Raw genomic sequence first — 60,948 nt, forward strand, 5'->3', positions numbered from 1 at the left:
ATACATAGAAAAAATCGCGGGAAGTTACTGGTTAAGCTTGGAAAATAGTTTTGTTTTTTAAAATTGTAATTCATTTTTCAACTCTTTTTTTAACAGTTTAAAACTGGTTGATATTTTTTCCTATATTTCCTATTTTCATTAATTTATATAAACGCAGCAGACAAAAAATAGTCCAAAAATCGAAAAACTCGATTTCAAGTCACGATTAAAACTACAAATTTCTTTATTACCAAACTTATCTCTATCAATTCTCAAAAAGAATCCTTTAAATCTTGCTTCATTATTCAGCACACGGCTTAAAAGATTTTTTATATTTTAGGTTTTTCTTAAAACTTATCTAATTCGAATTTTTCGTTTCTATAATTTTCAGAAAGACTTACTACCGATTATATAGAAACTAGCTACTCTTTGCTTATGACGATTTACTTATTCACTATTTTACCGATATGTCTTTTAATATTTTTTTAAACAAGAAAATGATAATAACTTAACGTTTAAATCTACAAATTTCCTAAAACATTTTTTTCTAAAATTAATATTTATGACGCTATAACTCGTTAAATGTTGCAACCACCGGGTGCAAGGTCAAATAGTCAATATGTACATCATCATAGTCGTATAAGTCATAAACAGTTAGTGATACAAAAAAAATTAGTTCAAAAAACAGGTAGGTAATCTAATTATCTACAATAAAGGTTATTAACATTTTTGGTCTAAAGTGCACGGTTCTGAAGATATAGCTTAAAACAGTTTTCCAAAAATGGAGGCACTTCCCCCGCCTATTTTTGTAAGGCTTTTGAGCATTTAGATTCAGTACGTGATACGGAACCTATTTAAATAAAAAATAACTCCTGCGATTTAAAGCAGAACATAATTCTCTGTAGTCTGAAGTAACTGTGTTTTTGTCGCAAAGCAAAATATGGACGTCCAATTCCTATAAAACTTACCATTTTTGTTTATATAAAGCAAAATATGGACGTCCAATTCCTGTTTATTTATCACAAATTTATTTGAGATTATTCAAACCGAATTTTTGAGAAAAACTTAAAAAAATTTTAATGCTTTTAAAACGTGTACTGGAAAATAAACAGTTTTGAGAAAACTCTCTTTTTTTCATATAACAAAATCTATATCCGTTCAATTTCTCTAAAACTTACTATTTTTATTTATTTATTACAATTTTTCTTGCAGCTAGAATATTTTTCAGCGCTTTCAAACGAAAAATTTTAGGTGGAAAGTGTTCCAAAGACTTAAAAAAGTCTTTTCTACGAACTTATACTTTAAAAACGTTGTTAAATGGAGAATTCATCAAATAAATAGCTGAAAGCATTTCATTTCATAGATTTAAGCCTCTTTAAGCTAAATCAAATTGGGATTTTGAATCAAATTTTTGGTTTGACAAAAAAGGAAAGAACATAAATAACGTTTATAACAAAATTGTTTTTATTTTTTCATAATAATTTTAAAATTACACTGTTTTAAAGGAACTTTTCAAAAGAGAAACGAAAACGCCTGACAAAAAAAAAATGTTTGTAAATATCGTTGTTACGTAATAATGTTAATTGAATAGTATACGCTGTATACAGTTATTAATTAACATTATGACATTACATGACCTTTAGGAACATTTTTGTCGGATGGTTTCGCTTCTCTTATAAAAAGTTCTGTTAAAACTGCCGGTCACTTTAAAATTATCATGAAAAAATAAGAAATAAAAACTCTCTTTTCAATTTTGTCAAAAAAAAAATTTTTTTCAACATCTTAATTGTGTCCAACAAGAACGACAAGACAATGACTTTGCGTTTCGTAAATTGTGAATATTTTATACTTGACTTGAGTTCTTCAGAATGTTATATACTTTTTTTTAACCCCCGAACTAAAAAAAGAGGTGTTAGAAGTTTGACCGCTATGTTATGTGCCTGTCTGTGTGTGTGTCTGTATGTCTGTGGCATCAGAGCGCCTAAACGGATGAACCAATTTTAATTTTTTTGGTTTCGTTTGAAAGGTAATTTAACGGAGAGTGTTCTTATATCAGTTTCAAGTACGAGTTTAGAGTTCCGTACCCGAAAAATTTGTCGGGGGTTTTTAAAATTTGTTTTTCTCTTGTTAATAGACAATATTCATGTTTTTTTTTTAATTCATTGTTTACACCGTTATAACATAGTAAAAAATATAAATACTGGTTAAAAATGCTGTAATTAAGTGTAAAAAAATATTTAAAATAGAGAATAATTTTGAGATGTTTAAACGCAGTCCTATTGGCGCTCTCAATTGATGACATGCTAATATTTGTCAGTTGGTGACAATTCAATGTACTGTTTACTACAGGTGTAATACCCACGTATGTAGTATTTATAGTATATATCCATGGTAATACCATACAAAATATAAGTAATTAATACCATACAGTATGTCAACAAATCTGACAAGCCACATGACGTCACGTCCGTTTTAAAATTAGAATTTCTCTCACTGAATTTGTACTCTTATTAATTAATTTTAAGTAATAAAAAAGATATTAACTACTAAAATAACGGTTTAGTTCAAATATCCAGCCAATAAAGTTACAGAAAAAAAAAATTTGAACCAAATTTAAATTTCATTAATATTCCCTATTTGGCTTTTTCATTGGAAAAAATCATAGAATGATTAATATGACAAAAAAAAATTATGGTGAATAAAAAGTGCTGTTACACACTATAATAAAAAATAGCAGAGACTAGCAGTCGCTAGTCGCTAGTCTCTACTATAGCAAGTAACGTATTCCTAGTATAGGTATATAATATAATAGCTATAAGCTATTGCTTTATTAAGCTATAATATTTACATATACATAAAATGTATATGCTAACTGCTATTCTAAAAATATTATATTGTATTATATACATATATATAAAATATAATTCGTACATATATAATATTTAAATTTGTAATATAACACTGACAAAAACACTGTGTGCTGTTTTGTTTTTCATTAACAAAACGGAAATGGAAAAATGTTGTTTCTTGTAAAGTTGTTATTCACTGAAGTGGTGTAAGGAGAATTCGTGTTGTATTCGAAAAATAAGATTTTAACTTTTACATTTCTACTGAAACCCTTATTATGGTTCGAAAACCATTCGTATTAAACACACCTTGATAACATTTCTTAATTTTGGTTTTAGTCATTAACAAGTCGTTTAAAGTCCTAAGAGTAGATAAGCTATACCAATTCGGGATGACTTTTACTCGATTTAACATGTACTTTCCCATAAGGAAATCCAAGATCGATTCTGATAATTTATTAAAAATAATACAAACACAGATTATCAATACTGTCATACAGTTTATTTCAACGAACAACTCTAATTGGGATTTTGAAAAAATAAATTTTTTTCTTCTTTTCGACAAAAATGGAAAGATTATTAATAAGTTTTATAAGAAAACTGCTTTATTTTTTATTTTTTCATGATAATTTTAAAGTTTTAGGCAGTTTTAAAAGAACTTTTCAAAAGAGAAACGAAAACGCCCAACAAAATAAATGGTCGTAAAAGATCATGTAACGTCATAATGTTAATTAATAACTGTATACAGTATATTATACTATTCAATTAACATTATTACGGCACAGCGATGTTCTACGAACATTTTTTTTGTCGAACATTTTCGTTTCTCTTTTGAAAATTTATTTTGAAAATAGTTATTTAAATATAGTTAATGATCTTTCCATTTTTGTCAAAAAAAAAAATTCGTTCAAAATACCAATTTTAGACTAAAGTGGTAGGTTATGGACTTATAGATCGAAATATAGAAGAGGAAGTTTAATGGGTGTTACTTCATTTTCTAATCGTTTTTAATCTGGAATAATGTAGTTTTTTTGATTTACATTATCCTTGAAACATTGAAATTACTTTAAAACAAGTGAAAACAAACAATTGACTGAGTTAATTGTTGAAATACCATGTATAGACAGTGTTGATGACGCAATCGCTTGTTTTTTGACGGTACGTAAATAACAAAAGACATCCACTTTTAAATAGCCACACACACATAACCGATATTCCTATATTAATACATACTATAAAATTTGCACCTAATTAACGCCCTCGTGGGTAAACAGTGATGTTTACAAAAAATTGTTTCAAACAAAAGTTCTTTATTGAAGTGAAACTTTTTATGGGACATTAGCGTTTTGTCATGAGAGTTAACTCGTCGAGCTAACAAAACTGTTAAACTCCTTGTCTCTTTCTTATTACCATTTACTCTAGCAGAGTGAGAGAGGCGGAAAATCAATATATGTTCTGTATATGAGTCAAGCAGTATTTAAACTCCTTGTCTCTTTCTTATTACCATTTACTCTAGCAGAGTGAGAGAGGCGGAAAATCAATATATGTTCTGTATATGAGTCAAGCAGTATTGATGTTTTTTATTTATATAAAATTTAGGACTAGTTTAGACTTGTACAATCTTACGTACGTAGAAGAGCAAGTAAGTCTCAGTTCATCAGAGAAAGTCGTTGTAACTAGTGTTGCTTTATTTATGGAATTACGAAAGAAGAATGTTTATGTATATGTAATATATATATATATATATATATATATATATATGTATATGTCTATTAAATTATTTCATATTAAAAATTTTTTAATATTGTTTTTATTCTCAGTTATTGTCAATGAAGATACAAAAAATGTATGCGTCAGTCCAAAACTAACAGCGTCAAAAGTGAAACTTTTTATGTAATTCAAAAACTGTCAATGAGTGTACAAAAAAATACATTGCAGCAAAGAAAAATTGACTGGAAATTATAATAAAAATGATTTATAATAAAAATCAAGAAAAATCTACAGACTATCCCGAATTAATTACTACGGAAGTTTCACTTGTACGTATATGTATATAGTTTTATGTATATGTAAATAATAGTACGTACGAGTGAAACTTCCGTAGTAATTAATTCGGGATAGTCTAGATTTTTCTTGATTTTTATTATAAATCATTTTTATTATAATTTCCAGTCAATTTTTCTTTGCTGCAATGTATTTTTTTGTACACTCATTGACAGTTTTTGAATTACATAAAAAGTTTCACTTTTGACGCTGTTAGTTTTGGACTGACGCATACATTTTTTTTTTTTTATAAGGAACATTTTTTTCCTTTAAACTTTTGTTCTATTTCTAACGGTTTACAAGATAGGTCCTACGGACCCAAGACCCAATTGATCTATATTTCTCATTTACGAACTCGGCCTCACTTTTTACTCCCTGAGTACGCTATAAAAATTTCAGCTTGATACCTCTTTTCGTTTTTGAGTTATCGTGTTGGCAGACAGACGGACAGACGGACAGGCGGACAGACAGGCAGACAACCGGAAATGGACTAATTAGGTGATTCTAAGAACACCTATATTAAAATTTTGTTCGTAGCATCAATATTTTTAAGAGTTACTAACTTGGGACTAAACTTAATATACTATGTATATTTCATATATACATAGTATAATTAGCCTGTTTTAGAACTTTGGTCTACTTTAAAAGCTACTTTAAAACAATTCCATCTTAAAGATTTAAAAAGCACTCTGTATATGTGTTATAAAGTTAGCCAGAGCAGCGCATGGAATCTAGTAAAGTGGTAAAGTTACATTATTTTATGTGGAAGAATCATCATCAGTATCATCTTATCCTTCTCATAACTTGAAATATATAATATTTATATTATATATTTATTTCATATTATGTACACTATACTTATAATACCTACATATATATATATATATAAAATACATATTTTTCAAAAGATGTACATTATTTTATGTAACATATATTTAGTAAACATTTCTTTTTATAGTTTAAGCCAAAGAACCCTTTGAAAATTAATTAATCTCCTAAGTAATAAAAAATCAATTGTAAAAATGCATTTTTAACATGTCTTTCTTTCAATTAAAGTGGTTCGGCTGTCACGTGACTAGTCAACTAATCAACTAGGCAATTTGTATTACGTAAATGTAAGAAAATGCTCTAAAAATATCGTTAACTTTTCTCTTTGGAAAACGCCACAAGGCAATGTTTTTTTCTTTTTGGATAAACAGAATCTGTGATTTTTTTCATGATGAAAACTTTTTTGATGCTCATTCACCGATTAATTTTTGTATAATTAACATTATTGTGAGTTTTTCCGTAAGGTACCATGTTAAAAATACAATTTTAAAATGAAATAATTTTGACCCGCAAGAGGCCCCAAAACTGTGTTTATTGTGATCAAGGTACTTTGAGCTATCATTTACCGCAAAAAAAATGAACCTTCACCGTACTTGCTCAAACAGCCGAACCACTTCCATTGTTATTCAAATCAAGATGAGCATTTCTGTGGGCTGTATTAGTGGGTGGAATCGGTTATTTTGTTCTTATCCAAACGACGACAATGTGATCAATTGTGCATTCCCATTAATTATAAATTGTTCACACTACCACTGCCTGGATTCGAACCCGCAACTTAAGTCTAACTAGCCCAACGTTCAAAGACTAACGCTTTAGACCGCTCGGCCATTTAGGCTCGAAGTAATTAATAATAATTTTATAATCTAGCTAAATATTTTTATTGTGGGTCCTGAAGGGGATATATTTTAACTTTAATTGTTAGGCAATATAAATAATATTTTGTGTTAGTGTTTAAAGTACGGTTTTTCTGAGGAATTATGTTAAGTTAAAATTACGTTAGTACACGTAGTAATAAACAGTTAATTTTTTCTAGTATTCTCGTTTCTAGAGTTGTATTCTCGTTTGGCCAAGATTTAGTTATTTAAACAAAACTCGATTTTTTTCGAAAAAAATATAAGATTTGATTTCCAGGTAGTTAACCAATAAAAAAACTAAAACGAAAGTTGCAGAGTTTGATGAGGCACATCATGTTATATCAGAAAGTTGATCCTCATTAGAAAACTGCAAATTTTTCTATGAAATATTTTTTCGAAAAACGTTAGCTATCGAAGGAAATGCGACTTAAAAATATGTGTTATTGCATTTAATCGAAAGAAAATACGCTTAAAGTTTATCGATAATTGTAGACCAAAGTCATGGCCTATAAGGACCGAATTTTCTCTAAGACCCTTGACAACTTTTGTCTATAGCATTTTTCCGTAGTTAGTGTATTTTCTTTCGATTAAATGCAATAATGTCATACTTGGCAAGTTATCGTTATTTATGTTATTTCCTCCGAAATCTAACGTTTTTCGAAAAAAATGATTTATACGAAAAATTTAAGGGTCAACTTTTTGACTATTAAAGCACCCCAGAGAACTAGGTCCACTCTAATGTCAGAACATGTCCCCCATCAAATTCTGCTACTTTGTCCAAGTTATTTTTTAATTAGTTAACTACAAAACGAGATATTTAGGTGTTTAGATTAAAATGGCCCACTCTGTTGATTTGTTGGTGATATCTGTAAAAATTTGGATTCTAGATCATCAACTGTTACGAATTATTTAATGAAAAATATTATCCGATATTTAAGTGCACTCACCTATTTTACGTTTTACCTTGAAGTGGAAATTAATTTTCACTATTCCATTGATTCATTGATGACATTATAAGCTACTTTTATTGTAACCAGGTATCATATTTAGGTATATACCTTTCGAATGTCAGTAGCGTAACAAATGAAATAATATGTACCTAGCGTTAAATTGAAAGAATGCTCATCGATGTCATTTTTCCCCACATAAAAAGCAAGTGGAAAATGTTTCATATCACCTTTTCTACCTTTAATATTTTATTATTTTATTTTTATGTAGACTTTTCTCAGCAACTAAAATTTCCAACATAAAAAAAAACATATTCTAGCGGAAAACATCTAACATTATTTTGCGTTAGGTGTTAATTGTGATTATTTTTATTAATAATATATTTTAAAATTCGATCTATAGAAATTGAAATATTTTACTATTGCCAGTGTTTTCACATCTAATCTCTACATGACAGCTGACGATCTTCAAATGAAAGAATAAATTTTCATCAAGCATTAATTGTTAAAATATTTCAATACCGAAAAAATGCAATTGCTCCAAAAAAATTTTTGGATTTTATTTTTCAATTAATCATCCTTTTATACGTCTTTTGTGAAAAATTCATATCGATTCTGTGAACGGTTTAGGAGAAATTAACTATTAAATTCAATGTTTTTATCAAAAAAAGCTTTTCATTTTTATGCACAGTTGACGAATATTGATAAAGTTTTTTATGTAAATGGTAAAGCATTTTCAAAAGCACTTATTGACTGAAAAACCAACATTTATTACGAAATCTTCATATACCACCATGTAGAAAAGACTGTTTTTAATAATTAATTTATCGTAAACCGTACATAGATTCGACTTAAAATTCATACAGAAGACGTATTCAATACACACTAAATTGGAACACTAAATTTCAGTTTTTTTTGCAACACTTTCGTTTTGGTATCGAAACACTTTAATAAACAATTACCAATTTAATCTGTTTTTTAAATGTAATACGCTGAAAATCTGTTTTTTAAATGTAATAATTCACGTAAGGTTTTTTTCCAATACATTTAAAATTTTTCACTCTCAGATATATTTTCGTCTATTAAGATAAGAAGAGGACTATTCTGCGCTACTGTTTCTAAAAGAACTCAAGTTACCCAAAATACATTAGTGCAGTTAATTTCCCTTATATGAGACACACATAGATATGCAATTTTTCAAAAGAAAAAAAATATTACCTTACGAATACACCAACAAATGTTGGTAGATTTCACCGCTTACGCTGTTACGACGAGTTGATATTACAAGGCTTGTAAATGTAAGTGGTTTGCCTTGCTTCCTATATAACGATATGAGTACCGGGTCATTCAAAAAATAGAATAAAGTTAGCAATATTCTCCCATAAAATCTCTTTAAAATTGGAATAAAAGCTAGTCCCTGACTAGCTTTTTAAATGTAAGTTTCCAAATGTATTATCATATTATCATATGTAAACTTAATTATGCAAGGCGCATAAAATCGCAAAAAATTTTACCTCATTTCTGATATACTTCTCAGTCTTGACACAGAAACATAGAGAATCTTGATCCGAAAATTAAATTAACAAAGATAAATGCATTAAAGCAATTAATAAAAGGTTGTTGAGGCGCCACAGAAAAAGAAACACCATTAACTTAAAATTTTGAGAAATTGTTCTTACAAATGTTACAAAGTCACAATTAAATTTTCAAAACGATTGAAAATTACGCAATTTATTCAGAAATAAGTATTAGTTGGGAAATGTTTACTGAAAATTACAATTAATATTTAGGAAAACTTGCAATAAAAATTCGTAATTTTATAAATTCCCAAAAAAACTTATGTTCAACTACGGTAAGTTATTTCCTGAAAACCCCCAATAATTTTCAGACAATCTTTTTAAAAATTTAATTCTGATTTATTGACATGTTTAAGAACAATTTCGCAAAATTGTAAGTTAATAATTAATACAATATTCATTTTTTTTTCTGTAATGAAATAATATCCTATTTTCTGGATGTGCGTTTATAATTTGAAAACTAAAAACTACACGAGCTACCATGTATCCTTTCTTTTGAATAACCCTGTACATACTAAAGTATATATAGTTAGTAGCTTGATTTGGTAGAGAACATCATCTTATCGTCGAGTACTCCTTTTCAGAACTAGCTTGCTGTATTGCTGGTGCAGAGCTACCTAGAGACAAACTAACTATCCCATTTAGCAACGATGTTGCTTTTTGTTAAAACCATTTATTATTACTCAGCGTAAACGAAACAGTTTATTTTATTTTATTTTTTTAATATCATACAAAAATAGTTATATAACTACGTTGCTTATTATATGCTTGGTTCGTGCCTTGTAGACCGTAGGCCTATAATGAAACACAACTTCTGTGGTTATTTAGGTCTGCCATTTAAACTTAAGAAAAACGAGTTTTACGCTTTTCGTATTTTTGAAGATTTCTTCTCTCTGCCGTATATATTTTTTTTAAAATTTGTCGGCAACACAATACGTAATAAAATCATCAAGAAGTTTGCATGTGTAGATAAAGGATGATCCAAAGATCCAAGTTTGTTTTTCCAAACATAAAATGTAATGTTATTTTAAAGTGATGTCAACCAAATGGTCGCCTTTGGACCTTCTTCAGCAGTTATTCGTTTGAGGTTATTGTCTATGACTTTTCGCAACTTTCAGGGGATTTCGACCATAATTTGGCGAATGTTAGGATTTACTTGCTCCAACGTTGCAGGTTTGTTGATATAGATACGTTCTGGAGAAAGTTATAGATAACTTTCATTTAACATGGAGAAAAAAAAATCCACCAATAATACACAAATCGAAAAACTCGTTTTTCTTAAATTCGACACGCGAGTCATAATTTAAACTTGATTTTTTTCAGTCATAATCCATCATGAAAATTTTAGTACATTATGAGCTCACGGGTTAGTAGCTTGGTAGCTCTTCTGTGTTATCCTCTTTACCACAAAAGTGCTGTTAACTTGTACATTAAATTTTTCAATAAATTCAACAATAGATTTTTTTTTCTATATTTGACTTCCATTTAATTTTATTTAATAATTTGTTCTCTTTTTTTTTTTGTTTCCTTTTTTTTCGAGAAAACTCTGAGATAAATGTTTGATTATTATTAAAACCTATTTCAATTCTTATGACTGTATTTTGTTGTTGCTATAGCGGGCTTGATTATGTTTTCTAAACATTGAGTTACAGACCATAAATCACGAAAACTTAAATTTTCTCTCGTAAAGAATCAGGTTTATTTAAATAGGCAAGAGCTCTGGGAACCTATTATCTTGCTAACCATAAATCTGATCGAATTTTAACCACAAACGAATTTTAAAAATTGTTAAACGTTTTTCTCATATTACCGTACGACCATAGGTTAGGTTAGGTTAGGTTATATTGGCTGTCCACGAATGTATATGTATCATATATGTGTTTACCACCTTTCCGCTGATAATTTCATTTATCAGCTCCTCAATTTCAGAGGTTGAGTGCACCTCCTTCATGCATATACCATGCACTACACAAGCTCATCACAACTATTAATTAAATTAATTTTGTTGCGATGGCGACAATCGAACCCGCTACCCTAAGCATACCGCGGACGGAATTGGTTACGCCTTAACCAACTGAGATAATAGGGCGACACCGTACGACCATACTCTGCATAAATATTCAAAGCGAATTTCATAAATGCCTTATAGAAGTAAATCACACGCAGTGCTTCGAAAATTGACTGAAAATCAAAAATATTTTTCAACTTCCGGTACCGCTGCTTTTGTACGGCACTTGGTTTTCCCTAATTTTTTTGTAAGGTTCTTACACTCGGGAGAAATCTGTACAAAATACTTCACCGTAACTTCCCATTTTTTTTCCTGGTGAGTCATTTCATCCGAAAAATTTTTGCATGGGCTTGTAGTCTAATATGCATATTTATTTTTACACATACATCCATATGAATGTTTCTATAATCTACAATTCTACACATACATAAGCATTTCTTTTCACCACTAAAATTTCTGATAGCTTATTTATTTAATTCATTCAGAGATGGCCAGACTATAGTTCGCAATATACCTTCTACAAGAATTGGTAAATAAATTTTTCAACAACAAAAATTGAAAAAAAATATAAAATTATTTATATTTTTACCGATGGATCGAAATTATCCGTTGACGGTAATAATTGTGTTGGCTTTTCCATTTAGGCAGTTAATAATGACTATATCTTATCTCATAAAATTCCAGATCTGGCATCGATCTTCACTTCTGAGTGAAGTTTACCCTTTAATATATGCCCTACAATTAATAATTTCATCACAAAATGATAGTGTGATATCAGCATTGGCAGGTTTAGGAGGCTTAAAATACGAATCCCTTCTAATCACTCAATTAAAAATAAAGGCCTCTGCCATAAAGTCAGGAAAAGATTTGAAACTAATCTGGAAACAGCTCACCTAGGGATAAATAGAAATGAATTTCCAGATCTTTTAGCTAAAAAAGCTGCAATAAATGGAACACTTTTAAACGAGGCAATACCATTCACTGATATTACCAATAAAATACGTGTTGAGATTGAGAAAGAATAAATGAGCTGAAATTTTTTATTAGAATTATTTAATGGTAGTGGCAAATTTTATAACAAATTTTTTCGCAAACCAAAAAAACCATGGTTTAGTAATTTAAATTTATCAAGAAAAGCTATAGTTTCGATAAATAGAATAAGAAGTGGACACACTTCACTTAATTAAATGCCATCTACTCAGATTTAAAATAGTGCCTTATGACGTATGTGAATGTAATCTTGCTCAAGATAATATTGAACATTTGTTTTAGCAATGTGTAAACTTGGAACAACTAGGATCATAAATATCATAGCATTTATAGATAATATAAAATTTATAGATATAATAAATTAATTAAATTGTAAATGAAAATGAATTGTAGGTATATTTGCTAGAAATGGCTATGTAAACCAAATGTTTAAAGGCCAATAAAAATATTCAAATTCAAAAAACCTTCTACATGCAAAAGTATCTACATGCTACTAATGGAAGTAGCACGATGTCAACAAAACTTTTTTAATTTACCATCATGGTTTATTTAAATAGATACAACAAATTGTTTCAATTAATTTAAGTGTGTATTTGCATAAAATTGCAAATTTGCAAGCTGTATACAAAAGGTATCTCGTTATGCTTTCAATGCATTTTGTAAATGTACTAGGAATATTTGAAAAAAATAGTTTTAACTGATAGCCTTGCATTTGGCACGAGTAATTAATCACACTATTGATGCACTAAAAAATTTTTAATGACTATTTTACCACGACAAGAAAGGAATGTAAGAACCCTTTAACTGTTTAACTCTGATTGTAGGTTCTTAAATGTATCTACCGATTTTAATCCACAATTGTTTTTAATATAATTAACAAAACTAAAAAATTTTTGTTGTATTTAATTTGGTGTATAATAAAAAAAAACTTTTAACAAAAAGAAAACCGACTTCATAAAGAAAAACTTTTCTTAAACAAATTAATATGCACTAAAAAGTAAAAAAAAGAACGATAATATGATGTAGTTAAAATTATTATTTTTGGAGTCAGTGTCAAACAAGCTAATGTAGCAAACTGTTCTGTCAGAGTTGTTTCCTTGGATGACACCGACTCCAAAAATAACAATAATTTTAACTACATTATATTATCGTTCTTTTTTTACTTTTTAGTGCATATTAATTTGTTTAGGAAAAGTTTTTCTTTTGAAGTCGTTTTTCTTCTTGATAAAAGTTTTTTTTACTTGATTTTTAGTGAATCTGAACTACACTAACTAATTTGTAACTAAAAAAATTTACAATATGTATTTTGCATTTTCAAAAACCAATTCAAATTTTATTCGAAAACAGTGTAGAGTTTCATGGCGTCTTGAATGACATCACGCCTTGCATACAATCATTTTTGTGTATTCAAGTTATAAGTAGTTATGATCAAGTAACCTGCTTCATTCTGTTAAAATGTATTGTTGCTTATACATAGCGTTTCACATGGCGTGATATAATACTTTCACAATAATTCTGATTAGTGTTTGCTATATCCTTATTCGTAATAAAAAAAAATAATAATTTTGTGTTTTGTTAATCTACATATCATGATTAATCATTAGAAACTTTTATCCAACCCGATTTATTCCTAGTGGACAAAAGGATGTTCTTGAAATTAAAATGTTATTTTTTTCATCAAAGCCACACGTCTATTATTTCTGTAGTCAAAAGAAAGTTTACTGAGAGAATCATAATTGAAAATTACAATTAACTTTAGCATTGTATTATTATTTGTATAATAAAATGCCTCCAGCAAATAAGATCAACATTGAAATTACTCGAATCGATTAGCACATCACATAGGTACTTACTTAAAGAGAAATATATTATTCCTAGTATTTGAAATTAATAGATAAACATTTAAAAGTTGTAAACTACAGTTTCCTTCATTAATGATCAACGCTATTATGCAAAACTATTTTCTTAAATAATACAATCAACGTGGTAGTAGTGTATGCCCTAGTTTTACTTTTCAACATTCTATATATAATAAAGGATTGAATTTTAAATATGGAACATGATTGTCCAGAAACCTATTATTAATTTTCTAATAATTATTGTATTTATTTATATTCGCAAAGATTAAAATTCATCACTCCGGAGCTGCAGAAACTAAAAATATTATCTCTTAAAAATTCTGAAAATTAATCGCTATTATTCAAAATCCTACAAAAAATTCGAAAAATATAATCCAAAAGTGGTGCTTTTGATGGGCTCTACTTTAATCCATATGAAACAAGTGAAAACAAACAATTGACTGAGTTAATTGTTGAAATACCATGCATAAATAGTAATTTTAATTTTATTACTCCAGCACATACATATACAATTTATATAATACATACTATACAATTTACGCTTATTTGCGCCCTCACGGATAAACAGTGATGTTTACGAAAAATGTTTCAAACAAAAGTTGTTTATTTTTTGATAAGGAACATTTAATTAAGGAAAATTCTATTTAATCCAAATTACCTAACTGTGTTCTGAAGCCTACTAATTTTTTTCAACATATTTACCATTTGCATTTTCCAAATTAAAAATCTATTAAATTTTAGTAAAAATTTGAAAAATATGGCCCATTTGCAGGATTTGTATACATGGTTCATCAAAAAAGAAGATCGAACAAAATTTTTTGTTATCACTTCAATTGAAGAATTCTCACTGGACGTGCAGAAAAGTGAAGTTGGTTAAAAGTCTTTACTAGTATGCAAGATATGAACGTTTAAAATTTCTAACTAAACAAAGAGGAAGATATCCACTAGTGACGTCACACTTGGGTATCGCCATATAGATTACATTAAAACTTTGTTTTGGTAAAAGGAGATGGGTAACTATTGATTGCAATTTTGGGTGCGTTTGGCAGAAAAAAGCGCTTGAGAGCGCTTACTAGCGCTGAAAAACAAACTGTACAGTTTTCGGCCAGGGCATGTTTGCTAACTTCCATCTCTTCTTCATCATTCACAACATTATCTAATATATTATTCATTATTGGTAATGGTAATTTTTTAATATGAATAATTTACAAACATATATTTAAATTAGGTTAGGTTCCCCGGTTAAAGCTAACTTAGCGTCCTAGAGGAATATAGCTATTTACTATTTGACAGCGCTTACCGATTAACAATCGCCATTTTGCTTACAAACGCACCCTTTGTCACGCTATCAAGTCTAGTTTTACATTTTTATGGGTAAATATGGCCAAATTCGACATCGGGATTATTCCCTATTGGAGATAAAATATGTGTATGATAAAACAGGAGCAAAATCAAATATTTTACATTTTCATTACATCATAGAGTTAGTCATAGATAAAATATAGTAGTGGGAAGAGTTAGTTATATATCAGCTACTCATTATTTCTTGATAAAAACATTTTGATCAAAAACTATTATAAATTTGTTTTTATTTGAAGTCAGTTAAATATTTTCTAAAATGGAATTCTTCAATATTTATAATCTTTAGTTCATGACAATATAAACATATTTGCCTAAAAATATAATCGGTTGTGTTGTATATGTATAATATACTTTTAGGTACATCAAACAGTTAGTTTGATATGTAAAACTCAAAATGGATTTGAGTTTCTTTATATTAAGTCACGTATTTTCATCTTTAAAAGGTTTATTTTATATGTTAACTGCATATAGAATACTCAAGAAGTGGTGTATGAATCGAACGGAAACGAGTATAGAAATATTTAAGCAAAAAAAATTGTTATTTACATGTTTTATATTTTCTATATGTGAAACGAGGTGTTCGAAAAGTGTTTATATTTACGAACCCATCTATAATTTGAAAAATATCAACACGGGTTAATATCTGTCTTTCGGAAAAAATAGTTTTTCGGATTTCGAAGACACCATCGAGTACAAAAAACGATTTCCGTTTTTTCATATTTTCTAATAATAAACGTGGATAGTAGAAAACTGATCAAGCAGATGGGCTAAAAGCATCAAAAATCGATTAAATGAATCAGAATTTTGGAAATTACTTAATCCCTACCCGAATCCGCATTACAAACTATATTTTCATTTTTCAAATGTGACATTCTACTCAGAAATGTTTCGAGTGTGTATATAGTTTACTAAACTTAGGTACATCCAATAGGTGCTCCTTCGGGTCGCACCCGATCTAAGGGAGCCAGCCGAGCAAAGGCCAGAGAGGCAAAATTGAGAGCGCCGAGCGTTTCCACAGAATCGTCAGTTTTTCTCATGGTGAGTAATCTTATTAAAATTACCATGCACCCTTAGCAACCCGACAAAAAAGTTTTTCTAAGGTTTTTCTTTAAAGAAATGCTACTTTTGCATATCTGTCTAGGCTTTAAGTCCCTAGACAGATCAGTATCCTTAACCATTCTTCTGTATACTTTTTGAATACTTCGTATAATATATATTTTTATCAGTAAGTATTCGTTTGTGGAGTGGGCTGACTTTTAAAAAAGATATAAACGTTTTTAGATTGTGCCAGTCTTAAAAAATATTAAAAATCGATCATAATTTTAATCTGTCAATAAAAAAGGCCTTTTTATACCAAATAAAGTAACAAAGCATGACGTTTGTAAATATTTAGCGTTAAAGGCAAAAAACATTTAGCAGTTTCGGTCGTATTATTTAAAATCTCAAATGAATATCTTGTAAATTGTCTTCCGAATTGTCAAATTATCGGCATGTGCTTTTCCAAGTGCATAAACCTCGAAAAATCACAAAAAATTAAAACTAGCTAAAAGTATAACTTTGTAATGGCTCGCGAATGGTATCATATAAAATAGATATTTCTAAAATAAAATTATACTTCAATTATTATACCATGCATATATGTAATATGCAAGGTATACTAAATTTAGTCCCAAGTTTGTAACGCTTAAAAATATTAATGCTATGAACAAAATTTTGGTATATTTGTTTATAAAATCACCTAATTAGTTCATTTTCGGTTGTCTGTCCGTCTGTCTGCCAACACGATAACTCAAAAACGAAAATAGATATCAAGCTGAAATTTGTACAGCGTACTCAGGACGTAAAAAGTGAGGTCAAGTTCGTAAATGAGCAACATAGGTCAATTGGGTCGTGACCTATGGGTCCGTAGGACACATTTTGTAAAGCGTTAGAGACAGAAGAAAAGTTTAAATGTAAAAAATCTTCCTTATCAACAAACAAAATAAACAACTTTTGTTTGAAACATTTTTTCGTAAACATCACTGTTTACCCGGGAGGGCTCAAATTAGGCGTAAATTGTGACGGATGTGTGACATATATGTATGTATAGTGTGATAGAGTAATCAACACTGTCTATGCATGGTATTTCAACAATTATCTCAGTCGATTGTTTGTTTTCACTTGTTGACAAATATTTTTAATTTAATTGTTCCTCAACAAACGTTAATTTCTTTAAAACATCAGGTTGTAAACCAGGATCCGTGTTATTATCCGCTGTGAAAATATTCAATTCATTTTTGATTTTAAATTTATGACAAATACAACAAAACACATCTTTATTAATTTGTAAATCAAACCAACGACGATGACATACATTGCATACTTCAAAATGCAAATTCTTTTGAGCAATCTCAAAATTTTCTGCATACATTTTAAAATTAATATCATCTTGATAAAGATATAATTCTTCTTGATCTTGTTTTCGTCGTCTCACGCTCTTTACGACCCGCCAACGTACGACGTCGTGGCATTTTATTGCTAAAATTACAATTAATTAATAAATAACTTTAAAATTATAATAACTATAATTAAAATTTTTTCATTACTTGTATTAATATCACTTAAATTTTTAAGTTATTCTACTGTAGAACTGCAAAAATTAATTGTTTATGTTTTGTTATCACGTTTTTTGTATTTTTCATTATGAAGTTTTTTAATACTTGAAAGAATCTACAAATGGCCACTCAATTAAAATTAATATTAAATGTAGCCAATTATATATTAGTATTAGATGTAGCTCATAGATGGTGCCACTGTCTCTGCATATATATAGATTGTATACATACATGTAATAAATAAAAAATACAGTTGTTTTTTATTAATTATTATTTATATAATTTTTTCTAAAAATAATGATTGATAACACATCTAGACATAAATATGGAACTACAACATTTCATTTCATGTCTAAATCTTTTGTATTTTTTTTGTAAAGTTTACCACCAAAAAGTTACATTTTAACCTAGTAGAGGCTCGCTTCGCTCGCCTGATAATATTTTTTAATGTTTCTCAACTCATTTCATTAGTTAAATAAGACATTAAAATATTTTAGATTCATTCATTTTTACAAAGCTTTATGTATAGTCGTTGAGTCACTAACATATATGCCATACAATTCATTTATGTAGAGTTAGTTGCCTATAACCACACAATAAACTTCTATGTAAGACATTACATTTGATTCATGTTGTACAACGCGTGGTACAATCTGTTATATTGGGTATACACCATTGTATATGAAGTTCGTTCAAATATGTATTCGTACCAATTGCAAGTTTGACAAACATAGAATAAAATTAGAACAAAATAAATAGTTCAGTCGTGACATGGTCGTGACTTCATGTTAGATAAATCTGTCAAACTGGTTGTACGATTTCATATACCAACATTCGTTATTATTTGAAATTTGATAAGATTAGTTGTAAGGAATAATGGTATCAATAGTTGATAACGAACATTGGAGAGCTTTCATTAGTAAATACAAAAGTTTACCTGAATTATGGAAAACAAACGATGATAGCTACAAACATAAGAACACACGACAGGCAGGTTGGGAAACATTGTTGGAATACTTCCATCGAATTGATCCCAACGCTAATGTGGATACCCTAAAGAGACGCATTAACAATATGCGAACATGTTATCGACGAGAATTGAAGAAAATCGAAAAGAGTGAACAAATGGGTAAAGTACATTTATACGAACCAACTTTATGGTATTTTGAAGCATTTGAATTCTTACGTGATCAGGAAACAACAGATTTGCCACAAATATCTTTTTTTGATACTGATAATGATATTAAAGAAGAACCTGAGGTATGTATTAACAGGTGTAAATTGAATTTTTGTTAAATTTTCGATAATGGATCTTTTTTCTAGCAATTTACGCCTGCAGTAACGAAAAGGAAAAGAAATCAAGAAGACAGTGAGGATCCGATTTTTCAACAACCAGTACAACATCTGGATGAAATGAGAGGTTATCAAATCAAGGATAATTCCGGGCTGAGGGAGAATTCTCCATGGGCAGAGATTGTCACAACAAGAGACGAAGCAGCAATATATGCTGATGCCTGGGCTGTTTCATATCGGAAAATGAATGTAGAACAACGGCTATACGCAAAGAAAGCTATAGAAGAAATATTAATATTGGGACAATTGGGTCAATTAACCTTAAACAGTGTGTTAATTAATTCTCAATAATATAGAAATGGTCATAATGACTTTGGTCATTCTCAATTTTTTATAAAAATAAAAAATCTCCAAGAATTTCGATGCCTCATCAAAATCAATCTGAATAACTTAACACAATCCATTGACATATTTTGGCATCCAAATCCGATATTCAGAGTTCAGAAATCCTCATTTTGGATAGATCTGAACCAAGGAACTCTACCGGTCCCGTTCTGCCAGTTGTGTTGATTAGTTCTGAAAATTATCATAAAGCTTTCGAATGGATTGTTCAGTCTGCTTCGAAGATTTAATAATTCAAAGAAATTCTTAATAAAGTTAAATTTTGAGTCTAAAGATTGAAAATAAAAATTTTACAATCAAATTTTGTATATTTACACAAGTAAATAGTACGATGAAATAGAGTTTTATCAAAATTTTTTTAAATGTTGGCCCAAGAAGAGCATTTAGGATCATGACAGATAAAGTTTACCAAAATTGTGTGATCTTTTTCGCTAACAATTTTATTGGAGAGATCAGGAAAAAATAAAATGTGAAAATCTTATCTATATACTAACTTCTTTAGAAAATACCTATGTTTTTCCATCATCCAAGTAGCAGATATGCGAAAATTTGTAATCACAAAGAATTGTAAAAATTTTGTTAGAGACGTTTTTCTGTTTCGATAATCTATTAAAATTTGCAAAAATAGAATTTTATATTATATTTTCTAAACTCTTTTATTAGTTGCGGGTAGTTGACTTTAAAATGACACTGAAAATGAATATTTTTCGGTATTTTCTTGTATTAAGGTAGTCCGGCTGTTTGAGCAGGTACCGTGAATGTTCATTCTTTTTTTTTTGCGGTAGATGAGAGTTCAAAGTACCTATGATCGCAATAAATACAGTTTTAGGGCCTCTTGCCGAGCAAAATTTTGGATTATTTCATTTTAAAATTTTAATTTTAACACAGTACATTATGGAATAACTCACAATAATGTTAATTGTACAAAAATTGATCGGTGATTGAACTTTCCACGTGACGGCCGGACTACTTTAATGTAAATAAAACATCCGGCTTACGTTCTTTATTGATTCCAATATGCTGACCAGTGCTTAATGCATTAGAATGAAATGTTAATGGTACTGGTCAGCAGATATACTCGCATCAATTAAAGATCACAAACCCCATATACCTAATACAATGAAAAAGCCGGATGAAAAAATGTCAAAAAAGTGGCCATGCCCCTGCTGGGCTCTATGCCCTCTTATGACTAGGTTAAGTTGGCTGAATGTTCCTTAGGGTCCTATAAACACGTTACAAAAAGCTTCATTAAAATCGGTGTTGTTTCCCTACTTTTCCTATGCATGCCGGCTGATTGGTTGTACTAATATAGATCTTCACCCTTCACAATTGGCTTTTCGAACATGTTTAAACTCCATCTGTATCTATAAAAATAAATTGCTGTGCGTTAGTCTCGCTAAAACTCAAAAACGGCTGGACCGATTTTGATGATATTTTGTGTGTGTGTTCAAGGGGATTCGAGGATGGTTTAGATTCACCATTAGGTCCGCTACAATTGTTTTTGAGGGTTCTGCACCAAAGAAACTAAATTTCATTAAATGGTGGGAGCGCATATAAATAATATATTTCATTATTATTGCGACTTACTGTATACTATGCATTTTTATTAGTATTGAGGTGTTGTTTAATATTAAAATTACTTTTTTATTACAACTAACTATGTACTATGCATTTTTAGCAGCGAGCTCCACTATTAAAGGCTCCAGCTAGGCCGAAGGCTGATGGGTTGGGGTTTAGCAGGATAGAACAGAGGTAATAGATAAGAGTAAAATTTGGGTTTAGTTGGCCTGTTGGGATGAGCTAACGGGTGGGCTTAGCGGGCATAGCGGGCAGCTAAACATAGTATAGATATTAATGAATTGAAGTTACGTTTCTACAGAACAACGTCTGTCGGGTCCGCTAGTGTAAAATAAAAAAATAGATATTTTAATAAAATTTATTTATAAAAATAAACTAATATAAAAATGTACACATTGATTTTCTCTTATTAATATAATTACGAAAAATAATTAACAAATTATTCAATATACACAATTTGTTTAAACGCTAAGCTTTTTGAATAAAGCTTCATTGACCAATATTATTTAGTATACCTAAAATGTAACTACCTAGATCTTCATCTTGTGACGTCCATGATACAAAAACATTCTTTTGTTCACCGTCATCACCTTCAACTTTAACCAACACGGATTCAACAGAAATCGAACCATCCGTAAATTGTACTGGCCACGATGGTAAATGATTTCGTATTAGCGTTAATAATTTATCAGCTGTTGACGCAGCTGTCCCTTGATCTTCGATACGGACAGTTGATGTAAATCGTACAATATGTCGCTTAATACCGGCTTCACTACAAGCCATATCCACGTCCATTAAACACAGCGAATCATCTTTCATTACTAAAACCCCATGAACAACTCGTCTACGTTTTGGATCGGGCGGTAAAGCATTATATTTTTTCGCTTCACTTTTCAATAATGGTAAAGCTACATCGACTGGAATTGTAATCGGTGTTGTTATCACACAAGTTTCGCCATTAGCCGGATTAAAACAATCAATGTTAAATTCTTCTCGAATTTTATCTTTTAAAAAATCCATTTTGGGTCCTTCCCCATGTACTAACATAACATTTTTTGGTTCACAGTATTGTATTAATTGCATGATACCTTTTGCATCTGCATGCGCACTGAACGACATATATTCAACAGCCATTTTAACTTCAACAATTTGTCGATTCTCAAATTCGATTTTTTTCGCTCCATTTAATATTTTATGTCCCACTGTCCCTTGTACACAAAATCCGGGCATAATAACCATGTTGTTTTCACTTGGCGCCCATTTTTTAAAAATTTGTAAAGATAACCCAGCGTGTAACATACCGGGTGTAGCAAATACAACCATTGCACCTGGATTATCTATGTATGAACGATCAAACGGTTTGATATGTTTAAAATCGAACATGTTTCGTTGTACGAATGTTTTTCGAATTTTCTGATTTGTCCATGTTATGAACATTTTATAATAATTATTCGCTTTTTCAGTTAAACCTAATGCAAAATATACGGGAATTTTTAAATTCATTCGTTCCCAATATGTTTCGAGTAAAATACATAATTCTTGAGCACGTCCTAAAGCAAATACGGGAATTAAAACTTTACCACCACGATCGACACATTCGTGTACTTTTTTAAGAAAATCACGTTCTCTGCATCGTTTTGAGTCACGAATTGTTGTAGCGTACGTTGATTCAGAAATTAGTAAATCTGGTCGACATTTATCGATCCAAGCTGCACCCAAATGTCGATCTGGTGTCATATTATAATCTCCTGTGTATACAACTGACTGGTTACCCACTTTTATCCAAAACATAGCTGCACCTAAGACATGCCCAGCGTAATACGCCTTAATTTCTAACTCAGAATCAACTACCACAGATTGATGTAATGTAACAGCTATAACCTTTTTCATGCAGTCTTTAATCATTTGGGATGTGAAAAAATTTGTTTCACCTTTACGTTCAACCGTTACTTTACGCATATCTTCCAATAAAATCGGTGCAATTGCTTTCGTTGGATGTGTCATATAAATTGGTCCTGTATATCCAACCATTTCTGACATATACGGTAACGCACCGCAATGATCCAGATGAAAATGTGATATAATAACACAATCTATATGACCAGTTAAAGGTCCTTCGGGTGTGATATATGAAAAATCTGGAAATCTTCGCTCATCATTATATCCCATATGCATACCGCAATCTAACATTATATTTTTACCACCCATTGATAATAAAATACAACTACGGCCAACATCCTGTCCAGCACCTAATGGTGTTATCTTAAGATTTGGCATTATTTTCTCTAATTATTTTGATCATTCGAGTTTTGAGTTATCAACACACTTTATAACCTCTTTAAGGTTAAATTTTCAAACAATATTTTAGTTTTAAATATGTCACATTCAGATACTTTTAAGGTGATAACCTTAAAAATGAAAAGTTACTAGATAGAAAAACTTAACAATCATAGATAAAACAATATCTTTGTTAACAATAGTTTTGTATTTTAAAAATGACCTCGTCAATTAAATATTAGAATCTATTTTATAATCGAATAAGGAAAAATGCTTTCCGTTATGACTTATGTCTAGTCTAGAGTAGCGATGGTCTTTTAATAACGAAAATTTTCGGGTACGGGACCCTAACTCGCACTTGAAACATATCTAAGAACGCTTTCCATTAAATTACTTTTTTCCTTAGAGCCTTCTCCAAACCGAACCGTTTTTGAGGATCGTGGCCTATTTTTTACTGGTTGTTTACGGGGATGTGAGTTCTTAACAAAAACACTAGATATAGTATCTTTTAGCTAGAAAACCCAATACACATTATAAGAGGAAATTAAATTTTGTATCTCTATTAGTCTATTCCAGTGCTAATACTTTGACTAAACTTGGCGACTTTACATCATACCCAGCTCCTGATTACACTGCATCTATTACTTCAACATCACATCGTCAAACTAAACTAAATCGCCTAACTTAAGAACTATAGATCATTTTACGGGAACTTACCTGTATCCAAAATTATTTTACAAAAAAAATATTTTTTAAAACAAAGACTATCGTGTTATAGCCCTCACTTTCCTTGACCTCACTTATCTTCTTTTTTGGAACGAGCAATCACGTTGTTCCATACAAATTTTGCCTCTGTTTTTCAGCCCTTATTGGTGCAATTTCGGAAAATCCTTTCTTATCGAATGCGTACGGCATACAAATAACCCATCCTCCAAGCTTCAGGTCTCTACGATCATCTGTTTAGGTTGTGTGTTGATCCGTCTGTCAGTCAATAGTTCAGGGCGAAAAATTTTATATGTATAGAGGAGATTGTTACGATAAAAATCTAGTCGTAAAGATTTAACTATTAATCTTATCTTCTTTAAAAGTAAATACATATTATTAGATGCATTTCTAACACCCGAATAACTAGATTTCCGTAACACTGTGTACAAGATTTTATTTAAGGGTGGCCAAATAAGTGGAAATATATTAGGAAATTTATTTAGATTTATTTTTTTAAATAACAAAATTATATCAAAACAATAAACATTGCATAATAAATATTAAAAAAATTAAATAACAAAAAAAAAGGATTGTAAACAATTTTTGAGAACACACTGTTTAAATAGCTGAAGCATATAAGTAAGTAAATAAACTAGCCAATAATATACATTTTGAGACTAGTATTATTGATTTTATGTAAACAATTTATAATACCCTAGCAGTATTTTATATTTTAATAGTCTTATTCGAGTTCAAGGGATATGTTTAAAATAATACTAAATAATAGTACAAATAATAAGCCGGGATGCATAGGAAAAGTGGGGTGACAGAATTAGTGTAATCTGACATCGGATTTGTATTCAGCGACCAAAAATATCTACTAGATGATAATTTTAAACCAAAATAAGCATTTCAAAAAAATTTGGGCTACATAAGCCCCTCATTGGGACCCTATGCTATTTCCTGACTAGGTAAAGTTAGCTGAATGTTCCTTGGAGTCCTATAAACACGTTACAAAAAGTTTCATTCAAATTGGTGCTGTTTCCCCACTTTTTCACTTTCCGGCTTATTCATTGTATTATAAGAAAAATTTCAATACTGATGTTGATTTTGTATTTTAAGCAGATATGTGAAATAATTAACTTCGTTGTCCTAATTGACGCCAGTTAACTTCTGCGAAAAATGGATGAGCTTTTATATTTTCAGCACCATTTAATCCATACCCTAAACGTTCTTCGGGACAGTGTACTAAAAGCTAAAAATACATATTTTGTACAAAATTTTCTGCTGAATAAAAATTCTGCATTAATAACTTACTTGCGTTAATAAGGATTCAGCTACCGGGGATACAAATTTAGGAATGTTTAAAACTGTATTTGGTGAGAAAATTCCTGGATGACATTTATAAAAATTCTAAAAAAAAAACAATATTTATTAAATTTCAGGAACATTAAAGGAAATAACAGCTCTCCCAATCACAAAAAAAACTAAAATCTGTGAGGACCTAATACAATGTGCATTGAGACATTTTTCCAGAAAAGGTCGTTAAAATGTGGAAATTATTTGGAAAGCCCTTTCTATTTCAAACACCCCTGAGAATGTATTAAAACAATTTAAATAACTTACCAAACTTGTCAGCATTTCATACAATATCACTCCAAAACTCCACCAATCAACAGCTTTGGTCACAGGAGAAATTGTACTTAATTCAGGAGCTGTATACATTACAGCTGGATATTCAGGGCATCGACTTACTTCAATATTTTCCCAATAATACATATACGATAATAATAAATTCCCTTTTTCATCGAGAAGTAGATTTTTTGGTTGTAAATCGCTGTAAAACATTATCAAAATAAGATTTTTCGCTCAACATTTCGTGTAATATCTTAAGAATTCTAGTTTGGGAGATGCAGGTTAGATTAGGTTAGGTTAGAGTTGCTTTCCTGGACTGCGGCACACTTAGACCATAGGGTCTGTTGTGATACCAAAGAAAGGAAGAGGCCCATCCCCAGCCATTACTCCATGAACCATTTGGAGCTGTTTAAGAACAGCAGGAGTGCTTTGACGTCAACAGACTTCAGGTCGGAGAGGTCATCAAAGAAAGGCTGGCTCAAGTACGTCCATCTTCTCATGTTAAGAGCTGGACAGTGACAGCTCCAGCAAAAGGTCACGGCACACTGTCATGCCCAGGCGTTCAGCTTGACCTCCGCCCAGCCAGTGTCTAGTGATAGCCGCAACAGCCTTGCTAATAGAGGCCCTTGTAAACGATCTAACATCTTCGAAACGCCTACGATTGTACTCAAATCATAAAAAAACCGTAACGTCTGATATATAAAATCAAGGATAACCCCTTAATGTAATTAAGTGGTAGAGATTTTAATTACATAAATTTAATGAAAGATTTGGGAGATGGATGTTATAAATAAAGGAATAATAATAGATTTTAAAAAAATGTAACTTACTAACAAACGATACCAAGTCGATGCAACGATTCTAAGGCAACAACTAACTGAGATGCAAACATAATCACTGTACTTTCAGACACACGTGGCCATTGCATTATACACTCTTCACTCCAACAATCCACAAATTCAATATCAACTTTACGAGATTCTAAAAATTCTAAATTACTAATATCTACAGTTTCATTTACAGGCGGTTTCAATTGTTTATTTTTCTCTAGCAGATCTGACACAGATTCTAATAATTCTTGTGCATTTTTCAGTAAATTTTTTGTATCATCTGGTATTTCAGGTTCATGATTGTCTTCTAATTCCAAATTATTATTTGTATTTTCATTACTCGTATCATCATTTTTTTGTTTAGAGCAATAATCATTAATTAAGTCCTTATAGCTATCTTCGACGTCATTTTCGTTAATTGTATCAGGTACGTCTTTACTTGAGATTGAGGATTTACGATTCTTAAAATAATTCCACAACATTCCACCTCTAAAAATTTTAAATAAAACATTAAGCCCGATTTTGTTATTTAAAATGTGAAGGATCCGCGTACTACGCAAACATTTATACGTCTCGTTGGAGACTACACAACAGACTGTCAATAATTCTATAGTTCCGGAGCCAAAGCGAGATAAAGCAATATAACATCTTCCACATCAATTTCGGTACATTTAAGGGTCGTAACTGCTTATGAAAGGGTTGAAGTTTAAAATAGGCTTGACAGTCTAGTACAGGGGTGGCGAACCTTTATGTATCAACGTGCCATTTTTTTATAAAGGAATGTTTAATGAGACCATAGATATGCCGTCAAATAATTCTGACGTGATTATTAAGAAACGCAAATGAGATCTATCATGACTGTTTGTGCCTTGAAGCTTCACATTCAATTCATTGAAATGTTGTCATATATCTGTAAAAACATCAATTTTGAAAGCCATATAACATTCAACTACTGTGGGTATTATTCAATTTTTCCCTCATTTTGAAGAAACAGTCTGATTTATTAAGGGGTGATAAAAATGTTTGAGTAATATGAGCTATAGGTGTTCCAAATTCGATGATTTTTCGCAGAGATACTGAGATAGCTGTTTGAAATTTTGGTAAAATTTTATGTCAAAAAAGTTTTCCTTTAATACTTTGGTTCAGTATAATATTTCATAGTCAAAATCGGAGGCGTACCCAAAAATATTGTGTTGCATGCCATTGGTTCGCCATCCTTGGCCTAGTAAGTGAGAGAACCAATTAATCTTACCTTGCATACTGTAATAAAACATAAATTGAATTTTCCGTACAAAAATATTTATATAATTTGACCATGAAAGGTAGACTTAAAGGCAAAATTGGTAATTCGTTACGTGATAGTGAATTTTTACGTATTACCTAAAAATAAATAAATCTTAATGAAATCAACCAACGTTCTTGGTACATAATTTATTCCAAAATTTGATTTAAAAACTTACCTTAATTATATATAATTCAGACGTTTTTTTATATCTTACTAACATTACTGAAGATAAAATATCCACAATTTCAATGGAGCTAAGTTCACCTAAAGGTCTTTCCACTTTAAGACTATCCGCAATTTTCATGGATATATTATCCTGCAAAAAAAAGAAATTTAATGTGTTTGTCTTCCTACTATATTGTAAAAATGGTAGTGCGGACACAAATTTTAAAAAAAATATATTTTTTCAATTTTGATAGTGAACTTTCAATTTTGATATTATATTTTGACAATATAATACGAAAAGTAAGAATAAAATTTTGCTCAATACTCGATATCTGGAGTAAATATCGAAAATTGAAAATTTCGTTTAATTATTTAGCTTTCGATATTTCGAAAACCAAGATAACGAAAAATTTTATTATAATTTTTCGTCTACATTCATGAAGTTATAATAAAATTCATCATCAAAGTTGAAAATAAGGTATAAATAATTTTAATACCAAATCTAAAATTTCCTTAGTGCTCGTACTACCTTAAATAAACCTTACAAATTTTGATTAGTTTTTTAAAATTAGTAGAAAAGTAGGCTTTCTCAAGGTAAAATTATTATACAAGATTGCGATTTGTACAAAACCATCTTATGACTACGGATATAATTATAAGAAAAATTACTTCCAAAATCTTGTTCGATAAAAAATTTTTCTAAAAGAAAGAATTTTGAGAACCAAGAAATATAACTTACATTCCAATTTTGATCTTCAATATCAAAATTTAAATAAATATTATAAATTTTTTCCGCTTTTAATAAATATTTTGCTACTTTATGTCGAACAGCTTCACGTCGATCCAAATCTGGATCATCTATAAAGCACATAACAATCAAATTACAAATATGATTCAATAATTTAAAATTCAAAAATTATTACTTTTTGCACCGTTCAATAAACTAGCAATTCCTAATTTATAACTACTAAACGCTTCTTCGTATTTTTTAACCGATTCACATTCTGTTGCAAGTGAAATATGTTCAGCTGCTTCGATCATATACTGCATTTCAGGTTTATCATGCCAACTTTCATGTATTGAAAATTCTTCCGATAATGAACTGCTAATTTTTTTCGATTTTGTTACATTATTTTCGATTGTATTCAATTCAGGTATGCTTGGTAGATTTGTATCGGATAACGATTCAATTTTTTGAGGTAAAAAATCAATATTATTAAAAGTATCCAAGCTCTAAAAAAATTAAAATTATTAGATCATAAATACTTTTTTCAATATATTATACAGGCGATAATTGGGAGAAAAATAGTAGCTTTTAAAAAAAAAATACTTTGGAAAAAATCGGAGAATAGGAAGTTATTTTTTTTTTAAATCGAAATGGTGCAAAAAACCAAAACTTCAATTCATGGCCATCTGTTTTGATATACTAAATGACAACAAATTAAAACAGTCCCTACCTCTATTTCGAGTGTTTTAGAAGAGGGATAAAAAAGAGCAAGGTAGATGAAGGCTTTAACGCGGTGGTCTTTACCAGTTTCTATTTTTAAACCCAACGAAGCGAGCGGGGGTCAAGCTAGTACACTATAGTTTGAAAGTTCCCTTTTTTTGAGTTTTCACGTTTTCATAATGCATCTAGGAGATTAATAATTATGCAGAGGTTGTAAAGCAACTCTTAAAGAAGAAAATGTAAATTTAAAATAGAATTCAAGTCGTAGGATGCTTCGTTATCGATCGCGTCCGGCTTCTCCAAAGCATCTATTTTTGGATTTTCACAAATTGTGCACAAAAACTTTATATTATTACAAATAGATACCATTAAAAGCTACTAATTTGAGCCTTCTTGTAAAGTTTCCATCGGATTTGGCTTCAGATAGTCTCATTTTTTTGTTTTTTTTAGTGCTATAACCCTCAATTTTTTTTAAATGCTTTTCCGTCTTTTTTTTGCTCATTTACGATTTTTTTAAAATGATTTCCTACTTAGCTAAGAGAATAATTTTTCTATTTTTCTCTTAACTATCGCGTTGAAAAACGGGATGAGTTAATTTTTTTTAAAACAGAGGTATTTTTAATGCTGAGGTATTTTCCACTGCATATACTGCACTATATTTTTGTCATTCTCACCTGTGATGAAGAAAGTGTAATACTAAAACTGCTGCGTGTTGAAATTGAATCGGTATCACTTATTGTTGCTTTATCTTCATCTGAACTTAACGAATTTACAGATACAATGTCAGGTGGCAAGGGTAAAAGTAATTCGTCACGAATTGCGTCAATATTACCCTTGATTTGATGAATTGGTACATAGCTTGACTGCAAATACAAAAATTTGTTGAGAAAATCATTTACTCAGAAGCGGATTATTATTAACATGGGAGGAGGGGGTGGCTTTGTCGCTAACTTTTATAAACTGCTTACAGTATTTTCTTAATCCATATATTAAATATTAAATAAATACCTCCAAAAATTTAACAAATACATCAGTAGTACATAATGGTGGATGTTTGCCAACAAATTCCAAAAAAGCTAATGCTGATTTTCTGCGTTCTTCAATAACAGCTTCTGAAAATCTATTTGATTCACTAAATTAATACAAAAATCTTACAATATGTTTAATATTAATTTTACCTCCGAAAATACGACGATTTAGCAAGTTTTGGAAAATTATAATTAACAGCGAGATCTTTGGAACGTTTCTTTAATTCTTTATGTAAATTTTTAAAGTCATTAAATCGCTTCCATGCCACCAATTTTGTGATTGCATCCGGACATGCTTTGGGATATACCTATTAATACAAATTTTCTTGTTATCATTGTTAAATTTGGTCAATAACGACTTTCAAGGATTTAACTATGCGATTTTGTCAATTATATCGAAATAAGTCGAAATTAAAAATTTTGAGTATCCCATTTTAGTTTAGCAAATTTGTAAATGAAAGTGAAGACATAGTAGATAGGGCCTCAAAAATTGATAAATTATATAAGTTACCTGGTGGTCTAAGTTGGAAGTACTGAAAACGGGTCCACTTCCCGTTTTAATTAGCACGAATTATAATCGCTAGTTGGCGGGAATTATCTGATTTGAAATTGAATATTTTATTGGCCTTTAAAAATGGTAGGTACAAGTATTGCCATCTGGTAGTCTAAATTGGAACTACTAACAACAGGTCCACTACCTGTTTTAATTGGTACGAATTATTTTTGTCAGTTGGCGGAATTGCAACTCCCAGTTATCAATATTTAATATATTTAGGAGAGATTGAATCAAATAACGTCTTTAAAAAAATTAAGAAGCGAAACAAAAAGCCGCTCGACTCGGAAAAGTGGTACATTGTTACAAAAATGTATGCCATATATACCAATACGAATCTGATCTGCAATGATTATCATAATCTGATTAAAATTATGCTCCACTCCACAAGTCATAGTAAAATACTGTGACTTGTGCTCCACTCCACAAGTCATAGTAAAATACTGTGACTTGTGCTCCACTCCACAAGTCATAGTAAAATACTGTGACTTGTATCAGTTGTACATTATGTTGTACATTATTCATCTACGAGGATGTAGTTTTTTTTGTGGAAGATTATTCAATTTTTATTATCAATTCGAAGCTCCTTACTTACTTTATTCAAAATATCTGGATGACCGAGCTTCGCTCGGTTATTCGCCAATAGATGTCAGCAAGAATCATATTTTTCACTTTAGACTACTCAAACGCCTCCTTTTTGTTATGTTATAATTTGCATTGTATTTCATTAACTACGTTATACACCAATAGATGTCTGATAAATTTTTCATGAAAAGACGGATAAAACGACATTTCTGATAAATGAAACCTAGCTAGATCGACTTATCGCCCCAAAAAACCCCTACATACTCATTTTCATGAAAATCGTTGGAGCCATCTGGATGACCGAGCTTCGCTCGGTTATTCGCCAATAGATGTCAGCAAGAATCATATTTTTCACTTTAGACTACCCAAACGCCTCCTTTTTGTTATGTTATAATTTGCATTGTATTTCATTAACTACGTTATACACCAATAGTTGTCTGATGAATTTTTCATGAAAAGACGGATAAAACGATATTTCTGATAAATGAAACCTAGCTAGATCGACTTATCGCCCCAAAAAACCCCTACATACTCATTTTCATGAAAATCGTTGGAGCCATTTCCAAGATCGTTGATATATATATATATACAAGAATTGCTCGTTTAAATATATAAGATTAATTAGTATAAAAGCATACAAGGCTCCACAAGTTAAATATATAGATGTACCGTGAGATATAGCTCACTGCGTGCAGTATAAAGCAATTTCAAGTCTTACAAGTTCTATCTAGACGTATACAGTCTATTATGACATATCGTGTGCGGTTAAAAACCTCGCACGGCTTGAAAATCTCTGTATAAACGCATACCGTGTTTTATAGCTTACCGTGTGAGATATAGAACCATTCACGGCTTAATAATCCCAATATAAACGCATACCGTGTGTTATAGCTTACCGTGTGCGGTTAAAAACCTCGCACGGCTTGAAAATATCTGTATAAACGCATACCGTGTGTTATAGCTTACCGTGTGCGGTTTAAAACCTCGCACGGCAAAAAATCTCCGTAGAATACGCTTTCCCATCTGTATTGTGTATACCGTGGACGAGAGTATACCGCACACGGTATGTTACATTTCTGTAGAATACGCTTTCCCATCTGTATAATGTATACCGTGGACGAGAGTATACCGCACACGGTATGTTACATTTCTGTAGAATACGCTTTCCCATCTGTATAATGTATACCGTGGACGAGAGTATACGCACACGGTATATGTTACATTTCTGTAGAATACGCTTTCCCATCTGTATAATGTATACCGTGGACGAGACTATACCGCACACGGTATATTTCATTTGCTTCAAATAAGCCTTCCAATCTATATTGTGTATACCGTGGACGAGACTATGCCGCACACGGTATAAGGGCTCGACGGCATAAAGAGTATACCGTGAAAAAGTATACCGTGCACGGTATAAAGGCCCCACGGTATAAAAGGGCAAAAATAATTTCATACCGCGTCTAAATAGACCGTATACGGTATACCGTGGACGGTCTAGACCGTAGACGGTATTGTGTGGATAGCCACTTGCTAAAATTATATTCGTGTCATCGAAATGATAACTGCCGTTGCGTTCAAACAAAACTTGGAAAAGATGTAACCAATGATTACGATTCAAAAATAGGATATTCACTCCAAATAGAAATTAATTTACAGCTACTTATGAATAAAAACCGGCCTAAATAAGCCTAATTCTTGATAAAATAAAACTCAGATTCATGGTCATTATAATAGACACGTAATAAAAACATTTTGATAAATATAATTTGCATAAATCATGTGATAAATTAAGTAAAATTAATTGAAAATTAACGAATTTTTCTGAATTATATTTACCATAGACGTGACTTCATATAACGTAAATCCATCTTTGTGTTTACCCACATTCAATATTTGAAATAAATGAACCCAATTATCGTTTTTGCTATTCATAATTACGATTAAATTTTTTCATCGCATTTTATTATCGGTTTTATTAATTGTTTTATTTTATAATATTAAATTGAACCACCAATAAATGACACATAAAACGTCATTCGTTTTAAAAAATTGATTATTATTCAGTACAGTGACGTGTTATATTTTGTTAATTTAAATATTTTACTTTTACGATTGGATGAGTGGTTTTTGATATATTGTTTAAAAGTCATAAGAAAAACGATTTCAGGCGATATCTTTAAAAATTGCAAAAAATCTAGTAAAATTTTTTATTTCCAATTTCGATAATAAACTCGGTGTACATAGAGTAGTTTTAACAATTAAAAAGACGGTTCATTTCAAGGATTTGATTTGATTTCAGGTGATGTCTCAGAAAGACTTCTTGAGGAAGGCCTTCCCAAGATGTTAATAAGAATTCCAAATATGACGTCTTAACGACCTCGTTTTTCAGAACTCTTAATCAAGATGTCTTTATTCAAATTAAGATGAGCATTTCTGTGGGCTGTATTATGCATTTTGTTAAAATATATCCCCTTAAGGACCCACAATAAAAATATTTAGCTAGATTATAAAATTATTAATTAGCTAGACCGGTTTCGATTGCTTTGGCAATCCTCTTCAGTAGCATTAAACCTCTTAAAATTAAAAAGTCTTAAAATTAAAAAATATTTACAAATCCGAAAAAAGAACCGCATCAATCTGAAACAAATAATAATAAAATATTACCCTTAAAATTAAAATAAAATTATTTACCCGATTATAATAATAATAAATCTTTATGTTACACCCTCTAAAATAATGTAACTGCCTGCTTTCACCTAAAACACAATAAAATATTAAGTTTTAATCCTAAGATAGGATTATCGTTATGAAAATATCAGAAAACTGAGGGATTAAGCCTGAAAATAAAATGTAAGATAAGAAACGTTGTAAATATAAAATAAAAAACACAGAAATAAAAATAAAGAGAAAATTAGATTACCAACAAAATAAACATTTTAATCCTCGGTATACCTAAAACAGAATAAATAATTAGAATTTAGAAAAACCTGCAACAAACCAAAATAAAATTAAATGAAAATAAGCATTACATTTTATTTTCAGGCTTAATCCCTCAGTTTTCTGATATTTTCATAACGATAATCCTATCTTAGGATTAAAACTTAATATTTTATTGTGTTTTAGGTGAAAGCAGGCAGTTACATTATTTTAGAGGGTGTAACATAAAGATTTATTATTATTATAATCGGGTAAATAATTTTATTTTAATTTTAAGGGTAATATTTTATTATTATTTGTTTCAGATTGATGCGGTTCTTTTTTCGGATTTGTAAATATTTTTTAATTTTAAGACTTTTTAATTTTAAGAGGTTTAATGCTACTGAAGAGGATTGCCAAAGCAATCGAAACCGGTCTAGCTAATTAATAATTTTATAATCTAGCTAAATATTTTTATTGTGGGTCCTTAAGGGGATATATTTTAACAAAATGCAAGATGTCTTTAATTTTTATCCTAAAAATACAAAAATCGGTTTATTTGACGATTCAATAGAAAGTTTTCGAGATATCTTTTAAAAACAATACGAAGAGTGTGTAAAACCCGTAGATCGTAATTTACTTTAGATGAAATAAAACTATAAAAATTTGAATGTAATTTGTAAAATACTTTTAAATTGAATATTCAATTTGACAAAATAACTATTATTAAATTAATAATATTTAGGCTTGTCCTTGCATGACATTATTTTGACGTATATATATGAGCCCGCTCAGATTTACATATCCAACAGAGTGATTTTCGAATATTTTTTTTTTTTTTTTTAAGTCGAAAATACCTTCTAAAAGGAGTTTTTATTTAAGCACGAAACTAATAATTGAATAATTATAGGCAGAAATGCTACGCCACTGAATCTTCAAATAAAATATGTTGGTAGTGCTGTAGTGCTTAAGGTTTGTAAATTAAATTGTAAATGAGAAAAAATGTGTTCTGAAACATAACCTCAAAGAATACTCCAAATCGTAATAAACTTTTTATAAAATAGAATTGTTATTTCATTTTCTTAAATTTTAAATAATCGTTATAGTTGTTAGTAAGTAAAATCTATATTTTATAAGATGACAGTGATGGACACGGTCGTAATGGAACACTCTGTCTCAGAGGGTAAACGTTTATTTGATTCATTTAAGCATGCTATAAATTTTTTTCAAACCGTTTCTAAAATATAAATTTTTGTCTAGACGATTCAGAAGAATACGAATCTGGGGGATCAGAACATTCCGATAATGAAAATGCATCAAATTCAGCTAATGAATCTGCCAACGAATCGGATAATGAAAATTCAGGAAACCAATCCGAAAATGAAAATAGCGGTGATGAAAATAAGGGTGTAAATTTAGGATGGGCAGATTCAATTGCAAAAGTTTTAAAAACAAATAAACCTAAAGGCAAAAAAACACTTGTATTATCAAAAGCGAAAAAATTAACAGATTTAAAAAGGAAAGTACCTGAAAAAGATGAAGATCCTGGTTTTGAGATTGAAGGCGAAGTTAAAGAAGAAAAACCAGAACCTGAAATTAAAGAGGAAAAAGTTGTTGGACCTCCAAGAAAAAAGGTATAAAACAAATAAATATCCTGATTTCATTATTTCAGGATATTAATACATTTTTTTTTTCTGTTTTAGAAAAAGGAACTACCGTCATTTCGTGTAAAACCAGACGTCCTCGGAAGAAATCGTGAGAAAACTTTACAAAAGATTGCAACACGTGGTGTAGTTCAACTTTTTAACGCTGTTCGAACACAACAGAAAGATATTGCTGTAAAATTAAAAGAAGCTGGACCTTTAGAACGTAAACGGGAGAAAGTATTAAAAAATATCGATAAAAGAGCTTTCTTAGACGTACTCATGGGGAACAGTAAAAGCGAAAGTGTTGATAATCCTGTTAAAAGTGATGAAGATGAAATTAAAGACGAAAATAATAGCGATAAAAGAAATCAAGAAAAGAGTAAAACAGGTTCGACGTGGGATGTATTACGGGATGATTTTGGAATGGGTGCTAAAATGAAAGACTGGGATAAGGATCTCTCAGGAGATGATAGTAGTGAACAAGAAAGTGTAAATGATTCAGATGATGAAGATTGATAATAAATTTAGTATAAATAAAATTTTATTAGTATTTTTAATTAATATAATTAACAATATCCTAATGTTAAGGTTTTACAACCTTTTTTTAATGGGTGAGGCTATTCAGACACTGCCGTGTGTTTAGCGTGGGTCTTACGATAAGATAATTTGAAGTAAGGAGATAAATAGAATAGTATCGAAGTTTTTTTTGAGGTTTTCTCAGATTTGCTGAGAATCAGTGAATGAACGCAATCACAGGGAAAAGCTATTAATTTGTAACCAGCTCCGACAACGCATTCATATTCTACATAAAAAATGCTTTAAGAATTGTATCGCTGTGAAGCTGATGCGTCTAAGGTAATAACCAAGTTAGGGAACAAACAAAAGTATCACAAAGTAGGATTTTTACCTGACGTTCTAGGTGCTTTTATAAGAAAAGTCGCTAACGGCCGTTAAATATCCGATAGGGTCCGAATGGCCTTGCCTACGTTTTTTAATATGTATAAATTAAAATATTGAGCCATCCCCTAAAAAGTTGTCCAAGTTAATTGCTTAACATTTTTATGATTGTACGTATTTCTTGGGGAGAAAGTGGCTATTCGAATTCAGCCCGAGTTCGGATGAAGAAACTAAAAAGAACGGTAGGTAAATGACGCTCAACGTGTTTAGTGATTAATTAATTGCACCTTCAATATTTTAAAACTCTCGGTATTATAACACCACTTTTATACATAAAATTAAATATTAGTTAAAAAATTACATAGTTCATGATTTTTAATAGCACAAACACTTCGAGATTATCGAATGATGAGTGAATGTTCGGTAGCTGCTTGTAATGCAAGAGACACTTGTAACGGTGTTGTTGAAAATATTCGTACTGGTAAACTCCAAACCATTGTTTCAATTGGTAATTCACTAGGTCCTTGCCAGCCACATTGATCTAAACCAGGTGGAATTAACTGTTTGCTTGTACTCGTAACAAATTCAAAATGTAGTCTCCATTTCAATGTCACTAAATAACAGATAAAATATTTTTTGTAATTCTCACAAAGTTCTAAAATGTTTAGAGAAAATTTATATTTTTGGTGTTTTAAAAATAATTAATATTATTATTATTTAAAATATTTCTCGAAATAATCATGGTTTCAACCTCTGGTGTTGTGAAAGGTTATTATTATTTCGAAAGAATATACGAAAAGGACACTCTCGTGGGTTTAGCTTGAGTCTCATGTGAAGATAATTTGGAGTATATAATTAGCGTTAACAGAATATTATCTAAGTTTGTTTGAGAAAAATTAAATAGTTTTTCCCTGTGATTGATTGCGTTCATTCAATGATCCACGAGTTGGTCATGCCTTTCCTGGGGTCGAGTTAGCACGGGTCAGCGAGTTTTTTGGCTTTTGGTTAACCCTATGATTACGTTCATCCACTGATTCTCAGAAAATCTGAGAACAGCTTAAAAATTTAGATAATATTCTGTTGACGCTAATCATCTATACTCTAAATCATGTTAACGTGCGACTCACGTAAACACACGATAGTGTCCGCATAACGTCGCCATTATTATTTTCATGTTAAGACAATTTTAAAACAAAATTTATTAAAAACTAGTGAAAGAAACTATTTAAATTGAAACAATTGAGTTAATTGTTGAAATATTCTTAGAAAGTGTTGAATGTCTATGCTTGAAACCAAGACAATTATGGCGGTCTTTCGGTCGCCATTTATTTGGTTTTCGAAAGTATTTTCGTTTTTCGAGAATGTTTCACAAGACCATTAGTTGAAGCTACTTGCAAATTTTCAACTGCTTATTTTTATACCATGCATATCTATATATATATAGGAGACTTTCTATAGATATAGATAGTCACTCATCACGATATCTCTGGAACTATAAGACCTAGAGACTTGAAATTTGGCAGGAATATTCCTTTTGCCAAGTAGAGGTCAGCTAAGAACGGATTTTACGAAATTCCACCCACAAGAGGGGTTGTGGGGGTGTTCATGAATAAAAAATTCATATTTTTCAATTATGGCGTTTAATAGTTCAAAACTTGGTCAGAATGTTTTAAATTACATTTAGAAATTTTTTTACCTTCGGAGGGTATAAAGGTGTAGCGAGAAAGTGGGAAGGAAATATCGAATATTTACAAATATACCTAAGTGGGGTATCAAATAAAAGAGCATGACGTGTACATTACAAAACTGTTATCCAACGCAAGGAAATGTGGAGCGAGGGGTGCAAGTGGGGATGTTGCCCAGCAAAGCGGGTAGTTCCCAGCTAGTATGTAATATACAAGGTATACTCCCAAGTTTGTAACGCTTAAAAATATTAATGCTATGAACAAAATTTTGGTATAGGTGTTTATAAAATCAGCGTACTCAGGACGTAAAAAGTGAGGTCGAGTTAATGAGCAACATAGGTCAATTGGGTCTTGACCTATGGGTCTGTAGGACCCATCTTGTAAACTGTTAGAGATAGAGCAAAAGTTTAAATGTAAAAAATCTTCCTTATCCAAAAATAAACCACTTTTGTTTGAAACATTTTTTCGTAAATATCACTGTTTACCCGCGATGGCGCAAATTAGGCGTAAATTATATAGTATGTATTATATGGGGATATCAGTTACGTATGTGTGACATGTATGTATGTGTAATGTGTAATCAACACTGTCTATGCATGGTATTTCAACAATTAGCTCAGTCAATTTTTTGTTTTCACTTTTTATTTATAGTTTTGGAGAAAATGAACACCAAACGTTTGTCCTAATTTGCGCCCTCACGGGTAAATAGTGATATTCACGAAAAAATGTTTCATACAAAAGTTGTTTAATTTTTTATAAGAAACATTTTTTACATTTAAACTTTTAATCTATCTCAACGTTTATTAGATCTCAAGGCCCAATTGACCTAGTTGCTTATTTACGAACTCAAACTCACTCTTAAAATGAACCAAGGTCGTTTTTGAATTATAGTGCCGACAGACGAAAGGACAACCGGAAAGGAACTAATTAGGTAATTGTTCGTATCATCAATATTTCTAAGCGTTACAAACTTGGGACTAAAATTAGTATTCCTTGATCTATATTTCATATTAGTAGTATAATAAAAGTTGATAAAAGAAATGTATAAATTATTTTAAGTTATAGCACTTATTTTGTAAAAGGGTAGAGTTTTGTTTATAAATTTTAAATATTACGAACTTATCTTAACAAATAAACATACCTAATGGAGTAGAAAAAGCCGGCGTGACATGTAATGGAACCGGTAAAATTAATTGGGAATGTTTTAAACCCAAACAAACTTCATGATGTTTATTAAACGTGATAATCCGTGATCTTTTCGATGGCTCTTTATTATTTTTACTTTCAACTGTTGTAACTTCTTCACATTGTAAAGACACCGATAATTGTACACAAGACACCGTTGCAATTGAAAAATCAAACGTTCCAACAATATCTTCACCCAATTTATATGCATTTTTAAACAAACAAAACCTTCCAACTTTGCCCCTAGTATTTGAAATCATATAAAAATTTGGTTGTCGTCGTGCTGTTATATTTTGTAGACTTTGTAACGCTAATTCTAAGGGTGTTTCTGTCGGTTTTGTTTCTAGGAATGGATTTGTTGGTGTTAATTCTTCGGTTGTATCGTTGCAAAGTAAACCTGCTGCATCCGTTAGTCCTGATATACTTAATGGTAATATTTTTAAAGGTACTCGTAATAATTTTATAGGACTATTCACTCGTTGCGTTCCAATTGTTATCTTATATGAATATTTAATTGCTTGGCCTCGATAAGATGGTGGGCCATCATTTGGTAACACTTCTTGGTATAAAACTAAAAAAAATTTTGAATTTAAATAAATCTTAAATGGAAGGGGTCTTTATATAAAATTAAAATTAGTAAAAGGTAACACTTACATGATTTTGTTTCTCCTGGGGATAAACGTAAATCACAAAATAAAATAACAGGCTTAGTAGCCACTTCAATATATCCAGATTCGTCACATGGCGTTAATGATGTTTCACTATTTGTTTTCGGTTTAGTTGCCCCTAACGGATTTTTACCAATTTTTCCATCTGTGGTACATAAACAATCGATTTGAGCTGAAGCCCATGCTAAACTTTCAAAACTGTCATCGTGACTCTGAGAGGTTTGATAATTTGGTATCGGCGGATTGCTAAACGTAATGTAACACTCAACTGTTTCACCGATTAAAAATACCGAGCCTCTAATTAATTTTGCTTTGACTTCAATCATTTTCGATTTATTTTGACATTTTCAATTTGACATTTCCGTTTCGTAAACATACGTGTAATTTGAAAAACGACATGTCTATTTACACGGTAACTCGTAAAACATTTGTTTAAAATAATATGATGTCATGGAATCCAATCAGACCCAAAAAATAGATTACCCAAACCATCTTAGCTGAAAAAATTCCCTTGAAAATAGTGATAATACATTCTAGCGTGAATTATTTTGGTTAAAAATATATCGCATTAGTTATATCCACCGTATTGATGAATATTTTAGTTAAGTATGGTCTATATTTCGGAGTGTCTATTCGTGCCACCCACCACGCATATTTGTGCCAATAATTTCTCTCGCGGTCTCACCCTGTGATCCACAGATTGGCTATGCCTTTAATAGGGTCAAATTAGCACGGTTTTGCGAATTTTTTGACCCTTGCGTTCACCCTGTAATCTTTAAAGGCACGGATATTCGTGGCGGGTGGCAATATCAGAGCAGCACTCATTGGATTATACATAATCAAAATAATCTTGTTACGTGCGTATAATGTTAGAATTTATTTGTGTGTTAGCGTGTAAAGAGTATCTTTTTTAAAGAATGGCGGTAAAATACAAAGTTTTTTTTTATAAATATTTTCTTTTTATTATAATAAGGGGTAATAAGAGATAAAAATCATAATGAGATAATAATTGGAAAAAAGATTCAATTTTATCGAAGTTTTCGTAAGCAAGGTTAAATTAAACCAGATTTCAAAAAATTTGGCATCGGGAAAATTTGGAGAAATTAAATCCGAAGTAATTTTGGAAGTATTTTTTTTACAATTATTGCTGAGATAACAATAAATTATCACCAAGTAATTCTGAATGAAATTTTGATATGACGTTAACATAGTTATCATAACCTTATTTCTTGACATTTGGGCTATCCTCTTACGGATTACCACTTAGATTATGCCATATGGTCATGAAAACATTTTGAGGTTAATCTACCGAAAATTTTATTTGTAAATAGTATTTATTGTTAATATTTAAGAATATTTTATATTGAAAAATGAGTGTAGAAGTAGAAAATGTTGAAAATTTAAAAATATCCGAAAAAGTGGATAAAGATGATGATGGAGATGTTGTGGATCCATGGAATGTAACCAGTAAATCGGATAAAGGAATTGATTATGAAAAACTGATAAGTATGTTCAATTTCAAAATTAATTTATCTTGAAACCTTTTGTGGATGTTTACTTTTTACCGAGTGGCCTAAAAAAGTTTACAATAATTGCTTATTAAACGTTGTTCTATGTTTTTCAGAGCGATTTGGTAGTTCGCCCATAGATACAGAATTACTAACACGTTTCGAAAAAGTCACAGGAAAACCAGTACATCATTTACTAAGAAGGGGTCTTGTATTTTCACATCGTGATATGCACACTATATTAAATATGCATGAAACTGGTAAAAAATTCTTTCTATATACGGGTCGTGGTCCATCCTCGGGAGCGATGCATGTAGGTCATTTAATCCCATTCCAGTTTACGAAATGGTTACAAGAGGTATTTGATGTTCCATTAGTGATACAATTAACTGACGATGAAAAGTTCTTATGGAAAGATTTATCATTAGAAGAAGCGAATAGATTAGCGTACGAGAATGCCAAAGATATTATTGCTATTGGATTTGATGTGAACAAAACATTTATATTTTCTGATTTAGATTTTATTGGGTAAATATCTAATTATTAATTTACGATAAGGCTATTCGAACACAAGCGGGTCTCTAGCGTGAATACTTTTTAAGAAAAATTATCTGAAAAGATGGTTATTATCATTACAAGTTGGTTGGGTTGAGTTTGTCGACTATAGATGAGTTGGTTGGGCTCTGTTTTTAGTCCTTGCGTTCAAAAATGGGACACTGTTACAGAAAACGGAAATATTTTATTCACGCTAAAGACCCGCTTGTGTACTAAAAGCCTCACCCATTAATTTATTAACACTAACTGGAAACACTAAAAAAATCCATTTCGATAACACTTGAAACCGCTCTTCGAATAGGATTAACAATAGGGAATATTCATGAAATTTAAATTTGGTTCAAATATTTTTCTTCCGTAACTTTAATGACTGGACATTTCAACTAAACCATTATTTTAGTAATTAATATCTTTTTAATTACTTAACATTAATTAATAAAAGTACAAATTCAGTGAGGGCATTTAAAAATTTCTAAAACGGAAATTCCAATTTTTATACGGACTTGATATCAAAGTACGGCCTTGTCAAATTTGTTGACATACTGTATGATATTAATTAATTACATTTTATATGGTATTTCATTAAATTATACTATTCTACGGCTTTTTATTAGAAAACTTAATAATAGCGAGTGTAAATTCTGTGTTGTAAATTCATTTTTTAAAGTGTAAATTATACTTTGAACTGTCAAAAATTGACAGATCACATACTTATACGTCATCAACAGAGAGCGCCAAAAAACTGCGTTTAAATATCTTAAAATTATAATGTATTTTAAATATTTTTTTAACGCTTAAATACAGCATTTTTAAGCAGTATTTATATTTTTTACTTTGTTATAACGGTGTAAACAATGAATTAAAAATATAAAAAAAATACATGAATATTCCCTATTATCCAATCAAAATCAATTGTCAGATAGTGAATAGAGAATTTTATGCCCTTTCAAATGATGTATCACAAGGTAGGGGATGCCATTTGAAATTTCAAAGTTAGTGTTGCTGGGAGTGAAGGGATGAAACCTAAAATTCTTTAGGTACCTTTTTTGAACTTCCCCTTCGATATCTTAACCGACGTTTTTTCACTCAAAACAATAATCATATCAGGTCAAAAGTTTTGATACTTGAGAAATGAACACTCTGTATATCTCCTATCATTGGCAGACTGTAATAAATTGTTTTATTTTTTCCTACCACTATCTGACAGTCTAAATTGAATGCATTACATTTATTGTCAAATTATTGTTAACAGACAATGTCCAGAATTCCATCGTAACATCCTTAAAATACAAAAACTTGTCACATTTAATCAAGTGAAAGGTATTTTTGGATTTGGTGATAGTGATGTTATCGGAAAAATAGCATTCCCTGCTATTCAAGCGGCTCCATCATTTTCATCATCATTTCCATTCATCTTTGGTAATGCTAAAATACCATGTTTAATACCATGTGCTATTGATCAAGATCCTTACTTCCGAATGACACGAGATGTTGCTCCTCGACTAGGATTCTTCAAACCGTGTTTATTACATGCACTGTTTGTTCCCGCATTACAAGGTCCTCAAACAAAAATGTCAGCAAGTGAATCAAATTCAGCAATATTTTTGACGGACACACCGAAACAGATAAAAAATAAAGTGAATAAACATGCTTTTTCTGGAGGACAACCGACACTAGAAGAACATCGGGAATTGGGTGGTAATTGCAATGTTGATATATCTTATCAGTATTTACGATTTTTCCTTGAAGACGATGAACGTTTAGAGCAAATTCGTAGTGATTATACGAGTGGAAAATTATTAACTGGTGAAATTAAGAAAATTCTAATTGAAACGTTACAACCAATTATTCATGAGCATCAAGAACGGCGTGCTAAAATCACTGAAGATAAACTTAAAGAATTTTTCACAAAACGAAAATTAAATTTTTAACGTTAAATGAAAATTATTATTTTTTAAATTAATTTATTTCAATGCTTTTACAAGTGCTCATGGTATTTATTTTTAACGAAAGAGGAGATATATGGCACAAAGATTTGTATTGAAGGCCAAATTTTGGAAAATTGACCGAATTCACTATGAATTTTATAGGACGGGTGAAATGGTTTATCTGTTAAGCATATTTTTTCTTTTAAAATACCGAATACTAAATAGTATATTACTTTAATAGTAATTTGTCACTGAATTTCTACAACGAATTATCACAACTTACCATGGATCACATGCTCTTTCATATGCATTTTTGAAAATAGAATGAGCACCCGTACACGCTTAAATTAATATTGTAGCTTTGTTATCGTATCAATTTTTATGAAACTTTGGATTATCATTGTTAATAATGAAAGCGTGTAATGTTTGGTAAATCTTGATGCAATAATTAAGCTCTGGATGATGGCCAGGTTATGAACTAAGTATTTAGAATTTGTAATTTAAGTTTTGCAATAAACGTAATAAAAGAAATTTTATTTTATTTATTTCTTAATCTGTATAGATGGTTTTCGATCCAATTTCAGGAATATTATACAACAAAGCCAAATGAAAAAGAGTTTAAAAGTTCATCTTAAAAATTTCCGAGATCTGGACTTTTTTAATAAAAATAATAAATATTAAACAGTCGCTCAAAACATTACAATGTGAACCTACAGATTAATTCTGTAGCTACCGTAAAAACATTAAACTACTCTTCACCTGAATGTACGGTCATCTACTGATTAAAGACAAACGTTTGACGCATGCTTAATTTCCCTTTTTATATTTTCAATTTTTTTCTGTAATTTTGTTACCTTTATTAACTCCTGATGCAAAAAGACGGGTTCCATAATTGTGCAGGGGTTATGTCTGTGGCATCGTAGCACCTGAATGGATGAACCAATTTTAATTTTTTGTTTGTTGAAAGTTCTTAACGGTTTTTGCAGGAAAGCCTATACCACTATTTTCTTAATTATAAATTATCTTTATTTTGATACTAATTTCGATTGGTTAACAGATCGGTTTAGTTACCTATATGGCCTTAGCTGAACATACCGTATGTCAAAATAGGTAACTGTACCGATCTGTTAACCAATCGAAATTGGTATCAGAAGCAAGATACTTTAATTACGAAAATAATGATAAAGGATTTCCAACGAAAATTGTTATGAAAAAATTGAACTCTTTTCGATAAACAAACTATCACTGGTGTTTTGATATCAATCAATAATCAGAAAATCTGATTATTGATATATATATATATATATATATATATATATATATATAAATTGATATAAATAACAAATTGAAGTATAGCATTTATACAAAACCAACAACTACGGATGTAGTTATTCCAAATTCTTCATTTCAATCATGGTCTGTCCTTAAACAGTTACGTATACCGACTTTTACATATTCCTTTAGATAATCAAAATTATAAAAAAGAATTAAATATCATCAAATTTATTGCAAGTAAAAACGGATACAACCCTAAAATTATAAACAAATTAGTAGAAAAAAAAATAGAAAAAATAGTTTTGAAATATGGTTATCTTATATATATAGGAGACTTTCTATAGATATAGATAGTCACTCATCACGATATCTCTGGAACTATAAGACCTAGAGACTTGAAATTTGGCAGGAATATTCCTTTTGCCAAGTAAAGGTCAGCTAAGAACGGATTTTACGAAATTCCACCCACAAGGGGGGTTGCGGGGGTGTTCATGAATAAAAAATTCATATTTTTCAATTATGGCTTTTAATAGTTCAAAACTTGGTCAGAATGTTTTAAATTACATTTAGAAATTTTTTTCACCTTCGGAGGGTAGAAAGGTGTAGCGAGAAAGTGGGAAGGAAATATCGAATATTTACAAATATACCTAAGTGGGGTATCAAATAAAAGAGCATGACGTGTACATTACAAAACTGTTATCCAACGCAAGGAAATGTGGAGGGAGGGGTGCAAGTGGGGATGTTGCCCAGCAAAGCGGGTAGTTCCCAGCTATAGTATATAAATGATACAAACAAAGAAAACAATTGGGTCTCTCTACCGTATACAAGTTTTGGATCGAAAATTGGGACTTTATTCAAAAAATAAAATTACAAGATTATATTTTCAATTCATTTAACGTTATCAAAATTATTAGTAAATAATAAAAAAAAAACTTCAAGTTAAAAAAAGATAAAGAAAATTCAAGTATTTACCAAATTAACTGTGCAGAATGTCCCGTTAGGTATGTAGGGCAATCGGGTCGCGCACTCAAAGAAAGAATTAATAGAGGAACATATAGTGCATCTATTCGACTAAAAAACATTGGTGCAACAGCTTTTTCAAACCATTGTATTCTAAATGCCCATAAATTTGAAAATAAATTCAAAATTTTACACACATGCGAGAAAGTTAAGCTTATGAACGTTTTAGAAGGGTTAAAATTTGGAAAAATTAAAAAACAACGTGTAACGATAAAAAGGATGTATTTACGACCTCCTATTTTGAGTCAATAAATTTCAAATAATAATTTTCTTTAAATTTTATTCCAGTTTCCAAGGTAATCATACGTCAAAAAATTTTATAAAACCATGGTATTCATTTTGTTATATTTATCATAAACAAATTGTGTTTAAATTAGATTGAATCTCTTGAGAATGAACGCAAGTTCGAAAATTTTGAGATCAAATAAAAAAATTTGTAGCCATACACTAATAATAAAATTATTTTTTATTATTTTAATTATTCATTATAATATATGTAGTAGGTACTACCAAAAACTGAATACTTAAACCGAATTATTAAAAGAATTAAGTTGGTTTTGAAGGATCTTTACTAGTATGCAAGATATTAATGTTTGAAATTCCTAATTAAGCAAAGAGATTACATATAAGACTTTGATTTAATTGCTTAACGATGTTCCAGCATGGTATTTGCAGTTTCTATGTTAAAGCAATGGTACAATTTTTTTTTCGACAGAATTTAACGAAAAATTAAATTTAAGAATTTAATAATGCTTACTATTAATTCCCAAAGTTTCAGAAATTTTGACCGTTTAAAATGGGAAATAATTATGCCAACGTCCCAATTTCGATCAATTTACGTCAAAATTAATATCTCGAAAGTGAAAATTAATTTCTAAATTTTTTTTTTAGAATTGTATTGTATAAACATTTTTTTCTACTTTTTCTTCAATATATAATAATATCATAAAAAATAGTTGGAGAGACCGGACATTTTACATGATTTAAATGGGACATGACCCTCAAAATCGCGAACTTTGTCTTTAAATATCTCGCGATCTAAACGGTCAAAAATTATGAAATTTTAGGAATTCATAAATAAAGCTATTATAAACCCGAGAAAAAAAATTCGGCCAAATCTGTCGAAAAGTGATTTCATGCTGGTACTACCTTAACTTCTTCGTTTCTTAATCAATTTTAATTTCAAATTTTACCATGGTATGAAGTCCAGTTTTAAATTTTTATGTGTAATATAGCCAATTCGATATCAGGATTATCCCCTTTTGTAAAACTAGTAGATACGCCGTATTCAGACAGATTTTTTAGGTATAGGCAACTGTTGTTACATACTTGTATAGATCGCATTTCTAAATTCTAATAGAAACTATATTAATGGGATATTATATCAATAAGATAATAAAACAAACGTTTTATAATTATTTATTTAAACAATAAAGGAACAAAGTTTATTTTAAATAAGAACGTATATTTGCATATTTTTAGAAATCTCAATTAACTACGTTACTGTAAAAAAAGCGTACATTTATATTTATCACACATAATTCAAATTAAAGAAATGTAAACATTACTTCTTGAATAAAATAAACATTTCTTTTAAAATTAACCATATGGCATTTAAAAATATTGGTAAAAATGTAATAATATGATATTTACATATTGAGGGACACCAAAAATGTGGAGAGAAATAATTAATTAATATTTTCATGGTCTTCGAAAAATGTGAGGGACTTACATAATTTTTGTTATTCAGTAACCTTCCACGAATACTTTGAAGCGAATTCTATTTATGGCTAAGCCCTTTTCCTAGCTATGTTAACTTAATCGTAAAACGAACGAAAATTGGAATACTTAATATTTATTGTTATATTCAAAGAGGAAGGGTTTCAATAGATTTCGGTTAGTAAATTTAAAATAAGCATACAAAAATTTTTGGGCTTATTTGAATCCCGCGATATTGAATATATCCCGCTATATTGAATAATTTGGGCAGGGACGTATCGAGGCTACATAGCGCCGTTGGCAAACTTGGGGAGAGTAGCCATAATCATGTCATTTTACCTTAAAGAGTCAGTACATTTAATTGATAAAATTTTAAAATTTATTCAAATGGGAGAGTATCAAAGTAAAATATTGATTTCTCTCTACGCTTCCGAACATATTTTTAAGGAACCAATTACTCTTCAGAATGATACTGGGGTATTTTGCATAAGGAAATGATTAATCTCCAAAATCAAAATTTTGTTGATAATAAATAAAGTAGGTAAATAATACAGAGTAATACAAACAAAATTGGATTAAAATTGTAATTATTATTAATATATTCGCTATTCTATAAAATGTATCAAAAAAGTAAGATTTTGGCAATTTTGACAAACCAAGTATGTAATCCTACTAAATTTGGGTCATACTTTTCAAATTTGTGATCAAAATTCACTAAGCTCTAATGGGTTTCAAGAATGTGAAGTCCTGACCCCGGAATTAAGCACATAAGTGATAGCTACCGAAAACTGACATCACAGCTGAAAAGAATTATCCAAAATCAGTGGGTTTAAAAAACAATTCCAATAAGATCGGATCAAATTTGCATATGTTTTCAAAAAATTTTTGTAACTTGATGACATTATCAGAATTCAAAAAATTTAATTTTGCTCTATCACATCCAAATTTTATCCAATTTTGATAAACCGTAGAATAATATAACTCAATGTAATATCATATAAAATGTAAGTAATGAATACCATACAGTATGTCAACAAATTTGACAAGCCAGTACTGTGATGTCACGTCCGTATAAAAATTTGAATTTTCGTTTTAGAAATTTTTAAATGCCCTCACTGAATTTGTACTTTTATTAATTAATTTTAAGTAATTAAAAATATATTAATTACTAAAATAATGGTTTAGTTGAAATGTCCAGTCATTCATTCAATAAAGTTACGGAAGAAAAGTATTTGAACTAAATTTAAATTTCATGAATATTCAACCTAGTTCTAATAGGTTTCAAGAATCAAGAGTCCTGGTTCCGGAAATAAGCATATTAGTGATAGCTAGCAAAAAACTGACAACATATTTAAAAAGAATGACCCAAAATTAGTGGGTTTCAAAAAAAATTCCAATAAAATCGGATAAAATTTCCCTGTGTTTTCAAAAATTCGAATTTTTTAACTTCATGACGTCATCCAATTTTTAAAAATAAAGTATGTAATCCTACTAAATTTGGGCCATACTTTTCAAATTTGTGAGCAAAATTATCCTCGTTCTAATAGATTTCAAGAATGTGGACTCCTGGTTCCAGAATTAAGCACATAAGTGATAGCTAGCGAAAAACTGACATTACAGCTGAAAAGAATGACCCAAAATTTATGGGTTCCAAAAAAATTCCCATAAGATCGGAAGAAGTTCGCAATTTTGCTCTGTCATTTTTGGATGAAAAATTGGATATTTACTTTATTTGCTTGTGAGCTATAGCGTAAAATTACAAATAAATATTTAGTTTTGAACAATTTTTAAATTTCGATACATTAAGAGAAGACGTGAAGAGAAAGATGATCAGCAAAAATGACTGGTCATGGTAAAAATATTATTGTTGTACATTTTCTCAACACTTTTCAGTTCATTCTGTATTTACCACTTAAATATTATTTTAAATGGTAATAAATAATAATACTGTAAAGTATCTAATAAAATGGTATAATATAGATATCGTTTGTCTTATAACAAATACTTCGTACTCAATGCTCAACGTCGAAATCAAATATAAACATCCACACTGTGCCCTGTGAGGCTGTGGTATTCTAATAAAGTTGTTTATTTTTATTTCCTGCATATATGTGTGAGTGATTTAACCATATTTAAAAACTAACATATGTATTTTAGTTATAAAACACATATTATAAGTGTATACGTTTTCTTAAAAATTAGATCATTTAATTATTATCATCAGGCGTTCTTCGCAGCTTTACGCACGTTACATTACATTATTATCTAATTGATTATCTTTTGTGAAACTTCTGTTATTGGAGCTTGTGGAGCTATTTTTTATATACATGTTAATACAGAAATGTAAAAACGATTGGCTATCCATGTATAATAAAAAAAATTTTACGATTTCGATTTGCACACTTTTAGAATTTTAAAAATCATTCTATGAAACTGTGTCTGTTGGCTTCTTTGACCTTCTTTCATTTTATTAACGCGATTTTTTAATCAGATATAGTTTAAGGACCAGAAAGTACCACAGACTATTTTTATTCAAAAAAATGACCCAGTCTTCGAGAAAATTATTTTTATAATTTAAAATTAATCTTTATATGACAATGAAAGAGGTAGATATTTAAATTGTAAATTATAATATTATAAACTAGCTCGACTGCTCCTGTAGTTACCGTAGCCCGTGGCTAAAAACAACAAACAACAAATTTTGTAGAAAAGTAATGAAAAAAATCAAATATCTTAAATAAATATTAGAAGAACATTTATAATAAATAGTAATTATATATCTAGAGTATTAGGAGAGCATCTGTAAAAAGTAGCATGTTTGCCTAATAAATTTATTTAAATTTATGATATTTTTTCGTTCAAATTATTTTTCTAGAGTGTTTTTTTCCTAAGCGGTAAATTTTAGAACTGAATGAATTTGATAATGGAATAAAGAAGAGTAGGACAGAAAAAACTTGCTAGAGTAATAATACCTATGTAAGATAATTTGAGTGACTAGCGCATCCACTGCCATTTGGTACTTAGTGGCAACTACTCCTCTTTGTTTCCAACATCAAATAGGCTTCTAGATTTAAGTTAAAAGTTTATAAATTTAATTATAGAGTAATTCATTTTTCTCCTTTTTCCTCATAGGGTTAAAATTAATTGGTGTAATTGATACCTTAAAGTATTCACGTGCCTTTCGATTGGTAGTCAATTTTAAGCTACTTTAATCCTTTCATCACTTGTAAACTCTTAATTCCAACTTTGCTAAATTCTAAATTGATTTAAATTAAATATGGCTGAGCTGATAAAATTGTAGTAGTCTCAAAAAATGGGGAAATATTGTTTCAACATAATAGACACGATGAAACATTGAAAATTTTCTATTTTTAAGTTTTCTAACTTCTTATTATTACTACTTACCCCTTTAAAGTCACGACTTTGTTGTAATTTGATCACGATTTATTATTGGAGTTTTATTAGTAGAGTGAAATTACGCCTTGTGTATGGATTAAAAGTTCGAGCAGCGAAACTTTGGGGTTTTTCTTTTCACATCAAAATAAGTATTTTTTGAAATTTTTTACTTTCCCGGAGTGGTGCAACATGTTTAAAAAACAAAATGGCGTCAAAAATATTCGATTGATTTTAATGAAACTAATATCAATAGTAGGTTTTATTACTTACAACTTTCGGTTAAAATTTTAGCGAAATCCGTTAAATAGTTCGGCCAAAATTTCCAATTTAGGGAATTGTTTAAAATGGCTGCCATTTTATGCCATTTTGTCCTACGAGGTTAAATTTTTTTTTTAATTGTATCATTTTTAATTATCTTTCGATTTTATAATAAGTGGCTTACCCGTAAAATGACTCCTTGATCCATATTTTTGCGAAAAACGTAAAATTTAACACTTTCTGGAAATAATTGTTTGGGGGGTGTATGGACTGGCTTTGGGGGGTGTTTTTTGCTTTGGCATAAGAAAACTATTTTTAAAAGAGGTCTATATGGTTTAAAGCAAAATTTTTCAGTTTTAACCCCCACGCTGTAAGGGGGAAGGGGTGTATGAAATAAATGTATCTTAAAAGATTTTAAAAAGAGGTCAAAATAGTTTAAAATGCTAAAGTAACCCAAAATTTTAGATGCTTTTATTAATTTTAAACTATTTTGACCTCTTTTTAAAATCTTTTAAGATACATTTATTTCATACACCCCTTCCCCCTTACAGCGCGGGGGTTAAAACTGAAAAATTTTGCTTTAAACCATATAGACCTCTTTTAAAAATAGTTTTCTTATGCCAAAGCAAAAAACACCCCCCAAAGCCAGTCCATACACCCCCCAAACAATTATTTCCAGAAAGTGTTAAATTTTACGTTTTTCGCAAAAATATGGATCAAGGAGTCATTTTACGGGTAAGCCACTTATTATAAAATCGAAAGATAATTAAAAATGATACAATTAAAAAAAAAATTTAACCTCGTAGGACAAAATGGCATAAAATGGCAGCCATTTTAAACAATTCCCTAAATTGGAAATTTTGGCCGAACTATTTAACGGATTTCGCTAAAATTTTAACCGAAAGTTGTAAGTAATAAAACCTACTATTGATATTAGTTTCATTAAAATAAATCGAATATTTTTCAAGTTATAGACAAATGAACTGTTTCACCATATGTATGTATACATATATATATAACTGGGAGGGGAAGGAACGAAACCCCACCAAAAAATTATGAGGAGTAGTTCTTAACATGGACTACAAACCTACCAAATTTGGATATGCACCGATGTGTCCTTTTGCGAATATAAAATAAAAACGATAAAATTTCTGAAAAAAATTTCATTTTTGACGCCATTTTGTTTTTTAAACATGTTGCACCACTCCGGGAAAGTAAAAAATTTCAAAAAATACTTATTTTGATGTGAAAAGAAAAACCCCAAAGTTTCGCTTCTCGAACTTTTAATCCATATAACAGCCTTTTTTTTGCTTAGATTTACTCCAGTATATAGGATTTTCTGTAACAAGCAGTTATATTATTTACTACAGCAAAAATTTTAGTTTGGGTTTCTAAAAGGTTAATTTAGAAGATGACAAAATTTATTAATTACTGTTACCAAAGCTTACAATTTCCAAAGGATTTTTTCATAATTTTGAGCCTTCCTTAAGATTTTGATCGCACAACCATAGACATGAAATAAATTTTTCCTTACCAACTCTACAAAGTATAAAGTTATTTGATCGTAATACTTTGTAATTTTTCAACAAATTTTTTAAATAAATTTCATATTTTTTGAATGGAATATTTAGGGACGCTAATGATGTGTAAATTATAAACTTTATTATAAACAATAAAACCAAATTATGTAAACAACACTCAAAATAACATAAACATTATAAAACTTAAAACACATTATTATTATTATTATTTAAAACTGTATACAATATCATCTATCTCATCTTATGCATATTTTAGGATTCCGTACACGCGAAACGCTAAAGGTTGTTTTTTACTACTAAACCCAAATTTATTTTTCCATATAGCTTAAAAAGTTCATTTTCAAATTTTGAAGAAGTTTCATTTTTACACATTATGAAAGAGTTTGATGCGCCCGATTTTCGATCCGTGATGTGGACTTTTTTTTTGATCCTACCAATCTTCTTCGCTTCAAAATTAAGTCTTTGTGGCAGCATGGTGGGTATTTGGAGCCGTTGAATAAGTGTATGAGCTTATGATTTTATCGCAAATGACTGTTAAAAAATGATGAGTTAAAATTAATCAGAAATTAATAAAATTAGCCCCATAACGAATTCGATTAATTGTCCTGCAATTACTCCCTGGAATAATTTATTTCGATCCGTTATATAAAAATTACGATACAAACTTCATAGAGCTAAAAGTGTATAACATATTAAACAAGATTTAACAAGATCATATAAAAGGCGAAAACCTCGATTATAGCTCTACAATTGTGGATTTTTCTACCCTGCGGTCACAGATATATTGGCCAATCTCCCAAATTTAAATACTTTTACGATATTAATTATCCAACATTAATGGGGATGGCGATTAATTTTTTTTAAAATCACTGCAGGTGAGAAATTCTCACTGTACGGACAGAAAAGTGAAGTTGGTTTTTGAAAATCTTTAGAAGGACGCAAGATATGACCGTTTAAAACTCTTAATTAGGCAAAGAGGAAGGTATGGGTTAGTGACGCTATTGCATGGTATCACTATAGAGATTGCATGTAAAACTCTGTTTTGTGAGAAAGAGATGGGCAACAATCTTCGAATGCTTATAACTTCTTCGTTTTTTAATCAAACTTAATTTAATTTTCAAATTTTATTATGGTATCAAGTCTACTTTTAAATTTTTACGGGTAAATTAACAAATCCGTTAACATTCATCTGTCCAATTAGAAGGCGAATGTATCATCCGCCTTTCTGGTTACTTAAGTACCTATTTACTTAAATAATCCGTTTTTCTGAGTTTCAAGTACTCATATCCTCAAATAAAGCAACAATTCATACTTACTCGAGCCCATCTTATGATGTGTTATTTTATTCCAATAGTATGCGTTTTGTTTTAGACGTTAATTAACGTTATATTTGTGATGTTCACATTAAAGAGTTTTTTCCAATAAATTTTGATAAAAATTAAAAAAAAAAATGTTATTTTTGTTTTGTTAAATTAAAAAATGGAGTTTTATTTGAATAATAGTTAACATTAAATCAATAATGCATTGTACAACAAATAATTCAAATATATTAGAAACAAAATTCGACCAACCATGCAATACGGCAACGACATCAAAAGAAAATATTTTAAAATTTGGTATGGATCGTATTTTATCGAATGACATTTGTGGAAAACGTCGACAGAACGTTGAAAATTTATCACGTATGTATTTAGGATAAGAAGTGAAAATTAGTGTATTATCCTTTTTGGTTTCATTGTAAAAAGAAGGGTTTTGCAAATGTGAAGCGATTTTTTACATGTTTTAGTTTCTATATCTATGCAACGGATGTGTAGTTTAATTATAGGATGCTTCTTAGGTTTGATGAAAATCTTCTCAAGCTTAAGGATTTTCAAAAGTTAGTGTTGGGCTGCTATGATATATATAACTGTGGGGTGCTCTAACAAGCAACATATTTGAAATCTCGCTTGTTCTTCATGTAATTTTTCTCTTTAAAAATGCGCCATTACGTAATTACGAAGGTATTTAGTTTGTGCTTTGTTTTTTATAAACTACGGCAGACAAACCAATTTTCTAAAAAACCACAAAAAACGCAAAATTCAATTTAAATCTCCATTATGTACAGTTGTAAAGCATTAATTTTCTGTATTATCAAACTTACCTTTATAAATCCTTCAAATTTCAAAAGACATCACAGAATTTTTACTTCTAGGATCAAATTTTTTTTTTACTTAAGAGGAATCGAAGAACTTTGCGAAATATTTTTTTGGCTAATTTGAGGAAGATTATCTAGTATATTATATAGTGAATTAAAAGTTCATAAAATATTGAAAGAAGAGGTTACTATAATAAAATTTCTAATAAAATGATAGAAAATTTCAAAAAATACAAAAAAAAAAAATATTTCAGACAAAAGGCGTTGAGAATATTTTTTCATTAATAATTTAAAGCCACGCTTAGTCTAAAGAAAATTTATTATCTAATAAAAATAATAAAAATAATTTTTTGAAAAGATTTGTTTTCTTCTTTTAAGGGCACCCTAGTTTCTACAATACCAGTACAAACGAAAACATTGGTAGCAATTATAACTTAGGAAATGCTCAATCAAAATTTCAAATTAAAGTTCCTTGCCCAATTCGACCGATTCCATCCAGAATACGTAAGTAACAGCTTATAAACAATTTAAAATTGCACTCAACAGTAAACAATTTTTTTTGTAGATTCGACTCGATTAATGCCTATTTTAACCGAACCAAATCGGCATACAAACTCATCACGTTTGGCATCGTCTTCATCGCCAACAATTTCAAATAAACGAAAACGTTCATGGTCTCGTGCAGTATTTAGTAACTTACAACGAAAAGGTTTAGAACGTCGATTTCAAATACAAAAATACATTACAAAACCTGATCGACGGTTATTAGCCGCTACACTTGGTTTAACTGATGCTCAGGTAAAAGTATGGTTTCAAAATCGACGTATGAAATGGCGACATTCATCTTCTGGTACAAATTCACTTGATAATAAAGTTGCACAAGTTTCCGCTGATTCTACACAAATTGATAGCGAAATTGCAGGTGGATCATAGTCCTTAAGGTTACAAAATGATATCGATTTGTGTGGCTAAAAGATTTATTACAACAAATGACAAGTATTAGATAGCGATTACTATATTACTACTAGCTCGACCCGTGAGGAATTCCGCCGTGCGAAACCCGTAGCTAAAAACAGAGAAATAATATGTAATTTTCCGAGAGTAATTTTCTTTCTCCTTATTTTTAGGCAATTTCAAGACAAGTATGATATACAAATTACAGAAAAACAAAATTAAATCTTAATGTTATTTAGCTAGCCTGTTTTTACCTAAGCAGTAGGAAAAAACATTTTTAGACCATGAGGTTATTTTTCGTCATTAGCCAGCACAATAAGCTTGAAAATGAGGGGTAAATTATGAAAGGAAAAAGAAAGACCTTGCGTAGACAGGAAAAGCAGGCTAGTAACAATATATAATACAAATCATGTGGCAATTACCATCCTTATAGTAATCGCTATTTGATAATAAATCTGAACAAAATTACGTCTCGAAAATCAGAAAAAATGTTACTACAGAAACTCAGCTTATAAAAGTAAAAAGGAAAGGGTAAAATACCGTGTTTTTTAATCCATACGGTTTATCATAAAAATTATCACTAATAAAATTCCTTGCATTTTTTTGCTCAAATCGGCAACTGCAGGAACATGGAAGGGATAAATATTATCGCTTATAAGCTGCAGTGTGAGAAAAATAAATTTTGGTATAATTGAGTGGGTAAAATTTGCAAATAGCAACTTGTAAGGAATTGAATTAGATTTAATTTTACTTTCGAACAACGCTTACCTACAATAAACAGCATAGTTTTTGGAATGTTTAAAAAATGATATTTGACTCTTCCTTTAAGGGAGTTCCAGAAGATTTTATTTTATTTTAGACGTGTTATCTCTTGTTGCAACTTGATCCAAATTTTGGATGTTTTTTTTTTTGAAACAATGCTTGTACTATAGCCTTGACTTTACAAAATATTAATTTTGCGATGTATTATATCATTTTTATTCTTGTAAATAAAATAAAAACTATTTTTTTGATAAGTTTTTTTTTTTTTTGGTTCCTATGAAAATTCAAAAAAAGAAAATTATAAGTTTTATTTAATATCTTTTACAAAATTAATCGAGAGAAATTTTTAATTTGTGTGCATTCGAACTTAAAAAAATTGAGCTATATATATTTTATGGTTTCACAATCAGTTTAACTGGTTCCATATATCGATAGTTATCGAAATTTACTTCTGGTTTCTTATAAACTTGTAGCGCTGATGATGATCTCTGACGGATTCCAGCATCCTTCTTTATAGGCAACTTAACAGATATTTCCTCAGGATATTCTTCATAATAATAATCGTCTGATTCACCTTTGCGATCGACTTTTTTACTGACTGAATCGAAATTTGCTGATTGTCGATTTTCACGTTGACTTTCACGCTCGCGAAATACAACAACCGGAGCTGCAGTCTATAAAAATGTTAAAAAACTGAATGAATGAATTATTTTTCAATTAATCATCCTTTTATATGTCTTTTGTGAAAAATTCATATCGATTTACGGTTTAGGAGAAATTGACTATCAAAGTCAATTATTTTTCCAAAAAAATGGCATATTTCTCATAAACCGTACAGAGAATCGATATGAATTTCCCACAAAAGACCTATGCAAGGGATTAATTGATAAATAAAATTTAAAATTTTTGTTATCATTTTCATTTCAACTCTTTAAGGTATTTCGATATCGTAAATTGAAAATGATGGTAAAGATTTTAAATTTTATTTAACAATTAATCCTTTTATACGTCTTTTATGAAAAATTCATATCGATTCTCTGTAGGGTTTAGGAGAAATAAACTGCCAAAGTCATTGTTTTTACCAAAAAAAAGTTTTCGTTTTTATGTACAGTTCTTAATTTTGGTATGACTGAAAAGCTTAAAACTTGAGGAATATAGAAAAATTTTTTTATGTAAATGGTAAAACATTTTTAAAAACACTTGACTAAAAAACCAATATTTATTACGAAATCTTCATGTACCAAAAAAAAATGGCTGTTTTTAATAATTAATTTATTCTAAACCTTACAGAGATTCGTCTTGAAATTTATACAGAAGGCGTATTAAATACTCATTAATTGACACACAAAATTTCAGTTTTTTGGTAACACTTTCGTTTTGGTATCGAAACACCTTAAAAAAGCAAGGATTTTTAAATAATAAAAGATTAGGCTTACAGTCGTTGTCGTAGGTGCAGCTGTTGCAGCCATTTGATTCATATGATCTCGAATACAACTTTGTAAAATATATAAGAAGAACAGAAACGATAGCAATGTTAGAGCTGATATTGCTGCACTGTAATCTTTCGCTTTTTCATGGCCAGAATGTTCGTAATGACCCCCTCGATTGTGTTTTTTATGAAATCTGCAACGAAAAATAGTTTTTGTCATCACTTGTAGCACAAATGATAAATAACAAGTGAAAACAAACAATTGACTGAGTTAATTGTTGAAATACCATGCATAGTCAGTGTTGATTTGTTTATCACATTACACATACAAACATGTGACACATACATAACTGATAATCAAGTATAGTACATATTATAAAATTTCCACCTAATTGGCGCCCTCACGGGTAAACACTGATGTTTACGAAAAAATGTTTCAAACAAAAGTTGTTTAATTTTTGATAAGGAACATTTTTTACATTTAAACTTTTGTTCTATCTCTAACGGCTTACAAGATGGGTCCTACGGACGCAAGACCCAATTGACCTATGATGCTCAGTTACTTGAACTTGACCTCACTTTTTACGTCCTGAGTACGCTGTAAAAATTTCACCTCTATATTTTTTTCGTATTTGAGTTATCGTGTCCACAGACGGGCGGACGGACGGACGGACGGACGTACAACCGGAAATGGACTAATTAGGTGGTTTTATGGACACCTATGACAAAATTATTTTTAAGCGTTATAAACTTGGGACTAAACTTAATATACTATGTATATTTCATACATACATGGTATAAAAACTGAAGGCCATAATTTTATATACACAAGCAAAAACCACATTGATTATCAGTCATCTGGAAGATTGGGAATATTTTTTAGGTTTTTATAAATTTTCGAAATTTGTATTGTTAAGGCTCAATTCATCTTGTAAAATTATATTAAGAAATATCTAAAAATCCTGTATACAAGGTGTCTACTTAAATTGGCTACATATGAAAAACTTTTTTTTTATAAGGTTTACGAAAAGAAGTTATTCTTTATAAAAATCCCTACGTTCGAAAATCTTAACATTTTAACATTCAGTTATTCACTCTTAACATCGAATGTACAGAGTGTTTACAAATAGAATTTTGATGACGTCAAAAAGGTAAAAAAATTCGATTCTTTTGATAACACGTGCAAATTTGATCCGATCTAATTGAAATTTTTTTTGAAACCCACTAATTTTGGGTCAGTCTTTTCAGCCATGATTTTTGCTAGCTATCACTTATGTGCTTAATTCCGGGACCAGGACTCTACATTCTTGAAACCTATTAGAGCTAGTTTAATTTTGATCACATTTGAAAAGTATGACCCCAATTTAGTAGGATTACATACTTGATTTATCAAAAAGGATAAAATTTGGATGTGATAGAACAAAGTTAAATTTTTGTGATTCCAATGACGTCAAAAAGTTAAAAAATAGTTATTCGATTTTTTTGATTACACAGGCAAATTTGATCTTATTGGAATTTTTTTGAAACCCACTAATTATTAGGTCAGTATTTTCAGTTGTGATGTCAGTTTTTCGCTAGCTGTTCCTTATGTGCTTAATTCTGGAACCAGGACTCCACATTCTTGAAACATATTAGAGCTAGTACTAACTGTGCCCAATGTTGCGAACAATTGTGTGAACAATTGTAATTAATGGGGGTGCAGAATTGATCACACTGTCGTCGCTTGGATAAGAACGAAGTTACCGAATCCACCCACATCAAACTGTAATTGTAAATATGTATGTAGTTAAATAAATTAA

General features: G+C 30.0%; 7 protein-coding genes across 7 annotated transcripts; 4 read left to right on the top strand and 3 right to left on the bottom strand.

Annotated features, from left to right (window-relative positions):
* The first annotated feature begins 18,707 nt into the window (after positions 1 to 18,707).
* LOC123293614 lies at positions 18,708 to 19,950 on the top strand. Its single transcript, XM_044874492.1, has 2 exons — positions 18,708 to 19,147; positions 19,211 to 19,950. Exons 1-2 carry the CDS (start codon positions 18,764 to 18,766, stop codon positions 19,529 to 19,531), a joined length of 705 nt encoding a protein of 234 aa, XP_044730427.1. The 5' UTR covers positions 18,708 to 18,763; the 3' UTR covers positions 19,532 to 19,950.
* A 1,619-nt stretch (positions 19,951 to 21,569) lies between these two features.
* Positions 21,570 to 23,543, bottom strand: LOC123293280 (integrator complex subunit 11). Its single transcript, XM_044874044.1, has one exon. It carries the CDS (start codon positions 23,435 to 23,437, stop codon positions 21,650 to 21,652), a length of 1,788 nt encoding a protein of 595 aa, XP_044729979.1. The 5' UTR covers positions 23,438 to 23,543; the 3' UTR covers positions 21,570 to 21,649.
* A 1,215-nt stretch (positions 23,544 to 24,758) lies between these two features.
* On the bottom strand, positions 24,759 to 28,819 carry LOC123293281 (ribosomal protein S6 kinase delta-1). Its single transcript, XM_044874045.1, has 7 exons — positions 28,797 to 28,819; positions 28,068 to 28,208; positions 27,860 to 27,987; positions 26,608 to 27,096; positions 25,769 to 25,979; positions 25,460 to 25,555; positions 24,759 to 25,397 (listed from the first exon to the last, which is right to left on the bottom strand). The coding sequence occupies exons 2-7, from the start codon at positions 28,194 to 28,196 to the stop codon at positions 25,281 to 25,283; spliced, it is 1,170 nt and encodes a 389-aa protein (XP_044729980.1). The 5' UTR covers positions 28,197 to 28,208; positions 28,797 to 28,819; the 3' UTR covers positions 24,759 to 25,280.
* Positions 28,820 to 35,591: 6,772 nt separating this feature from the next.
* Positions 35,592 to 36,774, top strand: LOC123293148 (RRP15-like protein). Its single transcript, XM_044873864.1, has 3 exons — positions 35,592 to 35,772; positions 35,850 to 36,223; positions 36,293 to 36,774. Exons 1-3 carry the CDS (start codon positions 35,727 to 35,729, stop codon positions 36,749 to 36,751), a joined length of 879 nt encoding a protein of 292 aa, XP_044729799.1. The 5' UTR covers positions 35,592 to 35,726; the 3' UTR covers positions 36,752 to 36,774.
* A 353-nt stretch (positions 36,775 to 37,127) lies between these two features.
* LOC123292090 (RAB6A-GEF complex partner protein 2) lies at positions 37,128 to 41,046 on the bottom strand. The gene is made up of 3 exons (XM_044872619.1): positions 40,657 to 41,046; positions 39,959 to 40,573; positions 37,128 to 37,745 (listed from the first exon to the last, which is right to left on the bottom strand). The coding sequence occupies exons 1-3, from the start codon at positions 40,994 to 40,996 to the stop codon at positions 37,531 to 37,533; spliced, it is 1,170 nt and encodes a 389-aa protein (XP_044728554.1). The 5' UTR covers positions 40,997 to 41,046; the 3' UTR covers positions 37,128 to 37,530.
* An 863-nt stretch (positions 41,047 to 41,909) lies between these two features.
* LOC123291736 (tryptophan--tRNA ligase, cytoplasmic) lies at positions 41,910 to 45,192 on the top strand. Its single transcript, XM_044872134.1, has 3 exons — positions 41,910 to 42,176; positions 42,295 to 42,706; positions 43,986 to 45,192. Exons 1-3 carry the CDS (start codon positions 42,041 to 42,043, stop codon positions 44,662 to 44,664), a joined length of 1,227 nt encoding a protein of 408 aa, XP_044728069.1. The 5' UTR covers positions 41,910 to 42,040; the 3' UTR covers positions 44,665 to 45,192.
* A 10,136-nt stretch (positions 45,193 to 55,328) lies between these two features.
* LOC123293359 (homeobox protein DBX1-like) lies at positions 55,329 to 57,812 on the top strand. Its single transcript, XM_044874150.1, has 3 exons — positions 55,329 to 55,552; positions 56,383 to 56,508; positions 56,570 to 57,812. Exons 1-3 carry the CDS (start codon positions 55,390 to 55,392, stop codon positions 56,935 to 56,937), a joined length of 657 nt encoding a protein of 218 aa, XP_044730085.1. The 5' UTR covers positions 55,329 to 55,389; the 3' UTR covers positions 56,938 to 57,812.
* Positions 57,813 to 60,948: the final 3,136 nt, after the last annotated feature.

This window comes from Chrysoperla carnea, chromosome 2 (genome assembly GCF_905475395.1).
Source record: "Chrysoperla carnea chromosome 2, inChrCarn1.1, whole genome shotgun sequence".
Lineage (NCBI taxonomy): Eukaryota > Metazoa > Arthropoda > Insecta > Neuroptera > Chrysopidae > Chrysoperla > Chrysoperla carnea.

Coding starts and splice junctions, on each gene's coding strand:
- LOC123293614 (XM_044874492.1), top strand. CDS start 18,764: ATGGTATCAATAGTTGATAACGAACATTGGAGAGCTTTCATTAGTAAA. Junction 19,148..19,210: donor ATATTAAAGAAGAACCTGAG/GTATGTATTAAC, acceptor TCTTTTTTCTAG/CAATTTACGCCTGCAGTAAC.
- LOC123293280 (XM_044874044.1), bottom strand. CDS start 23,437: ATGCCAAATCTTAAGATAACACCATTAGGTGCTGGACAGGATGTTGGC.
- LOC123293281 (XM_044874045.1), bottom strand. CDS start 28,196: ATGAAAATTGCGGATAGTCTTAAAGTGGAAAGACCTTTAGGTGAACTT. Junction 25,556..25,768: donor ATGAAATGCTGACAAGTTTG/GTAAGTTATTTA, acceptor TTTTTTTTTTAG/AATTTTTATAAATGTCATCC. Junction 25,398..25,459: donor CTGAATCCTTATTAACGCAA/GTAAGTTATTAA, acceptor ATGTATTTTTAG/CTTTTAGTACACTGTCCCGA.
- LOC123293148 (XM_044873864.1), top strand. CDS start 35,727: ATGACAGTGATGGACACGGTCGTAATGGAACACTCTGTCTCAGAGG. Junction 35,773..35,849: donor GGAACACTCTGTCTCAGAGG/GTAAACGTTTAT, acceptor ATTTTTGTCTAG/ACGATTCAGAAGAATACGAA. Junction 36,224..36,292: donor TTGGACCTCCAAGAAAAAAG/GTATAAAACAAA, acceptor TTTCTGTTTTAG/AAAAAGGAACTACCGTCATT.
- LOC123292090 (XM_044872619.1), bottom strand. CDS start 40,996: ATGATTGAAGTCAAAGCAAAATTAATTAGAGGCTCGGTATTTTTAATC. Junction 40,574..40,656: donor CCCAGGAGAAACAAAATCAT/GTAAGTGTTACC, acceptor AATTTTTTTTAG/TTTTATACCAAGAAGTGTTA. Junction 37,746..39,958: donor GGCTTTTTCTACTCCATTAG/GTATGTTTATTT, acceptor TCTGTTATTTAG/TGACATTGAAATGGAGACTA.
- LOC123291736 (XM_044872134.1), top strand. CDS start 42,041: ATGAGTGTAGAAGTAGAAAATGTTGAAAATTTAAAAATATCCGAAAAA. Junction 42,177..42,294: donor TGATTATGAAAAACTGATAA/GTATGTTCAATT, acceptor TATGTTTTTCAG/AGCGATTTGGTAGTTCGCCC. Junction 42,707..43,985: donor TCTGATTTAGATTTTATTGG/GTAAATATCTAA, acceptor TATTGTTAACAG/ACAATGTCCAGAATTCCATC.
- LOC123293359 (XM_044874150.1), top strand. CDS start 55,390: ATGCATTGTACAACAAATAATTCAAATATATTAGAAACAAAATTCGAC. Junction 55,553..56,382: donor GAACGTTGAAAATTTATCAC/GTATGTATTTAG, acceptor TCTTCTTTTAAG/GGCACCCTAGTTTCTACAAT. Junction 56,509..56,569: donor ACCGATTCCATCCAGAATAC/GTAAGTAACAGC, acceptor TTTTTTTTGTAG/ATTCGACTCGATTAATGCCT.